This window comes from Trichosurus vulpecula, chromosome 8, assembly GCF_011100635.1.
Source record: "Trichosurus vulpecula isolate mTriVul1 chromosome 8, mTriVul1.pri, whole genome shotgun sequence".
Lineage (NCBI taxonomy): Eukaryota > Metazoa > Chordata > Mammalia > Diprotodontia > Phalangeridae > Trichosurus > Trichosurus vulpecula.
In genome coordinates this window covers 89119844-89191932 of record NC_050580.1, presented here as the reverse complement: position 1 = coordinate 89191932, position 72089 = coordinate 89119844, and positions in this window count along the sequence as shown.

The following is a 72089-nucleotide window of genomic DNA, read 5'->3' as shown; positions in this document are numbered from 1 at the left end:
CCACTGTGCTATATCCACAAATAATCTTCTATTCTGTCACACACTCCCCCTCATCTGAGCTCACACCCACATGGGTACCTCTCCACCCTTCCAGCTATACACTGTTGCCTAATGTTCTGAAATGACTCCACCCTGAAGCTAAACTAAGGATGTGTTAATAACATACCTAAACTCATTCCTCAAAGATGAACAAGCTCCTCTTCCATTATATCCTTCCTATCCCAAGGATTCTTAACCTCCAGCTGTTATTCTATGGTCCCCACCAGAATCAAATGGATTTATAACTGAATTTTATTAAATATTCAAAAAACAGTTAACTCCAATATTACAGAAGCTGTTTGCAAAAATAACAAATGTATACAAATATGGTCCATTTCACTTTATACTCACAGATTGGGAAAGATAACCCAAGAAGAAAATGATGCAAGCTTCCCACAAAATATTCTGGAGTTATGCCCAAAATGTTATTAAACTTTGCATACTTTTTGATCCAACTATACCATTAATAGTCCTATAATTGGAAAAGATCAAAGAAAGAGGTAAAAGACCCATTTATACAAAAATATTTTAGCAGGTCTTTTTTGTAGTAGCCCCGAACTGGAAACTAAAGGTATGCTTACCTAGTGGGGAAGGCTAAAAAAATATGGTATACATATGTAAAGGAATATGAGAGAAAAAATGACAAAATGGTGAGTTTCAGCGAAAACCAGGAAAATCTTTATGAACTGATGCAAAGTGAAGTGAAGGATTAGAACAATTCATACAGTGATGATAACATTATAAAGCAAAACATCTTTGAAAGACTCTATAGAACTCTGATGCAAAGACAAACTAGGGATGCAGAAGACTAAATATTAAATATACCACTTACTTTTGTAGAGAGGTCATGGACTTAAAATCCTGAATGAGACATACCTTTTTAACATCAATATAAGGAATTGTTTCTAGACTATGAATATTGGTTATGAGTATTTTTTATTTTTAAAATGTTTAATAGGGAGAGGCATCAAGAGGAAGAGATAATGCTTACAAAAATAAATTTTAAAAATTCGAATTACTGATTCCTTTGTACAATTTTTTAAGGTAACAGGGTTACATTTTGGAATCTTTATTTAGGAAATGAATCAGCAATATGACTGTGACTCACTGGGTAAGTGTTAGAAGTGCCACTTTCATTTTCATTGCTTCTCATGGCTTGTTTGAAAGGGAAAGCATTCCTCTAGTGAGGAAAGAGGCCTAGAAAGTGGATGAAGAGAAAGCCATACATAAGGAGGGACCAAAGGAGTGGCTAGAAGAATTAGATCAGTCTATTCAAGCTTAGTGAAGAGTAAAAAAATGACAGTCATGTTAACCAGCACAGCATAGCACCATCTTACCACTGTTGGACAAATAAAGTTTCATGACCACTGGTAGGGTGTGTTATAGAGGGAATTCTTGGGGCCATGTGGTTAGCTCTAGATGGTCTTTGGGATATCCTTTTCACTTTTGACATCCTGTGATTCTGAAAACAAAATTCCTTCAGTTCATCAAGCATTTGTTTAGCACTTTTATGCTTTCCTAAAATTGTAATTCTTTTTGTCTCCTTGTCATCCTGGTCTCCCTTCTCTGAACATGCTCTGGTCAATATACTTCCTAAAATCAAGCATTCAGAATTGAATGTAATAGTCCAAAAATGGCTTGATGGGTTTACAGCTTAAAGTACCCTTAGAGATCATCCAGTCCAAATCCCTTATTTCACCAATAAAGAAACTGAGGCTCAGAGAGATTGTGGCTTTTTAGAATTACACAGGTGGTAAGTATTAAAATTAGGCCTTGAACCCATGTTCTCCAACTTCAAATCCAGGGCTCTTTCAATGGTGCCACATCACATATCACATTAGCTTGTAAGTTAGGCACATAACTGCACTAATATATATTGACCACTAATATATATTGACTTCTCAGTCTACTAAGACCACTCAAGTATTTTTTTTGTTTTTTAAACTATGATTTAATGTCTGAATGTGTTAACATCATTGTTAAAAGAAAAAGGACAATTCAGTGATTTGGAAAATCCACTCATCCATGCTACTTTATGTAAGATCAATGAAGCATACTTGTATTATAACATTATATTTAAGCTCTCTATCTGCTATCCTAACTCAGAATCTAGTCCCTGTTGTCAAAATTTGCACTAATACATTCTTTTATCTCAGGTGCATTCTGTTCTATTTAAAACTTACTTTTGTTTTTTTTCTTCCTTCTTCCATTAACTTGTGTTGCATGAATATTATCCCTTTCCTGAACAATTTATGTCTTTGCCTTTCTCTGTTGTGAAGTCAATTCCAGCTGCTTTATCCAAAAGTATTCTCCACTATCATGAAAGAAAGTCCTCCACAGAGTCCAAATCAAAAAGGGATTCCAGATATGGGGTAATATTGACTAGATGCTTCTGCTTGTGCATAATATTGTACTAATTGCATCAAGTTCCCCCACAATTGTAAAGGACATTCCTAATAACTCTAAAGAATTCAGCCCAATGATCCACAAAAGAAGAGAAAAAATACACTAATGAGTGAAGAATTATATTCTAGGCTGATGGGCAGGTAAAGGGACAGCCCGTAAAGAAAAGAGAGGGAAAGTAATTGGAACAAAGCCATATAGTGGGTGATTCAACAACCAATGCATAACTAGAAATCTGATCCCCTAATAGTAGTTTCTGAGCTCTTTTTCTTCATCACACTATTTGTTCAACCTTCGTTTTTGAAGAGGACCAGTGACATCATGGGGTGATGTCTTGACTTGCGAGTGACTTAGATTTAAGTGAAGCAGTGCTTCACAAAGTCATTAGCTTCACTCTTTCTTCCAAGTCATCAAATTCCAGTGGCAAGAAAAAAAGTCATGATGACTGGTGATGGCCCAGGATGCAGTAGTTAGCCTAAATGTCTTCAATGTCTGTCCAAGCCTTAGAGCTTCAGCTGCTTTCATGGCCATTGGAACAAATTGTTCTCATCTGCCCATTCTGCCAGGGGAAGTCCTTACCTGCTTTGGGTAGACACCCCCTAATTCACCAATAATTTTGGTGCCTGTCAGTTACCCTGAACCTGGGTTAGCCTGTCTGCTGTAAGACGGGCATGAGGTGTGACCACTGCACATGCTACAGCTTCTTGGAACCACAGGTGAGAGTTGGGTGACAGATGGACATCAAAGGCAGAAAAACAGCCCTGAGAAGGGCTCAGCAAGTACTTACACCAGAGGTGCTAGTCTTCCTTGAACTAGGCAAGCAGCCATGCATGAACTAAAATGCTTGAGGGGGAGTCAGGCCAGGAGGGATGTGAATTGCTCAAGAATTAAATTCCAAAGACAAAAAAGGCAGGGGGAACAATGCCAATGAGGAGGGAAAATGGGATCTGTCTGGAAAAACCAATATGGATTCACAGGGAGTGTTATCGCTGGAAGAGGATATGACATAATTTCATTGGATATTGAAATTGGAAAGGATCTTAGAGATTATGCTAGCTAAATCCTGGATTTCGAGGAATAGAATATATATATACATAAATATATAAAATATTATATAGAATAATGTATTAATACATAAAATATAATATACCAGGTTATATATTATATATAATACATAATATGAGGTACAATATAACCTCTCTATATAATATGATATATTCTATATATAATAATATGTAATAACAAATACATAATATAATCTATAATAGATGAGACTGATGTTCAGTTACTCTAACAGGGTTTATTTATAACACAAAATTATTTGTGGGACAAGTCCTTGCCTCCATAGTGCCATTCTAGGTCCCTGCTTTAGCCTGGTATGAGTAAATGAAGTGACCTAAGCAGTTGTGTGCTGATAAATTTTAACCACTGACTCTCTGAAAACATTCAGCAATTTTATCTGTACTAATTTTAATTTGTATTATCAAGTTTAATTTGCATTATCAACATTTCTCTATCACTTTCTTAAGTCTAGAGTGACAACCAACAAAACAATAAATCAAGCCCCAATTTGTAGCATTTGCTTATTTCCAAAGTGGTTCAATTCATAAAGTGCTGGACCTGGATTTAGGAAGACCTGAATTCAAATCTTGCCTCCGACACTTACTAGCTGGGGAGACTCTGGGCATGACCCTTCACCTTTCTCTGGCTGAGTTTCCTCATCTGTAGAATGGGTATAGAAGTAGCACCTATCTCTCAGGGTAGTTGTGAAAAATAAGTGAGATAATGTTTGTAAAGTGGACCTCAACCCTTAAAGAGCTTCTCATTCCTCCTCTCCAAAGGAAGGATGATGATGCCACTCACATAGCTTACTCCCTCAATGGTGGTGACAAAAGGAAACAATGGGCATAAAAAGTCCCTGAATAGAAAACTACCATCAGAGATGCAGGATGTTTGTGTTGGACTCAGTTTCAAAAAACCGTTCTAAGGTTCATCACAGTGGGATGAAGTAGGACACAAGAGAGGAAGAATAAACTACCCAAACAAAAACTTAAAAAAATCTCCAAACATAATTTGTGGTCTTCAAATATGTGAATACATTCCAATACCTGAACAGAGCTCATTGACATAACTTTATGACACAGGGATGATGTCATAGTTCCCATGCTGTGATTTAACATACTCCGTCTCATTCTCACAGAATTCTGGGTGAAAGACACAAGAGTGGCCCTAACTGGTCCCACTCTGGTCTCTCCCTTCCTTTTCTTTCGTGGTATTACTAGGGTCCTGTAATTATCTTAAGGACAAAGTATTTTCTTTTTCTCATTTTCTCCTCTTTTTGTGCTTTTGCCTAAAAGATCACTCTCCATTTTTTTCTCCAAGTAAATAGTAGCAAACTGTTTAATTTGGGGTTTAGGGACTGTTTTCTCATTTTTCTTCATATTTTCCAAGTGACTGAATGGATTCTGAAGCAATGTTACTAGTTGAGTTGAACAGAATGGCTCGGTTCTGAGAAACTTAATCAGATAAAGAATGGGATGAAGTTTGGCTGAATTATGGGAAGGGGAATAAAAAAGGGAAAGATTTTCACTTGCAAAATTGATGTTCTCTTAATAACATTAAAATATTTTTCAAAAAATCCCCATTTCTGTTTACATTCTCAGCTACTAAGTAGCTATCATTAAGTGTTCAAAAGCTTTAGAAATTGATTCTGTCAATGAATGTAGAAGTAAAAATTTTCCCCAGTGAATTCATAATTAGCATACTTCTACTTGCTATTTTGGTCATCTACTCTCTGTTCCCTTTTTTTGTTTCTAGAGGTGATCAGAAACGACAAAATATACAATTTTGATTACATAAAATAAAAAAATCTTTTGGACAAACAAAATCAATACAGTCAGAATAAGAATAGAAAATCCTTGGGGAAATGTTTATATTAAATATTAATTATAAAAGTTTGGTATCCAAAATATATAAGGAATCAAAACAAGTAAGACCAAGAGTTAGCCATTCCCCAATAGATTAGAACATATTGTTTTCTTTTCTTTTCTTTTTAACAGATTGTTTTTAAAAAATGAATTGCAAGCTATCAGTGACCATATGAAAGCATGCTCCAAATTACTAATGGGTTTGAGAAATTAATAATAGCTTAATAGTTAATGATAAAAGCTGATATGTATATTACACTTACTATGTGCAGTAACTGAGCTATGCACTTCACAATTGTTATCTCGTTTGAACTTCACAACAAGTCTGGGAGATATTATATTATAATCTCCATTTTAAAGATGAGGAAATTTAGGTAAATGACTGGGTGACTTGTTCAGGGTCATACAATAAGCTGCTGATACAAGATTTGAACTCAAGTCTTCCTGACTCCAGGCCCAGCACTAACAACTCTGATGTTTTATGTTAACATATTGTAGTCATATATGATAAAATTGTAATAGATGATTTGGAAAAGATGAGGGAGGACAATCAATCAAAAACATTTATTAAACATTGCCAGGTGCTGTGCTAAGTGCTAGGGATACAAAAAGAGGCAAAAGACAGTCCCTGCCCTCAAGGAGCCCCCAATCTAACGGAGGAGCCAACAAACAAGTATATACAAACAAGTTATATACAATATAAATAGGAGATAATTAAAACAGGGGAATGCTCTAGAATTGAGTGGTTGGGAAAGACTTTGTGTACAAGATGGGAGTTTAGTTGGGTCTTAAAGGGAGCCAGGAGATGAGTAGTCAGAGCAGAGGAAGGAGAGCTTTCCAGACATGGGAGACAGCCAGAGAAAATGCCCAGAGCTGAGAGATGGAACATCTCACGTGTGGCACAGTGAGGAGGCCAGTGCCATCGGATTGATGAGTACATGATGAGGAGTAGTAAGGTGTCAGAAGACTGGAAAGGTGGGAGGGGGATAGGTTATGAAGGGTTTTGAACATCAAACAGAGAATTCTGCATTTGGTCCTTGAAGCATTAGAGTTTATAAACTGGAGTTTATTGAGTAGGGGGTGGCATGGGCATACCTACACTTTGAGAAAATCATGTTAATGAGTGCATGGAAGATAGATTAAGTAGGGAAGACTTGAGGCAGGCAGACCCACCAGCAGCCTATTGCAATAATTCAGGTGTGAGATGATGGGAGTCTGCACCACAGTGGTGGCAGTATCAGGGGCGAGACAGTGCAAAGGCAAAATCAATGGGCCTTGGCAAAAACGTGGACATAGGGGTGAGAGAATGTGAGGAATCCAGGATAACTCCTAGGTTGTGAGCCTGAGGGACTGGGAGGCTGGTGTTACTCTCTATAATAATAGAAAAGGTAAGAGGGGGAGATAGATACATTTTGGACATTTTGAGTTTAACATGTCTACTGCACCATCCATTTCAAGGTGTCTGAAGGGTGATTGGAGATGTGAGTTTGGAGGTCAGCAGAGTTCTCTCTCTGACCTCTTTTGTTGATCCTACTCACAAACATTCACTTCTCTTCTCTCACATGACCATCATCCTAATTCAGGCCCTCACTATCTCTAGCCTGGTCTATCACAATAGTTTCCCAATTCTCTCCCTACTTCACATTTCTTCCTTAAAACATTGCTCTTCCACACAGCTGCCAAAATGATAGATCTAAAGCACAAGTCTGAGCATATCACATCCCCTGCTCAAGAAGCTCTAGAGATTCCTCATTGCCTCTCAGATCAAATATTCCTCCATTTGACATTTAAGGACATGATAACCTTTGTTCAACCTACATTTCCAGAATTATTACATATTACTTCCTTTCACACATTCTGGTCCACCTCAAGTGGCCTTCTAATCATACACATTATGTCTCCTGTCTTTGTCCTTGTATGGGCAACAGAACATATGTGTTTAATATGTAATCAGCTGTCTATGATACTTCTTTGTGTACATAATGCTTTCCCTGACTGCTCCTTTTTGTCTTTGCATCTCCATTGCCTAGGAGATGCTTAATAAATGCTTACTGATTATTTATTACATGATTGTTACATATTCAGGGTAGTGATTAGGTCTGAAATGACATTTTGGGAAAATCTGTTTCTAGATCCAGGGGCATAAGTGGTATAGGACTGATCAAAGATGAATAATTAGTTAATTCTTTAAAATACCAAAAACTTTTAATCTTTTTGGCATGGGAATAATGAGTAGTTTATAGGGTAAATAGTGAATCCATTGCCATTCTTCCTGGAGGAGAACAATTTTCAAATATTATGGGAAAGTCGTCCCAACAAATATATCAATATTTACATACTATAAAATTCAGTTTATGTACCATAAAAATTCAGTTTGTTTGAAAGCATTTGTAACCATTTTACTTAGCAAGAGCTGTCATCTCAATTTCAACTTTTGTCTTTTCTTTCCTCACCAGAATGAACAAGTGAAAGAAGAGAAGTACTCAAAATTCTTATAAACTGTTAGACTACAAAACTCCATTTTAATGATTCTCCTTTAATTATAAAAGGATTAGACTCCAGATTTACACCCAATCAATTTTTAGTCTTCATATTTCAACTCTCTGGAAGATTTGTCATTGATCAATAGACCACAAAATAAATGCACAAAGCATTAATGTATCACCTAAAGCTATCAATCCAAGTGAAAAGTCTGCCTATCCTTTCAACCCAGATAACAGCCATTTATATGACAAGCTACAATATTTTAGGTGAGAGAAACACTCTTAACATGGAAAAGAGCTCCATACAAATTCCTATGAAGCTTGTGACTTCTTTACTTTTTGGTACATTCATTTCTAATGATATGTCCTAACATATTCTTTTTTGTTACTTTTGTTAGCTATTACTTAACCATCATTTTTCTTCTAGCATGTATGTATTTCAGCCCTTTTAACATTTATCTGAATTTTCAATACTGGATAATAAAGATTGTTTTCATTCATGGCCTATCTTCCCTTTCTTACACTTTGTGAGTATATTTTAAAAAATATTTCTCAAATATTTTTAAGATTAAAAACATATACAACCAATGTTTCTTACCTTTATGATAGGTATACTTTGTCATTGATGTTTGAGAGTGGGAATGCTGGATATAGGATCTAAAGAGCAGAGGCCAGGTTGGATGAGTTTCTCTGCTAACTAGGCATCACTGGACCAAGTTATTTGGAAGTAGATACCCAACATCAAGGTCAAAGGACCTGCTCGGTAAGGTCTCAGTGGACTAAGTAGTGAGCTAATGAACTGGTTTTTACATAACTGTAAGACTAATAATACATATATTAGCCAATGGAACAATAGCCAAAGGACGTAGAGGAAACATAAGCTATTGATAACCATGAGAAAAGATGCTCCATTTCCCCAATAATCAGCAGAATGTAAAGCAAAACAAACATAAGATGTCAACTAATAACCAACCAGAATGTCAAAAACAGCCAAACAGTATTAAATCCATGTTGATCAGGATGCAAGAGAATAGATTAAAAGGTAATTGTAATACATGATTAATTCTCACATATAAGGTCTGTGACATTACTTAGGCTATGAGATCAGAAATATGCTATGGAAATGTATTTTGCTGCTTCTATTTTTGAGATACCAGGATTAATTTCTGGATTTACTTTTAATCATTTTACCTTCAGTAGTATTGGACCCTGAGTCAGGAAGATTTGAGTTCAGATCTGGCCTCAGACACAAGTTGTGTGACCCTAGGCAAGTCACTTAACCTTTATTTACCTCTGTTCCTCAACTGTAAAATGAGGATGTATTGTCAAAGAAAATGGCAAACTACTTCAGTATCTTTGTTAAAAAAACCCCAGGGATGAGTCCACGGGGTCAGGAAGAGTCAGACATGACTGAACAATGGAACAGCAATAAGAACGTTGAAGGATTTGATGACACACGTATAATGAGGATTTGTAATGGTTGAAATTTCCTAAATGTAAGCCTGAAGAATGCTGCCAAGCAGCACCTCTCCAAACAGAACAAAACATGATGATGGGGCATAATAGCGCTTGCCTCAGGACTCTTACAAACTCCGTGTTGCACACAACTCATTATGGAGCTAGTCCTATCCTACTGTCATCCTGTGCTCTGAGGAGTGAACAGCTAGGTGCTGTCTCCTTGTGCAATGGCCTCTTGGTACTGGCTAGGCCTCTCTTTTCTATTCTATCACACCAGGACTAAGATCCCGCTGGCTTCAGATCTTGATTATTGGTGCTTGCACTGTTTCTGATCTCCCTGAACATTCCTCGCTGAGAATCTCCACAAAATTCAACTGCTGGAGGTTCAGGCCAACTCCTTTGTTCCTGTAGCCCTAGGCTTCTGGCCACTTTATTATGCGGGGCATAGGTCTGGGTAAAGAAGATTCCTCTTGTTTCTCTTTGGTGGTTTTGGTCACTGTTTTATACTTTTTTTAGATTTTTGCTGGGGTGTATGTGGGAGGGTGAAACAGTAAGGCAGTAATAACAACGTAGATGATAATTGTGCAAATGCCTACGTAGTTCTGTATCGCAAAGTATACGAGACTCCGCACAGAAGGTAGAAGAAGTAAACCATTTATTCAGACACCAGAGAATCAGATCCCACAAGCCATTTATCCGATGTATAAGAGCAGCAAAACATTCCACATACTACATCACAGACTGGAAACTCACCATCCCTAAACCTCTGCAACCCCCTGCTGGGTTCTTCCCAAAGACAAACTCACAGTGCAGCTAAGTCAGCCTATTCAGTTGTAACAATCAGGATGGTGGCCATTAGTAGCCACAACATCTTTCAGTATCTGCTCTGCAACTTGATCTTAGGCAATTTTCTAGGAAAACTGAGAATGAAAAAATAGAAGAAACATGAAATATCTGATTGGAAAAACAACTGACCTGGAAAATAGATCCAGGAGAGACAATCTAAGAATTATTGGCCTACCAGAAAGCCACGATGAAAAAAAGAGCCTGGACAGTACCTTTTAAGAAATCATTAAGGATAACTGCCCCAAGGCCCACCAATCACCCCCCAAAAGAGATCCCAAATTGAAAACTCCAAGAAATATTATAGCCAAATTCCAGAACTACCAGGTCAAGGAGAAAATACTGCAAGCAGCTAGAAAGAAACAATTCAAATATCTTGGAACCACAGTCAGGATCATGCAGGATCTTTCAGCTTCTACATTAAATGACAGGAGAAATTGCAATATGATATTCTGAAAGGCAAAGGAGCTTGGACTACAACTGACGATCAAGTACCCAGCAAAACTGAGCATAATTTTCCAGGTAAGGAGATGGACATTCAATGAAATAAGGGAATTCCTGATGAAAAGGCCAGAGCTCAATGGAAAATTTGATCTGCAAATAAAAAACTCAAGAGAGACATAAAAAGGTAAACGGGGGGAAAAACTCCTATTAATCAATAAGGCAAATTATTTACATCTTTATATAGGATTATATTGTTTTATACATATGTCAGTCTTGAGAATAGTATAGCTATTATGACAATTGAAAGGGCTATACATAGACTGTGGGTGTCACTATAAAATAACTGATATTATGATAAAAATATAATTAAGAAATATAAAGGGAGGGTTCTGGGAGAAGAGGTAAGGAGGTAGGAAAAAAGGGTAAATTACATCACATGAAGAGGCACAAAAATATATTATAGCAGAGGGAAAGAAGGGAGGGACAAGAGTGGTATTTGAGCTTTATTCTCATCGGATTTGATTCAAGAAGAGAATAACATACTCTGATGAGTATATAAATCAAACTTGTCCTACAGGCAGTAGGAAGGGAAAGGGGAAAGAAAAGGGGGGGTGGTCAGAAGGGAGGGAATAAGTAGCAAGGGGAAAAAGGTAAGATAAGGAGGGGAATCAAGATGGAGGGTAAACTGAGGAAGGTAGTGGTCAAAATAAAAACTCTGTTGAGGAGTGGAAGGGAGAAGGGAGAAACAAAAGCATAAACAGGGGGAAAATAGGATGGAGAAAAAGATACAGATAGTAATCATAACTGTAAATGTGCATGCAATGAACTGTCCCATTAAATGGAAGCGGAGAGCAGAATGGATTAAAAACCATAATCCTGCAATATGCTGTTTACAAGAAACACATTTGAAACAGAGGGATACACACAGGGTAAAGGTAAAAGGCTGGAGTAGAATATATTGTGCTTTAGCTAATGTAAAAAAAGCAGGTGTAGCAATCCTAATCTCAGAGAAAGCAAAAGCAAAGATAGACCTAATTAAAAGAGATAAGGAAGGACACTATATCCTGCTAAAAGGCATCATAAATAATGAAGCAATATCATTATTTAACATATATGCACCAAGTGGTATAGATGCAGATTCTTAGAGAAGTTAAGGGAGTTACAGGAAGAAATAGACAACAAAACTATAATAGTGGAGGATCTCAACTTCCCCCTCTCTGAACTTGATAAATCTTTTTTTAATGTTAATTTTATTTTTTAACAGTTTTTTAAAATTTTATTTTACTAGAACACAAATACAAAATAGAGAAAATAAACTAAAACATATAATAAACTTAAATATTGAAACTTCAATATAAAGTAACAAAAAAGCATGTCATGTGCATGGCAGAACATAGGAGATGATTCAAAATATGTAACAATAAATTTTCATTTCAAGAAAACCTGTATGATAAATTATACACCTTGTGTTGAGAATTGTCCATTTTTGGTTGTTTCTTTGTATTTTCTTTTGTTCTCTGCTGTGCATTTTTAAACTTTGTTCTTTTTCCCCTCCCCCAACCCTACAGAAGGCTACAATATAATTTAGATGTTTCACAATATATACATACACATACAGATACACATACACATACATATATATTCATATATATATGTGCATATATAGACATATACTTTCCCAAACATACTCCACTCCTGGTCCTTGTCTTTATATTTGCACATATCTTTTGTTTCCTATCCCTCCTGCCTCCTTTACTTTACTTCTACCTGCTACATCAGCCTCCTGTTACTTGCCTGCCACCCTCCTCCACCAACCACCCTGCCCTCCTATTACTTGCCTTCCCCCCTCTAAGGATCCCTCCCCTTTCCTCCCATTCCCATTAATCTAAACACCCTTTACCTATTCCCTCCTTCTCCCCTCTAAAAATCCCTCCCTTATCCTAATCCCTACCTGGTCCTTTCCCCTGACTATATCCCTACCATTTTATTTCTTCTAAATTGAGTAGACTTTTGTACTTTTCTAATTATATATGTATATGTATATATATATGTATATATATATATATATATATACACACACACACACACATATATATATATATATATAGTTCCCTCTTAAACCCATTCGCATTGAAAGTAGGTTACCAGAACTATCAGCCCTCCTCCCCCATCTAAATCCTCTGTATCCTTTCTTCCTCTTGCACCTCTTTTGTATAAAATAGTTACTCTATTTTTAGCTGTTTCTAAACGGTTTTACTTTTTAAATTCATATCATAGTCAGATTTATCCCCCTCTTTCTTATGAGCTCAACAATTATTAATAAGAATCTTAGACATACATTTTACATTTTGTGTTATATAAAAGGTAAACAGTCTGTCCTTATGAATCCCTTGTAGTCAGTCTTTGGTTTGTACCTTATGTTTCTCTTGGTTCTTGTATGTCAAATCTTCTATTAAATTGAGGATTTTTAAACAAAGCCTTGAAAGTCTGAGGGTTTGTCAAATGTCCATTTTTTTCTTCAAGACAATACTGAAATTTGAAGGGTATGATATTTTCGGCTGAGCCCCAGGTCTTTTGCTCTTAGATATATTGTGTTCCAAGACCTGTGGTTCTTTAATGTCTCTACTGCTAGTCTTGTGTAATTCTAACTGTGGCACCATCATATTTAAATTGTTTTAATCTTGATGCTTTTGATATTTTATCCTTGAGCTGGGGGTTTCAGAATTTGACTATGATATTCCTATGAGTTTTCTTCATAGAATCTCTTTTAAGTGGTGTTTGATGGATTTTCTCTATTTCCACTTCCCTGCCTTGTTCTAATGCTTCAGGACAGTCATCTTTAATTATTTCTTGTATTATTGTATCAAAATTCCTTTTTTCGGGTGGGGGCGGAGCCAAGATGGCAGCTGGTAAGCAGGGAATAGTGTGAGCTCCCTACCGAGACCCACCAAAAACTTATAAAAAATGGCTCTGAACCAATTCTAGAATGGCAGAACCCACAAAACAGCAGAGGGAAGCAGGGATCCAGCCCAGGATAGCCTGGATGGTCTCTGGGTGAGGTCTATCCTACACGGAGCTGGGAGCTGGGAGCTGGGAGCTGGGAACGGAGTGGAGCAGAGCCCAGCCTGAGCGTGGACCATCCAGACCAGAAGCTGGGCAGAGGGGGCCCTAGCGCCCTGATTCAGTGAGCTGCGGCAGTTACCAGACCCCTCGACCCACAAACACCAAAGACTGCGGAGAAGGTTAGTGGGAAAAGCTGCAGGAGTGGAAGGAGTTCGCGGTTCGGCTTCCAGCCCCAGGGGCAGCGGAGGTGGGGTAGCTACAGCTGTTGTTACTTCCGGCTCCAGGCCCACCTGGTGGGAGGAATTAAGTGGCAGATCAGAGCAGGGGTGCACAGCCTGCCGAAGATCTAAGCCCAGCTCGGGTTGGGGGTTCTTGGGGAAGGGGCAGTGCTGGTGTGGCAGAGCTGGCACCTCTCCCCCAAATGTGGAACATAGAACTCTGTAGTCTACAAGCAGTCATACCCCACTGAAAAACTCAAGGGTCAAGTTAGTTGGCTGGGAATATGGCCAGGCAGCAAAAGCACACCCAGATTCAGTCTCAGACTTTGGATTCTTTCTTTGGTGACAAAGAAGACCAAAACATACAGACAGAAGAAATTAATAAAGTCAAAGAGCCTACAACAGAAACCTCCAAGAAAAACATGAACTGGTCCCAGGCCATGGAAGAGCTCAAAAAGGAGTTGGAAAAGCAAGTTAGAGAAGTAGAGGAAAAATTGGGAAGAGAAATGAGAAGGATGCGAGAAAGCCATGAAAAACAAGTCAATGACTTGCTAAAGGAGACCCAAAAAAATACTGAAAAATACACTGAAGAAAACAACACCTTAAAAAACAGACTAACTCAAATGGCAAAAGAGCTCCAAAAAGCCAATGAGGAGAAGAATGCCTTGAAAGGCAGAATTAGCCAAATGGAAAAGGAGGTCCAAAAGACCACTGAAGAAAATACTACCTTAAAAATGAGATTGGAGCAAGTGGAAGCTAGTGACTTGATGAGAAATCAGGATATTATAAAACAGAACCAAAGGAATGAAAAAATGGAAGACAATGTGAAATATCTCCTTGGAAAAACCACTGACCTGGAAAATAGATCCAGGAGAGATAATTTAAAAATTATTGGACTACCTGAAAGCCATGATCAAAAAAAGAGCCTAGATACCATCTTTCAAGAAATTATCAAGGAGAACTGCCCTGATATTCTAGAGCCACAGGGCAAAATAGAAATTGAAAGAATCCATCGATCACCTCCTCAAATAGATCCCAAAAAGAAATCTCCTAGGAATATTGTCACCAAATTCCAGAGCTCCCAGATCAAGGAGAAAATATTGCAAGCAGCCAGAAAGTAACAATTTGAGTATTGTGGAAACCCAATCAGAATAACCCAAGATCTGGCAGCTTCTACATTAAGAGATTGAAGGGCTTGGAATGCGATATTCCGGAGGTCAATGGAGCTAGGATTAAAACCAAGAATCACCTACCCAGCAAAACTGAGTATCATGTTCCAAGGCAAAATATGGATTTTCAATAAAATAGAGGACTTTCAAGCTTTCTCAGTGAAAAGACCAGAACTGAATAGAAAATTTGACTTTCAAACACAAGAATCAAGAGAAGCATGAAAAGGTAATCAAGAAACAGAAATTGCAAAGGACTTACTAAAGTTGAACTGTTTTGTTTACATTCCTACATGGAAAGATGATGTGTATGATTCATGAGACCTTAGTATTAGGGTAGTTGAAGGGAATATGCATATATATATGTTTATGTATATATATATATATATGTGAATGTGTATGTATGTATGTATCTATGTGTATATGTATGCATGTGTATGTATGTGTATATATATATGTGTTTATATGTATATATATATATATATATGTAAAAGAGAGAGAGTAGACACAGGGTGAGTTGAAGATGAAGGGAAGATATCTAAAGAAATAAAATCAAATTCAGGGATGAGAGAGCAACATACTGAGAGAGGGAGATAGGGAGAGATAGAATGGGGTGGATTATCTTGCATAAAGGTGGCAAGAGGAAGCAGTTCTGTGGGAGGAGGGGAGAGGGCAGGGGAGGGGGGAATGAGTGAACCTTGCTCTCATCAGATTTGGTCTGAGGAGGGAATACCATACATACTCAGTTGGCTATCTTACCCCACAGGAAAGAAGAGGGAGGAAGATAAAAAAAAATAAAAGGGGGGGGATGATGGAGGGGAGGGCAGATGGGGGTGGAGGTAATCAAAACAAACACTTTGGAAAGGGGACAGGGTCAAGGGAGAAAATTCAATAAAGCGGGATGGGTTGGGAAGGAGCAAAATGTAGTTAGCCTTTCACAACATGAGTATTGTGGAAGGGTTATACATAATGATACATGCGTGGCCTAGGTTGAAGTGCTCGACTTCTTAGGGAGGGTGGGTGGGAAGGGAAGAGGGGAGAGAATTTGGAACTCAAAGTTTTAAAAACAGAGGTTCAAAAAAAAAGTTTTTGCATGCAACTAAAAAGTAAGATACACAGGCAATGGGGCGTAGAAATTTATCTTGCCCTACAAGAAAGGAAGGGAAAAGGGGATGAGAGGGGAGGGGGGTGATAGAGGGGAGGGCTGACTGGGGAACAGGGCAACCAGAATATATGCCATCTTGGAGTGGAGGGGAGGGTAGAAATGGGGAGAAAATTTGTAATTCAAACTGTTGTGAAAATCAATGCTGAAAACCAAATATGTCAAATAAATAAATTTAAATAAAATAAAGACAACACTGGTAAAAAAAATCCTTTTTTCATCATAACTTTCAGTTACTCTGATTATTTTTATATTTTCTCTTCTTGATCTATTCTCCAAATCTGTTGTATTTCTTATAAGATGTTTCACTTTCTCTTCTATTTTTTTCATTATTCATGTTTCATTTAATTATTTCTTGATCTCTTATAATTTTACTGGCTTCACTTTGCCCAATTCTAATTTTCAAGGTGTCATTTTCTTCTTTGAGATTCTGCATTTCCTTTTCTAGCTGGTTGATTTTCCTTTCATAACCTTGTTTTTCTTGGATTATTTTTATTTTTTATTTTTTCCTCCATCTCTGTCATTTGATTTTTAAAGTCTTCTTTAAGATCTTCTATAAATTGTTTTAGGGTAAGTGACCATTTGACATTGCTCTTTGGGAGTTTCTTTACTTCAATATCCTCCTCTGAAGATGAACCCCGATCATCTCTATACGTGTAATAAGTTTCTATGGTTGGATTCTTTCTCCTTTGCCTGTGCATTATTTTTGTGGTAATAACTTGATTTTTGTAATCACCTCTAGTCCTGGGGTGTGGGAAATGGTGCTTCTTGCCCCAGATTTTCAGTTCTCCCTTCTAGCCCGGAACCAAAGCCAAACCTCCAATCTCCTGTAAGTGCCCACAGCCAAAGGCTTTCTGCCCCACTGCTTTTGCACTCACCAGGCCTGTGCTGGTTCCTTCTCGCCCCTGCTGCTCTTTGCAGCACAGCTGGGTCTGGTATTCCTTGTCAGCAGAGGTTCCCTCAATCTTCCTGGGCTCAAAAGCCCAACTGCCCTCACTATCCTAGGGTGAATAATTCTTCTGTCTGGGGCCAAGGCAGCCTCTCAAACCAACTAAACCCAGGACTTGCCACTAGTTGTTTAAGCAGCTTGCCGCTAGTTGTTAAAAGGGAACCAAGCCTGGAGGTGTTTACTCATTGCAGGGACCAACCCTGGTACTGGGATTTTTCTTCAGATTTCTCAAACTGTTCCAGTAACATCCTGGTTGTGCCTCTGTTCTTCTTTGTCTCCACCCAGACTTTGTTCTCCCTAAGGTGCTATTTTAACTCTTTTGTGGGGGAAAATCTTGAGAGCTTGGAATTTTCTGACTTACTCTGCCATCTTCCCAGAATCCTCTCCCTGAACTTGATAAATCTCACCTCAAAATAAACAAGAAAGAAATTAAGGAGGTGAATAGAATTTTAGAAAAGGCAGATGTGATAGACCTATGGAGAAAACTGAATGGGGATAAAAAGGAATATATTTTTTTCTCAGCGGTACAAAGCACATATTCAAAAACTGACCATGTGCTAGGGCATAAAAACCTCACAATCCAATGCAGAAAGGCAGAAATAGTCAAAACATCCTTTTCAGATCATGATGCAATAAAAATTATTTGTAATAGAGAATAGCTGTTCTTTATTAAACTGTAAATAAGTTATAATCTATTAGTGGACAAAAGCTGTCAGGAACCTTAGAGATCTTGTAACTCAATCTCTTTATTTTCACCAATGATGAAATTCATAGAGAGGACATATGACTTGCTTAACATTACACAGCTTGTTTGTGGCAAAAGACAAGAAGAAAGGTCTCTTTCCTCCCAGTCTAATGCCCTTTCAACTGTGCCATGTATACAGGACATGTATTTGCAGAAAATTCTTCTAAATTTTGTCATTTCACTTCATTTTAATAGAATAGTTATTGATGATCAATGTCAAAAATGAAGCACATTTTAAAAAGAAGGCAGATGACCCAGGTTGGACCTTTTTGATAATTTGGTTTCTTTTCATTGGTATCAAATATAGAGTAACTCAATTATTCTCATATGATTCAAATATTTTATAACTAAAGTCAGGCTTATGCCCCTACATGAATAAAATCACAAACGTAAGACTGCATCAATTTTTATATGCTCCTTTTTTCAACTACAAATGTGTCCCCAAAACAAATATGGACTGTAACACAGCCTGAGACACATCTCTGACAGAGTCAAGGAGTATGTTTAGTGATTTTGGAGGTATAAATACCTTCCAGAATGACCACATACCATTTTGAAAAACAAACAAAAAACCTTTCCTACTACTGAACAAAATGATGATTTATCCACCACAGAATGACCATATATTGATAGATGTAGAGCTAGGAAATGCCTTAAAAAATTATCCAATTCAACTCCTCTCATTTTACAGTTAAGGAAACTGAGGCCCAGAGAGGCTGTGATGTATCCAAAGTCACATAAATGACTTTATGGCAAAGCCATAGAGACAGGGTGGTGCAGTAGAAAGAGGGGGAAACTTGGAATTGAACAGTCTCAGTTCACATCTTAGGTCTGCCACTTACAAGCTACCTTACAAACTTCAAGTCATTGAACCTCCTAGTTCCTCAGTTCTTCATTTCTGAAATGAAGTAATTGGACTACCTGACAATGTCTCTTCTAACTTTAAGTCTATGATCCTATGAATCTAGCTCCTCTAACTCCAAGGCTAGTGTTCTTGAGACAAAACCATCGAACTTCAAGTTAGATGCAACCAATCTGGGCTGGTATGGCAATTCATACTGACATATAGTTGGTGAACCTATTTATATATACTTTGTCTTCCCCGTTAGAATGTGAGCTTCTTGGCAGGCAGGAGTGACTTCTTTCTTTGTTACCACAGCACTTAGCAAAGTGTCTGGCACAGAGTAAGTACTTAATAAATACTTGTTGATTGATTGATTGGTGGGTTGGAAGGTCACAGTTACCAGAATAAGATTTTGAATTTCTACAGTTGGTTCCTTTGGAAATGGTAATGATACTATCCAAATATTACATCTCCAGTCTATACAATATCCTGTTGATCTAGTTAGGCTTAACGATTTCACGTGATGATCAACCTTTATATTTTTATCACCTTGAATTATTGTAATTGGAAAGCTAATATAATGGAAAGAAGATAAGAAGAAAAGGCAGGGTACAGATGTAAGTAAGTTAGTTGTTTGGTTGTTGGCCCCACATTGGCAGAATAATCCATTTCGAATCTCTCTTCTGGAATGGAATAAAAACACTCAATTATACTTCCAATTCAGTAGGCTGATGAAGTCAAATCCTGAAATAATATGCTTAAGACTAGTGATTTCCTCCTCTTAACATCCCCTTTCTTGCCCATATGTCACCAGCTGGACCTCAGCCATTGAATTGCTTTAGTATAAATGCTTTATTTATATAAACATACATTCTCTACTGAGCACATTTAGTATAAATTCTTTATGTAAACATAAATTCTCTACTGGGCATAAGTACCGCCAGTACCCAGAAAGCTATTATGTTCATGGAGAAAAGCCTGCCCCAATGGGTTTGCACTTACATGAAAGAAAGAAGGAAAAAAATTTAATAAGTGCTTGCTATGTACCAGACACTGCTACTGCTACCACTGTCAATCATGTTCAGCTACTAGATGCAGTAATCTAAATGAAGGACTGGGTTTGTGCTCATAAATTTGTGAGGTGGGAAAATTAGTTGAGCCAATGAATTCAACCAAGGCTAAAGTAAATCTTTGTGGTGTTTTAGGCACTACCAAAGTATAACTCTGCCAGGGTTAGGTAATTAAAAGTGTTTATAGTAAGGGAAGAAGGCAAACTACCCAGTCCAATAATGACTGGTACTTAAAATTTCTAACCCAATCTTAAATGAAATTTCCTTGGACCTACTTGGGCTCTCATGATCATCTACAGGCTAGGATTCCCACCCCTACCACCTAACCACAATAACGGCAAGCTCTCCTTTTTGGTTTTCCCAAGATGTCAACTTCCTCTTGATTTTGGTTTTGTCCACCTGGGCACTCTGGACCAAGCTCATTTGTCTTCTCCATAATTCAAGGCTCACTAATCAACCAATCAAGAAACTTACCAGTCCCTGTTGATTTTGGGAACTTCCCTGAAATCTATTTATCATCAGTTGCCATCCTGTCCCCCACCTTCTACCATAAATCAAGGGAGTAAGGAAGAAAGGAAATGCAAACAGGTAGAGATACTGCATTCATCATCTCCAAAAAGAAAAATAATTTGACTTGACACACAGCTCACTCCATTACAGAGATGTAACTGGAAGAAACCTTCTTCCCAAGCCTCTTAAGTAATCTTGGCTGGGAGAAAATCCTCTGTTTTAGCAAGAATAGCTAGAGCTCTCCCTCCTCACTCCCAGCTGATACTCGCTCCATGTAGACATGTCTGCTTCTAGATTTCCCCTAGTCCATCGGGATTTACTCTGATAGCATCGAAATCTTCCCCAAAGACAGAATTCCACACAATGTTCCCTCTTTCTTGATCTTATCTTCCTTTTTCGTAAAACGAGGGAGCTGGTCATTTTGTTCTCCACTACCCCATCAGCCACATCATCTATCATGAGGGCTTCTTGGCAAAAACTTCCTTTCCTCATCATTATCTTCTTTCAGTTTAAGGAAAAGTCCCTAAGATTTGAGCTCTTAGAAAAGTCCCTAAATATCATGAGTATTTTGTTTGTCCTTAACCCATCAGATCAATGCCTGAGGGACTGGGGAGAATAAAGTGACTACTTTATCTTGGCTTTATCTATTTTTTCCTTGGCTCCTGTTAAGGAAATTCAGAATTAAATAAAAAAGAAGAGAAGAAACTCTAAGGTAGGCAGAAATTTGAATGGAGTGGAGAAATCAAAAGGAACTTTGATATCAATCTTTCCACATGCACATATAAATATATGTACATGTATACACATATAGATATCTATATATCTATATTAATATCTTTATATGTATGTATATATATGTATATAAACATACATATATACGCATATATATTCTACAAATTCCTTTGACCTCTCCCTTTCCAATATCAATTCCTTATTCATTATATAAATGATATAAGTACCTTTCCCTCTCTTATGAGTACATTTTAATTACTGAAAGGAGCAGAAAAAGAACATTTTGCATGAAACAGATGGAAAATCAGCTAGAGGAAAAACACAAACAGTTCTTAGAGAGCCTTAGAGGAAAGCAGCTGCTCAGATAAAAATCCTTGAGGAAAGACATAAAGTTCAGAGAGGAGCAAAAGAAAACCTCGTCGGAGAAAAAATGTACTAATTATAAAGATGGCTTCAAGTGTATTGTTTCCCAGTGGTTAATTTATATATGACTGCTTTGGGGTCTTTGGAGTTTATTGTTGAGAAACTTGGAATCACAGGATTATTTTTGGAGTATGAGACTATGTTGTTCAGTCGTTTTCAGCCCTTTTGTGACCCCATGTGGGGTTTTTCTTGGCAAGAACACTGGAGTGTTTGCCATTTCCTTCTCCAGCTCATTTTACAGATGAGGAAACTAAGGCAAACAGGGCTCACACAGCTAGTACTTTGAGGCCAGGTTTGAACTCAGAAAGATGAGTCTTTCTGACTTCAGACCCAGCACTCTATCTACTGTGCCACCTAGCTGACGGAAATGTGAATTTGAGTTTCTCAACTAAAAATATACATGGTTTACTACACATGAGGAGGTCTTGATATGGGCTATTAAAATTCAACTGAGCAGCCTACAAGAAAAGTTGCTTACAAAACAAAATAGAGCAGAATAGAACACACAAACTGATGGAGTTTAGAAAATAAATTGAAAGATGACAGAATTTAACAGAGAAGAGGATCTGACAGGATCTGAGCATAGATGAGAGCTAGTAACTAGACAGGCAGACTCTGCAGTTGATGTGAGGAGATGATCAGACTGAAGGGAAGTTTTGGTGACTTTGCGGCTGGAAGCTAATTTGAACTGCATGAAGAGCTGGCTAGGAAGGAAGGAAAAAAGTAAGAAGCATTTATTAAGCACCTACTGTGCGATAGACCAATTACCTTAAAATTATTAGCATATTTGATCTCACAACAATCCTGGGAGGTAGGTTCTACTGTTATCTTCATTTTACAGTTGAAGAAATTGAGGCAGGCAGAGGTTAATTGACTTGCTTAAGATCATACAGCTAATGTCTGAGGCTAGATTTGATCTGAGATCTTCCTGACTCTGGGTCCAGTGCTCTATCCACTGTGCCACCTAAATGCCAATATTCTTTAGGAAAAGGTTGCCTTATCCTATAGTATGATCCACAACTTGAGAGTCCTTTGTGACTTGAAAAGGGAAAATTCTTTCAAACCCACAAAAAACATGAATAACTTTGTATGGCCCGGGATTAAAGGAAACTTTTTTTTATTTAAAGAGTGTTACTGCCTCAGTACCTAGGTAAGGGAGCAGACCTGAGAAGCTCTACAGACCCCAGGCTTAAGGTTAATATTAGCTGAAAGAATTTAACACTGTTTTAATGATTAAATAAGATCATTTATAAATGTAAAATGCTTTGCAAACCTTAGCTATATAAGTGTCTGCTATTATTATTGTTAATGGTTGAAGAGTGGTAGAGAAGTGGATTTATCCAGTAGGAAAAGAGACAACTAGGGGTGCACTGGTAAATGTTTAACTACCAGCTTTTTGGTGGGGGGAATACAAGTGAAACATTTTTACATTTAATCTGCTTCATTATCATTTCCCCATAGTTTTCTTAAGTCTAGACAAACAAAAAATAAATCCAGTCTGATTTGTAGCATTTGCTAATTTCAGAGGACTAAATGTTTACACTGAAAATTTAACAATTAGCTCTAGGGAGCCTATTCAAGATGACTCCAGAAAACCTCTGGCAGACTATATATATATATATATATATATATATATATATATATATATATATATATATTATATATTATATATTCAGGCTAAAATTCCAGAGTTGTGAAATTGCCCTGGATGTATGAATTTCACTTTTAATGTGCCTTACTATTACATTTCTATAAGTTTGTGCCTACTCTGCTCCTCCACCGACATTCTGTGCATTGGTGGAAAAGTATTACCTAGGTTTATTGATGGATGGTTATGTTTTGATTATTGTTAAATTTTTATTCCACTGAGTAAACAATAGCTAACATTTATTTAGTACCTTAAGGTTTGCTAAACACTTTACAAATCCTCACAACCCTGGTAAATGCTATTATTCTTATTTTACAGTTAAGAAACTGAGGCAGAGGTTAAGTGAATTATCCAGAATTACGCAGCTAGTATGTTGCTGAGGTCACATCTGAACTCAGATCTTCCTGCCTCCAGGTCCTGTGCTCTATCCATTGTACCACCTAGTTGCATGTCTTCTTGGCTAGTAAATGTTCATGATCAGGGGTTAATGTTGTCATAGCTGTTTTGTTTAAATGGGAAGCAGCCTGTGAAGACATTTAATCTCTCAGTGCATTAGGCTACTCTCTGGATCTAAGGCTTTGACCTGCATTAACAGAAAGATTTTCCTCACCTGAGAGTTCCCTGTGCCAATGAAATCATAGGTCCAGTCACAATCTCCATCCTGTAATTCTGTAGCTCTGTAACTTGTTCCTGAATAATTAAGGTTGAAGGGGTCAGTCAACCTCTTGCTTTCTTTAGACAATAGATGTATTGGTAAGTTGTTTATAAATATATTTTTTATTAATCAAAATCTCTTTTAAGTAAAACAAGTAGTCTAATCCTTTCCTGAAGGAAACAAATTACAGAGCCTTCTGTTTTATAAGGTGGTCTCTGAAATCTCAGGATTGTTAAAAGAGAGAGGGAGCCTGGATTTTGCGTATCACAAGAGAGTTTCATAGCAGTCTTTGGGTGGGAGTGACCAGAAAGTACTTAATAAACATTTGGTGAATTATTTAAATAAATTGAGGGCAGTATTTACAGCAATTCTCTGGAACTGCATCTTTTAGGGAAGTATGTTTCATGAAGGGAAAGATTAGTTCTTTTTTGTCTTTTTCTTAGGGGAAGGAGACTGCATCATTAGCCCTTGGCATAGTGTCTTTCACATAACGGGTCTTTAATTAATATTTGTTGAATAGAAAAGCTTTCCCACATTTCTATGTTCTAAATACTTTCCCCTGTAAGACATATTTCACATTTTATTGATTTTTCTTTAGCACAGAAAGCATTTCTCAAGTTCATAAACATACATAATTGATGCATGTGCTAATAAAATCATCTTGGTAACATGAAAACCCAGAATCAGTGGGATTTTATATAAGAAGAGGTGATAGAAATGCCCCTTTGTATAAGAAGAGGTGATAGAAATGTCCCACCAACTTTCTCCACTTCCTTGCCTTCCAGACCAACTCAAATCCATAAATATTCATATTTATGTGATTCCACGAGAAGCAAGTGATCTGGCTGCCTGGCCAATTTCTTGGGAATACTCCTATAGAATTCAGAATGACACCATTCAGGTACCATGGAATGTTAGTTAGACTGTTGCTTAGCTCCTTTAGCTCTGTGAGTTAAAGGGATAAATTGGAAACCTTGCTTTCTTTTGTTTTTTTTTTCCATTTTCTGTCATTGTCCCATAAAAATCAAGATATTCACTTGAAAGTATTTTGAGTTCAGTGTGTCCTATTCTAATCCAAACAGAAGCCTAACCCAAAGCAATACAGCTCTGGTTGGTATGTCAGAAATGAAGAGTATGACTTGACTTTACCTAGGGTTTTAATGATGGTAGCAAGGGCTCTGGGGCATTTCAGAATCTAGACTGGGATATAGAAAGAGACAGTAACAAAGAGAAGGTATTTAGGGGATTGGGATTTTTTTAAACAAAACTAGCCTTTGGTGGTAGAGGCAGGTAGGTGGAACAATGGATAGAGCACTGGGCTTGGAACCAGAAAGACTCATCTTCATGAGTTCAAATCTGGCCTCAGATACTAATGAGCTGTATGACCCTGGGCAAGTCACTTCACCCTGTTTACCTCAGTTTCCTCATCTATAAAATGAGCTGGAGAAGGAAATAGCAATCCACTCCAGTATCTCTGCCAAGAAAACCCCAAACAAGATCACGGAGAGTCGGAGAGTCGGACATGATTGAAAAACAACTTAATGATAACAACAAAAGCCTTTGATGGGATTCCTAGAGAATGCAGAGGATTTAAGATCTGATGTGTATAGAACTGGTAGATGAGAGAGACCCTGGAACATACAGTACATATAATGTATTCAGTCCAATAAAATATAGAATACATTTACAAAATATACACACATATAGTCTACACACATATAGTAATAGGTAAGAGGCTGACCTAGTGGAGAGAGGGCAGGTCTCACAATAAGGAAGATCTAGGATCAAGCCTTGTCTCTGACACATAAAATTAGTATGATCAGAGGTAAGTCACAATGTTTCCAGTGTTCCAGGAGACTCTGACTGTAAATCACCAGGTGCCTATCAGCATCGACATGGGAAAAGGGAGTGTCTAAAAAAGCAATTATCTATACTGAGGAAATAACAGATCCGGTTTCCCAATCTTCTGCCTCTACCACCGCTCATCAAAAATGAGAGAGAAACAGAGACACAGAGAGAGACAGAGACAGAGAGACAGAGAAACAGAGAGAGAGAGAAGAAAATAGGCTGTTGTTTTCCCAATGGGAGAAAGAAACAGAAATACCAGCTAAGGAGCCAGAGAAAACAGAGGTAAGGAATCTTTGGCTTCCTTTATTTTCCCATCTCCAAATAAATGAATCTCTGCTGAGGAGGGCATTAGAAACTACTTCTGAAAAAAAGAGAACAGACTTCCTTACCTTTTATTCTTCCCCACTTGGAAAGAGGCAAGAAGGAACAATAGCAGCGTGAGTCATCATATGAATTGTTGTGACCACTTTAGTTTCCACATCTATAAAATGGAAATGATCTTATTTATAAAACCTATTTCACAGAGGGTTTCAAGCCTAACCCTGAGGAACAGCTGCTCTGCCTAAAGAGTCCTGGTGGAGTCTAGCCTCTAAGGAGCAAGTTTTATCTCATATTTCTAACACTCTTTAGTACCTCATTAAACCTCCACACCTGTGCCCCAAGGATGATTTTACTTAGAGTTCAGATCTAGAACTTCTTCCAAATGGAGAAAGGAAGTAAAAAGATACTCAAGATACAATATAAATCATGTATGAAGCAAATAATATATTCCTACACACAGAGGAATGCTAAACATAAAAGACCCACAGAGCATATGAACAGAATGATTTTAAAATAGAATTCAGTAACAACTTACAAGTATTTTTATAATCTACTGGGAGTCTGATGCTTACAATTTGTAGCAGTATCTAATTAAGTATTTCACATTATGCTTCAGTTCAGCATCTCCCAGATTGGTGCACTATACGATACGTAATTTTTGCCACATAGGTGTGGTGTGGGTAAATAGTCCTCCCCAAAATTTGGCACAGGAGGTCCACCTGTCATGTTGGAAGGTTTCTTTACTTCAAAAAGTTACCATTAGAACAGTCTTGCTGTCCATCTAGCATCCCTTATTCTTGCCACGTGACAAGCTTTTCTCCTTGATAACATCCTCTACTGCTGTTCTTCAGAGTTCCTCACTGTTTGTATGTTACAGTCTATCCATACCTACCAAAATTCCTTTTCAATCTTCTTTGTGTAATGTTCATCTTTAGATCTTCAGGAGCGCTGATGTTCTAGGTCTCTCTGCCATATAGAAACACTGGTAAATTGTTTGTAGTGGAAATGTAAGTTGCTGCTCTTATGGGAAGCTTGAGGTCAAAGTGCTTTGCAATTTCCCAAAAGCAATCTATCCCACTATCTTGTTCCTGCCAATTCTGGTCCCAGTTTATTGTCCATCTCCATTGTCTGTTCCATATATTCATATGATTAGAGAAACTCAATATAGCATGACAATTAAGATACATACTCAAATCTGGATAATAGACATTCTTCAGCCACTTGGTCTTTACTGTGTGGATGGATAGCCCAAAGTTTCTTGAGTGATTGCAAATGTCTTCCAGGAAGGTTTGCGATGTTTCAGGGTTTAATGCAATTAAGGCAACGTTATCTGTAATCAGTAGCATATGGGGAACTTTACCATGCAACTTAATGGAAGGTGAATCCTTCCTTAGCCTGATCTTTGTGTTCGATCACCTCCATTGCTGCAGATATTTTTGGCAAGCATATATCTTGTCTTAAGTCCCACCTGATGTTTATTATTAGCAGGTCATTGAATAGGATTATTTCTATGGATACAATTCTGAAGAATTGTGAATGATCTTGATATATAGATGGAGGCAATTTGCTGTAAAATAGTCTTTATGGGGGGCATTTTGTTCTACTGAGTCAAATACTTTTTTATAATCAACAAATAAAAAGCAAAATGTGATTTTATATTTCCTACATCTTTTCATCAATTGTTAGATGGTTAAAATATGGTCTATTGTTGAATATTTTTATGAAAGGTTGCTTGAATCCTAATACCCTCTTTGAGGTTACCCTCAGATTTTGTACAGATGAGAGGTCAGTAGTTACTGGTATTTTCTCAGTCACCTTTTTTGGGAGGGGATATTTGTCAGGCATCTCTTAATTTGACATATAAATCAAATATTTGCTGACTAAGGCATTTCTAGGACTTTTTGGTCTTCTTGTAGCAATTAATTTATATTGGCTTAACTTTTGGATGAAATCATTACAGTCAGTGTTAATTTTATTTCTATTATTCATTTCCCATTTTTAATTTCAAATAACTTGTTTAAATAATTGTCATCTTAATTATATAGCGTATCTTTTCCTCATACTATTCTTTCTTCTTGTTTCTTATAAATTTGTTTCTTATAAACTCTGACCTTAGCACTGATGGGTAAATGGTTTAACTGTGTATCAGAGAGAATTCGTATCCATAACAAGTTTTTCCTTTTAGTTAAAAGGTAGTCAGTTTCGTACTTTCTGATGTTACTTGGTACTTGCCATGCCCTGAGCAAACAAACTGTTTTTCAAAGAAAGTGTTCATGATATGGAGGAGCGAGACTTCTGTGTAATATGTATGTATTTGGCTTCTCCTATTTCTTTCTCTTGGAGCATAACATTAGTGTCTGATTCAGCTTAATGTGAAGTGAATTGACTACTTTTGGGGGACAAATCCTCCTTGGAGAGGAAATGTAGCACAGTGGAATGATTCCTCGATTTGGAGTTAGGAGATATCTGAGTTCAAATCCCCTCTCTTACATGTATTAGTTGTGGGATCATGAGCTAGTCACTCAATTTCTTTAGGCTTCTCTTTCATCATATACAAAATATGATGAATAATAGTATTTACCTCACAGGATGACTGTGAAAATAAAATGAGATATTTTTAAAATAACTTCTAAAACTCTAAAATTGCTACATAAATACTAGGCATTATTCTAATTAAGTAAGGATCTTTATGAATTAATTGTCCCTTTACCTCCCACCTTTGGAATTACTTAAAAAAAAACCTTTTAAAATTCACTCATTTCAGCAAACCTTTTCTGACCTTCACAGTTAGTTCACCATTACCCAATCCATCCACTCTGAATCTCACGTAGTGTTTTATTTACATTTCTCTTGTATATAGCATTCTCACTTTTCTCTTTCTCTTCTCTTCTCTCTGTCACTAGAAAGCTAGATTGCCATGTCCATTAAGAAGCAGCTCTCTTTTCCTCTTTGATGGGACTCTTAGTGTTAAATTCCCCTAAGTAACATCACTTATGATTTACTACTTGAGCTGAGACCAGATAACACAATAATTAGTCACTGACAATGATGTATTTCATAAGCCAATGGAGCACTCCCCCATCACTGTTCCAGCCCAAACTTCAAAGAGACTTTCTTTTTTCATTCCACCCTCACCAATATTAAGAAGCCTCTCTTACAGGAGAGAAAACTTTTGATCTGGTAATGGATATAAACATGGTATTTCCATAGTTCCTGACACAGAAAAACCCTTGGCTCCCATTAGTGGCCATAAAAGTTTCATCTTGGGAAGAGTTATATCCAGAGGTCTTTCATAAGAGTTTCTATTGACTCAGTATAGAATTAAGCCTTCCGTAAATCAAAACTCCGAAAGCTACAGGGTTCTAACTACGAAAAAATCTTAGTCCAGGGATTAACTGAGAGACTTTGCAAATGATTTTTTTTAGCCAAAGAACCTCTGACTAATAGAGATGTCATGTTTGGTCACTGACTACTTTAAATTATGAAAGTATGATTAATTCATTGGCTCACAGAGATCTCACATGATTAACCTTCAGTTACAGATCTAGGACTGGTTGATTGCCTGATCAATTCGATCAAAATAATAAAGGCAGTTTGGGAAGCAGTGAAATGCAACAGGAGGTCACACAAAATCTACTGGGTGTGCCCATCAGGCAAACCATACCTGTTGTAGGAGCAGCCTCATATTGTTTGCGGGCTACCAGGTATTTGGAACTTATCAGGATTTGGACAGCTTTCTTAATTTCTGGGGATATGAGGTTGCAAAGACATTTGGGTTATTTTTCCCACTTGTATAATCTCTTTGGGACACAACCCTAGAAGTGGTATTGCTGGGTCAAAGGATATGAACATTTTTATAGCCCTTTGGGCAGTTCCAAATTGCTCTCCAGAATGACTGGGTCCATTCACAACTACACCAGCAATGTAACAACGTTCCAATTTTCCCATATACTCTCCAGCATTTATCATGTTCATCTTTTGTCATTTTAGCCAATCTGACAGGAGAGAGGTGGTACCTAAGAGTTCTTTTGATTTGTATTTCTCGAATCAGTAGTGATTTTGGGCATTTTTTTGTATGCCTATAGATATCTTAAATTTCTTCCTCTGAAAACTGTCTGTTTGTATCCTTTGACCATTTCTCAATTGGAGAATGACTTGTATTCCCATAAATCTGGCTCAGTTCCCTGTGTATTTTAGAAATAAGGCCTTTATCAGAGATACTGGTTGTAAATATTTTCTCCCAATTTTCTGCTTCCCTCCTAATCTTTGTTGCATTGGCTTTTTCATACAAAAACATTTCAATTTAACATGATCAAAATTATCAGTTTTATATTTTGTCATGCTCTCTTTCTCTTGTTGTGTCATGAATTCTTTTCTTTTCCATAAATCTGATAGGTAAACTATTCCTTGCTCTCCCAAATTGCTTATAGTAACAGCCTTTATTCCTAAATCATGAACCCATTTTGACTTTATTTTGGCATATGGTGTAAGATATTGGTCTATGCCCAGTTTCTGCCCTACCATTTTCCAATTTTTCCAGCAGTTTTTGTGAAATAGTGAATTCTTAGCCCAGAAGCTGGATTCTTTGGGTTTATCAAAGAGTAGATTGCTATAGTCATTGACTTCTCCATCTTATGTACCTATCCTATTCCACTGATTCATGGCTCTGTTTCCTAGCCAGTACCAGGTAGTTTTGATGACTGCTGCTTGATAGTGCAGTTTAATATCCAGTATGGCTAGGCCACCAACCCTGGCATTTCTTTTCATTAGTACCCTATATATTCAGGACCTCTTATTCTTCCAGATGAATTTTGTTACTATTTTATCCAGTTCTGTCTTTGCAGCTATTACTACTGCTTCCTTCCTCCACTTTACATATACTTCTCCTCTGGTTTCCAAGGCTCTGGTGCAGGAAGGAGAGAGTGCATCAAAATGATTTCATTACCATTTGTTGGGATCTCCCTACAAACTGCTTCCAGATATTTTCCATAGTTCCAGTGGCAATTCTGCTTGGTGGAGCCAAGTTCTCAGGATCAGGAGGGCTGTCTACCATCCTCATTTTAGCTTTCTAGTCTTGCTGGGGACTCTTGCTAACTGCAGTTAATTCAGGGAAAAATAGGATTTTAATTGCCCTTTGAGACTTCAAAGAACATTTATTTTTATTTTTTTCTGGGGGTTCAGTTTGTAAAACATGACCTTATGGTTCTGGTTGGTACAGGCAACAAATTCAAAGTTAAATCTCTTAAATTTTAACAAATGTGTCACTGATCCTTCAATTCTACCACTGACCTTGGGAAAGTGCAAGAATAAAGAAACAAAGTATAGTTGGAAAGAAACTATTTTCAGCCAACGTAAATTTCTTCTATATTTTAGGTTAAGGAGAAGAGTTTGATTAAAAGGAGCCATCTGCACAATTTCTATTATTTAATTAAAGTATAGTTATTAATTTTTTAAAATTAAATTCAGTTGCATTAAATTTAATTTTCTTGTTTGATAAATAAAATACTATCCTTTACGATTGAGTATTTAACAAATTTCACCTTTTTATAAATAACATAAAATATCCTGGCTATGCACACTTATAAAATGTGTTGCACATAACTGCCCTACAAGGGATGGGAAGATAATTACCTTCCTAAGATAGGAAAATCATCTTGGGTGAACAACCAGAATGGGGAAATGCCTTAGCACAGATTTAACTCCGTGCTGTCCTTCCCAAAACAAGATCATAATAGGTCACGTTTATATGACACTTTAACACAAGAAAAAACTTTTCTCACAACAACCCTATAAGTTAGGTAGTGTAGATATCATTATTCCTATTTTACTGAGTAAGAAACAAAGTTTCCCAAAAGGGAAGTGATTTGCTCCTTCACAAAAGTCATAAATGTTAGAGCTAGATTTGAAACAAGTTCTTCTGGTTCCAAGTCTAACTCTCTACTGTGCTATGCTGCCCATTCTGTGTAATCAAAATTCAGCTGTTGGTAGTACAAACATCCTGAGATTTTCTCTTTCTTATTCTAGTATTAGTAGGGATGAATTTTCATTGAAATAATTCTCTTGCTTGGTACCCATCAAGAGTAGATTGAACTTTTCACCCAATGAAAAGAGTTTCATTCTGGGTGAAGCTAGCTAACTTATATGAGGATCACAAACCCACGCCTTAGTGTTTTAAGCACCATGCCCAGCCTAGTTGAGTTAATCAGCCTAGACAAATATTTAAGAAATTGTCATTGATAGACATCTATCAAAGGGACCGCAATTAAATTTGAGTAATATGGAAATGTGAGAGGTAACAAGTGAGTCTATCTCCAAAAACAGAATAGAACCCTCCTCCAAAAGAAAATATACAGCATATCTTCATGATAATTTAAAAAACACTCAAATAAATGAACAAACAAAAGTTCCAACACAATTTTAAAATAATGAGCATTGAAAGAAACCAAGGCAAAAGAAAGTCAGAAGGAAAATATACTACATGCTAACAGTAAACAAAAAAGTAGAGCTTTCTCAAAATAAAGCAAAATGGAATATAAATAAAATGAAGGAAACCAGGAACACAAATGAGAAAAATATTACAAGAGGAAATAAAAAATTAAGTGCAACTAATGAACCTCAAAACAAGAGGATGAAATTCAACAGCCTAGAAACAGCTGTGAAGAACATAAAAACAACAATATATTTCTTGAAAACTAGACTTTACTACAGACAAAATAATGAGAGGGAGAGAAGACATAAGAAAATAAACCAGAAAATTACTGAGCTGAAAATGGATTTATATTCAGTGAGTATGAAAATGATAAATAGTATGAAAATGGTAGATAGGACAATGTGAGAAGAAAACATGTAAGGATTATTACCTTTCCAATGAGGAAAGAAGAAAATAATTTGGCTCTATTTTTGTTGTTCAGTCATTCAGTCATGTCTGACTCTTCATGAACCGATTGACTACTATACCTCAGGAAATCACGAAAGCAAATTTCCAGAATTATTGAAAACAAAGGAAATATTTCACATCAATATGTTTCAGAGGATGCCAGGAGGGATAAACCTCAAATTTAGCTCAGCCTGACATATCATTGACAAGGTTCAAAGATATTATAACTATAAGATTATTTTACACACATCCAAGAAGAGTGGTACCACAAATTTAAAAATATTAATCCAAATTTCACATTTTTTCTATTAAAATGAGAATGACAGATGAAATTAAAATATGATATGATGGAAGTTAAGAGATCTAGGACTTGAGGGTAGCAGCATGGTATGATGGAAAAAGCATTGACTGGAATCTGAGGGCTTGAGTTCAAATAAAATATTTGATATTTATTATCAATTTCACATTGGGAATGTTACTTACTTTTCCTGAACCTGTTTCTTCATCTATAAAATAAAGGGGTTAGGACTATATAACCATTGAAATGATGAATTAAAAAATGAAAAAGGACTTGTTGCAAATTACTTGTCACAAATTTGTGAGATTTATGGTAGATAACACTAATTTTAAATCATATTTTAACAGACAAAATCAATAAGAACACAAAAGACAGCCCTAACTTATGTTAAGTACATTAATCAGTGTATTAACTGTGATTAATTAGAATATTATCTCAATACAATCATTATTTGGGAATTAAAAAACAAGAGTAGTATTGTTTTGATTAGTTATTAAAAGCCACAAGTAGGTTTGGATGGGGGTGGGAGGAAGAGGAATAAGAGAATAGAGAAATAAATTGATTGGGGAAGTCATAATTAAATAATGTGGGAAGAAAAAAGAAAAGGATAATGAGGGTGGAGAAGGGAAGTTGGAAGGATAAAGAAATCTCTGTGGCCTCAAGGTCACATGTGGCCCTCTAGGTCCTCAAGTGCAGCTCTTTGATTGAATCCAAACTTCACAGAACAGATCCCTTTAATAAGAGGATTTGTTTTGTAAAACTTGGACTCAGTCAAAAGGCTGCACTCAAAGACCTAGAAGGCCACACGTGGCTTCAAGGCTGCTGCTTCCCCACCCCTGCATAAGGTATAGGAAGTACATTTAATACCATGTGTATATTAGGGAAATCATTACAAGGGATTAATATATCTATTTGCAAAAGATTTAATGGTCAATTTAAAAAATCTGGAATTCAGAAAAAAAATAAGATAATACATTAATCAGTGAGGAAGCATTTGTTAAAAATTTGCAACGTTCAAAACACTGTACTAAGCACTGGGGATTTAGAAAGGGCAAAAACACAGTGCTTGTCCTTAAGGAGCTTACTTCTAATAGAGGAGACACTATGCAAACAACTACATATATAAAGGATATGTACACACACGTAAGTGTGTGTGTATGTGTATGTGTGTGTGTGTGTGTGTGTTGGTGTATTGTAAATAACAGGGATTGTCACAGAGAAAGCACTAGCAAGTGAGGAGTGGAGGGGGGGGGAAGATGGAGAGAGGGAGATAAAGAGCTGAGTCTTGAATGAAGCCAATGAAATCTGGAGGCAGAGGTGAGGAGGGAAAGGGATCCAAGTGTACAGACAGATGTTGAAAATGCATAGAGTCAGGAGATGGAGCAGCATGTGACAGCCAGAAGATTATTGTTATCATATGACAGAGTACATAGAGGTGAGTAAAGTAGAAGAGTGGAAAGGAAGGGAGGAACCAGGTTGTGAAGGGTTATAAAAGTCAAGCAATATATTTGATCCTGGAGATAATAGAGAAACAATGAAATTTTAAAAAATTGGACAGGTCAGGTCAAATCTCACTCTCTCCATCTTTCCCACCCTCTCCACTCCTCACTTGCTAGTGCTTTCTCTCTCAGATTCCTTGTTATTAGGAACATCATTGGGCACTGAGGGCAGGAAGGTCTGGGGCTGGGGAGACACAAGGCAGGGAGACCTTCTGGTAGGGTATCGTAGTAGTCTATGAATGAGATTCTGCACCATACTGGTGGTTATATGAGTGGAGAGAAGAGGATAATTATGAGAGATATTGTGAAGGTAGAAACAATGAAATTTGGCAAAAGTCTGGGGATATGGAGTGAATTCCTGTGAAGAGTCAAAGTTGATAACAAGTTTTCATGGTTGAGTCCCTGAGAGGATGGTGGTACCCTCAATAGCTGTATGGAAGTTGGGAAGATGGGGAATATTTGGGGGAAAAAGATAATCAGTTCTTTTTGGGATATGTTGAGTTTAAGATGTCTATGGGATATTCATCTCCCATAGACATGGCCCATAGGCAGTTAGTCATAGGAAAGAGATTAGTGCTGGATAAAAAAATCTGAGAATAATCTGCATAGAGACTATAATTCAGTCCTTGGAAGCTGATGTGATTATCAGGTTAGATATTGTAAAGGGAAAAGAGAAGAGAACCCAAGCAAATGAGCCATCAAAAGAGACTGAAGAGGAGCCGTCACATGGTTAGTAGGACAAACAGGAGAAATCAGTGTCATGAAGATCTAGAGAGGATAAAATGTCCAGGAGAAGAGGGTGATCAATCAGGAGATATGGTTCAGAGAGGTTAAGAAAAATGAGGATTTAGGGGGAAAAGTCATTAGATTCATCATTTAAAAGATTATTGGTAACTGGGAGAGAGCAATTTCCATTGAATGATGACATTAGAAGCCATAATGTTAACACAGGCACAGACAGACAGAGAGAGATACAGACAGAGACAGAGAGACTGAGAGAGAGACAGAGAAACACACACACAGAGAGACAGAGAGAGAGAGAGAGAGAGAGAGAGAGAGAGAGAGAGAGAGAGAGAGAGAGAGAAACTCGAGGAAGTAGAGGCACCAATTGTAGATGGCTTTCCCAAGGAGTTCAGCCATCAAAGAGAACAATACAGAATGATAGCTAGTGGGGATGGGATAGTTGGATCAAGAGAGAGTGAGGAAGGACGGGAAGGACGGGGAAGGTATGAGTGTTTGTAGGCAGCCCGCCATAGCCAATAGCTGAGGAAGAATTGGAGATTAGTGAGAAAGTAGGCATGACAGAGAATACAATCACTTGGTCTGTGTTTCCAGTCCTTGCCTGATAGGACACTTCCTGAAAGGCTCTTTTGTTTTGAAAAAAAAGCTTTGAAAGGGAACAAGTTGAATAATCATTCCTTCAACTTTGGAAAAGGTAGTTTCTGCACTAACATCTGGCCTAATTGCCTACTTTTTATTTCCATCTTGGATAAGCCCAGTGGGTTTCTCAGAAATAACTCCTGCTTCTTTGATGCAAGTCACCAACCCCCATACATTCTCCTCTCCCCAGACCTAAAAACATGCCCCAAGATGAGCAAATAGCAGATGTCTCTGGCTTGAGAAGAAAACAGAATAAACATTGAAGCCTCAGGCACCAAGGTGTCAGGAACTATTGGTTACTCACTCCAAAGGAAGGCTCATAACATACTAAGAAAACCCAAAGTTCAAAGAGAAGAGATGGAAGGTTTTAAAAAGTGCTAGTGGTGAAGTCTTAATGGGGTTTTGAGGTTCACTCAATTTAAAGCCTACAGAATCTATTTGGCTTTACACACATTAAAAAAAATGTAAATCACCCCTGAGCTGAGACTATACATGAGAAAACTCACCCTCAAGGGCAACATTATTTAGTTATAAGCAAGTGCTTATGGGAAGTTAGCCAATGGCAACCACAGGCTCCTGAAGAGGATTATTGCAGCAAGACTGCAGGCTCCTGTTTGTTTTTGGAGAATCAGACGAGACTTGTCTAGGAAAGGGGGAAAAATAAATATTATTGTTTTTCCTGGTGAAAACTCTCACAGAAGAGTCATTTGCCTTCTCAGTTTCTTTCCCAAGCTTAAAGTAGATCCCTGACAGCACAGAGATTTCCAATGTCCCTCCAAGTTCAGGTTAGCTACAGCTCTCACTCCACCAGCACTTCCATTTCTAGTCTTTACTTCTGAGTGGGTTCAACAGTGTGGGAGAGGGGCAGGAGAGGACCCCCCCCCCCCCAGCAATCAGAAAACTACACAAAGCCACTAAGAACTTGGTGAACACCACAAAGAAAAAGGAGAAGGGCCAAAGAGAAGCTTCACCTACTTAGCAGTACTACCCATAATGGCATTGTGAATTCCTTGGGACGAGATAAAATAATTAAATTCATTGAGATCTTCAGTAAACCTCACAACATTTTCACATCTTTAAAAAACTTTTAATATGCAATATGTCCTCCTTTTTCCATAGTCACTTGCTTTCCATGACTGACCTTGATTGCACAAGATTTTGACACATATTCTGTAAGTCTTTATCATGAAATCACACTTTTAATCACAGAGAATATTAAGTATATACTTTTGATGAATACTCCATTTCCCCCAGTCTATCCCTGATTACAGACCAAAGATTTTCAATGAGATTTAAACCAAATGAGTTCCAAAGCTATCTAAAGATGTTTCTCTTCATCTGTGGGATAAATTTCTTAGCCTTCTGTGATTTGTGATACAGTGCAAGGCCACACTGCACAATTCAGTTTCCATTTTGGAATTTCTGTAATTCAAGGACAACTTTATTTTTCAGTCTATCAACTTATTTATCAGAACTCATCAATAGGGACAAGATTTCTAGGCTCATTAGAGGTGGACGAGCAAGCAAACATTTTGGGGGAGTGTATCTTTTACAACCTGATGAAGATGTTCAAATCTTACATGCTCACTTGGGCTCTTTCTAACAATTCTAGTATGGATTTGAATATAAGTATGAGTGTCATCAGTAAAAATTGCCTTTTTCTGATCTATTATACATGCATGTGTAAATATGGATATGGATATGTATACATATATGTATGTATACAGATATATTTCAAAAGATCTTTTGATGAAGCCTATCACGTTATTTTTATGGACAAGATGATAAGATCAGTACCTGATGATAGTCCAGTTAGATGGATCCAGAACTGACTGAATGACTACAACCAACAAGTAGTTATTGGTTTGGTGTCAACTTGGAGGGAGGTCTCTAGTGGAAAACTCCAGAAATCTGATCTTGTTCATGTGCTGTCAAACATTTTTTATCAATGGTAAGGATGAAGGCATATGTTTATCAAATTTGAAGATATCTTAAGACAGAGAAATAGCTAACACATTTGATGACAGTATATAAAAATGTCACAGCTAGCTAAAGAGATAGGCTGGCTCTATTAAGATAAAATTTGATAAAGATAACACTTTGTTAAAAAAATCAATTTTAGAAGTACAAGATAGGGAAGACATGGCCAGTCAACAGTTCAAATGGAAAAAATACTTAGGGGTTTTAGTGGACTGCAAGCTCAATATACGTGAATAGTATGATACAGCAGCCAAAACATCAACACAATCTTATTAAGAGGCATCACCTCCAGAACATGGGAAGTGATACTCCTGCTTTAACATGCTCTGGTCAGTCAACATTTGAAAATATTTGTTCGGTTCTGGGTGCCATATTTTAGGAAGGATATTGACAAACTGGAGAATGTCCAAAGGATAATGACCAGAATAATGAAGAATTTTAGTACCACACCATATGAAAAATGGTTGAAGGAACAGGGGCCATTTAGTTTACAGAAGGGGAGACTTGGTTGGGACAATGATCATTGACTTCAATTCTTAGACTTTCATATGTATTTGTACTGCTTGACCTCATAGAGCAGAGCTAGGAGCAGTGATTAAAGTTGAAGGGAGAAAGATCTCACCTTGATAGATAGAAAATTTCCTAATGATTTGAATTGTTTCAAAGTAGAATGGCACATCTGCCTCAGAAAGTGATGGATTCCCCTCAGCTAGAAATCTTCAAGCAAAAGCTGGACATGCACTCTGAAATACATTGCAGACGAGACTGTTGTTCAGATATGTATTAAGCTAGACAGCCTTTGAGGTTGTTGTTGTGTTTTTCCTTTGTTCTTGAAGGGGACCATGACATCAGAGAAATGATGACATGACTTGCAGTAGACTTTCATTCGAGGGAGAGAGGGCTGTGCAAGGTCACCAGCCTCACTTTCTCCTCCAAAGCCACCTTCCCTTTGAGGTAATTCTAATGACAATAGGTAACATGTATTCGTGTTATATAAGGTTTGCAAAGCACTTTATATACACACATGTACACACATGTATGTATACACACATATTATCTCATCTGATCCTCTCAATAACCCTGTGAGTTAGATATTATTGTAATACAGATGACAAAACTGAGGCTTAGAGAGGTTAAGGACCTTAACCTCCCTTCTTATACAGTGAACTGGCAATAGTGTCAAATAAAGCTTTCCGTTTGTCACACTGGAGATCTTATACTTTTCAGGATGTCCGCACCATATTATACTGACATGCCTGGTATGGTTAGGACTCAAATAATGCCCAAAGATTATTGCAAAAGAATAATAACAGTGAACAAGAAGAATGAAAAAGTGGAGGAAGAACACACTTCCTATTATTATTTTATTCTTTCTTTTAAGCTTTTAAAGATCTTGAAAAGATACCCATTAGGCCGCCATCTTTGGAGGTCAAACTCCTCGGAAAGGAGAAATGCCCATGCCTGGTCAAGAGGATGACCAACTCCTTGTTGACAAAGAACACTTCTCTTTGTTCTGCCCAGGAGCTTCTACAATATCACTTATTTTATAAAGTCCTCATGAAGTAACCATGGATTATGACTGATAGTGGTGGGAGAGATAGCAATGACAGTGATGAGTCATTGGGTTAGAAACTCTATTTACTTGAAAATCAAATTTTTTAGATTATCCTTTATCTGTTTTGGGGGAGGTTGAAGCTTCTTTAGGCAGTGGGTGGCTGGGTAGTTCTCTGCCCCTTTCCTATAGCTCCTAGATATAGAAATCATAGCACTAAAACAATGCCTTGAACATAGTAGGACCTGATAGGTACTTGTTATTTAATTGATTAAACTTTTCCGTTCCAGCAGTAGTTTGACTTCTTTCCAGTTTCACTGAGTACATTTATTTCTGTGAACAGAGCTGAGTAAACTGCAGCAAATGATGTGGATCACTAAACACAGAAAGCTCTATTGTCCTTGGTAATCCATTTATTGATTTTTTCCCCCAGTTAGACACAGTGCCCAGGGTGGTGGTGGGCACATGGCAGATCTCTCACCTATGTTCCCTGGCTTTTTAAGGCACTGGGGATCATATCTGTCATGGTGAGCCAGTAATTGACATTGTACATGTGAACAAAGCATTAAATTCAGGAGAACCTAAAATGAAATTTCAAAGAAAAACATCTCCAGACATTTAAACTTCTTAATTGTATTTAATCTTCAGCATTTGAATTACTTGGCATTAAGAACATATTTTAAATACTTATAAAGTTAAGATATTAAAATCAAGATGTTTAGTTGCTGCATATGTGCTTATAATCATACATCAACGTGCACAGTTAGGTAGCTATTTTGAGGCCTGGAGTTACAGGCTTTCTCAAGACGTGTCAATACTGAAGATTTAATGGGCACAAAATGTGTGTGCTTGGAGCCACCTTGTGGATTCAAAGGCTAGTGCAAGCAACTCAGTCTTGTAGCCCCTGAAAGGATTCTATGAAGCAAATGTAAAAGTTTAGGGTTTATCGTATCCAAATTATAGAACCTATCAATTAATCAATTAACAAGTGATTCTTAAGTGGCCCCCCTCACTCTACACATACACATCAGAATATTCTGGATTCACTCTACCAAAATAAGAGCTACTTCACCTCCCCTTCAGGTTCTAAGGTAACCCCCCTATGGAATTAAGGGATTTTTTTCCCTAATGTCATCAGCTCAACCCCCCATTCAAATGTGTTCTCTCCATTGCTAAAAACTAATGATTAGCACCCAATTTTGTTTAACAAATTAATTTCAATTCAATTAGCTTTTTAAAAGGAATTTTAAAACAAACAAAAAAACAGATCCTACATACATTTCCCCCAATCCCTGGTTCCACACTCTTCCCTATGCCACCTTGCTCCTTGAGGAGAAAGGGCTCAGACTTAACACAATTGCTATATAGCATTCACCCCACCAAGTTCAATTCCAAATGTGCCACGATCAATGGATGGATGAATCCACATATCTTCTACTACAAGGTTGGATTAGGGAGGTTGCTTGAAACTTCATTCTTCATCCTCTGGCTTCTGGAAAATCCTGATACAGACTTCCCCACCACAGTTCATCCTCTTTGGTCAAATGTCAACCACCCAGGAATGACACAGACCAAGAGATTCACTTGGCTTTTTAAATGCATCCCAGTTCAGGCTCCATAGCCATTCAAAAAGCTCCTATTTACCATGTGGTTAGACCAGAACCACTTACAAAATGTTTGCTTATGCTCCAAAGTACATGTGAGGACTGCATCCACTGAGCACACACTAGGCATGGCATAAGTACCGGCTCATTGCCCCTCTCCCTCTGCCCTCCATCATATGCTAGACACGGGGTTACAAATATTTAATAATAAAACAATCCTCACTTTCAATGGATTTACACTGTAATAGGGAAGATGAGTACATATATGGCACAAATAAATTGAATGCCTGCAATTAGAACAAGATTATTTATGTATGATGAGATTCTGGTAGCTTGGACAACATTTTTCAGCTCAGTGTTAAACTGAGAAATTGAAGGTCAACTGGGATTTCCAAGATCTTCAAGGCGCTGTAGGCAGTTCCTTTTGCACACCAAGGAGACTTGTCTCTTATCTGAGGGTCACACAATTAGGAAGTGTCAGAGGTGAGATTAGAACCCAGGTCTTCCTGACCCCAAGATTGGCAGTCTATTTATGCCACATTGCTTCATGGAAAATGAATCAAAGTCTGATGAGTTGGCTCTAGAGGCCTGTGCTTTCATTGATGTAAGGAACTTCCAGGTGAGGATACTCCTTCTACCGACATAGGATGGTCCTTTCTCTGTAACTTAGAGCAACTAGAGAGATTAAGTGATTGATCTAGGATCACATGCTTAGTCTCTATTTGTCAGAGGTAGGATTTGAATAGATTCTTCCTGGCTTTGAACCCAGTTTTCTATCTCTTGTACAATATGGCCTCTCAAAGAATGAAAATATTGTTAAACATTTGAAAGATTCAGAAGATCTGAATTTGAAGTCAAGATCTTTCATTTGCCACCCTGGTGACTTCAGCCAAGTCGGTTTCCCTCTTTAGGCCTCATTTTGTGTGTGTGTGTGTGTGTGTGTGTGTGTGTGTGTGTGTGTGTGTGTTAAACTAGATGATCTCTACAACCCCTTCTGCCTCTGAACCTATGATGCTTGGGCTCATAAAAATAACAATTTCTTTTTAGTAATTAAGACTTTTATTTACTTGAGTTTGGACTTCTCTCCTAAATAAGGCTTGGATGGGTAAGATTTTGTTCTATATATAAGAAAGCATTAGTAAAATAACCTTCCTCTAAATTAGGTGTGACTTAGGCCTAGCATCTTTGGATCTTAGACAGATTCATAGGAGCTTTATGTCTACAGAACTTTCTAATCGAATCCCTTTATTTTACAGATAAAGAAATTGAAGCCCAGAGAAATTAAATTATTCACAAAGTTAGCGGCAGGGATGCTTTCATGCTTGCCTCTGTATCCCCGACAATTTTCACAGTCCCTGGCCCATAGAAGATGTTCAAGAAATGCTTTTTAGTTAATTGGTTATTCTTAGGGAAATAAAAAAGCAACAAAAAATAATCACCTACAGTTCCAATTTGTTATGAAAGGGATCGTGATGGGACCTGTAACAGACATGCATCAAGACTTCTTGAATTTGAGAGTGTGCAATTTTGTTCGTGTGGACACTCTCTTCACCCCCAACCAATGCAGAATTTTTCTGGTCTCTTTGACAAATGTTTCTTTTTCCCCTTCATCTTCATTCTGAGGGCCATAGTTATTACTAAGTCTATGAAATCTGTGCTTTTCGAGATTCTCCTTTATATCATTGTACTAACTCTGATTTTGATGATGCTCACCATACACTACTTCCCCTGCTCCTAAAGCACTGGTCTGACCAAGTTACTCCTCATCCCCAGACTCTCTATATTACCCCTGGTAGAGTGTAAGTTTCTTGAAGGCAAAAATTGTCTCACTTGAACTTATGTTACCACCCCCAGCACTGGTACATGGTAGGCAATTAATAATTTAATAATTGTTACTGTCAGAGCCTAGCAAGATAGGCAGTTCAACCAATGCCAAGAGAAAGGAAATGTTGCCCATGGTCATTAAACTAAAAAGTGGCAGAGAAGGGATTTAAAACATTATTTTTCTGTCTCCAAATTCAGCGCCCTTTCCACTTAGCCTAGCTTGTGAGGCTGAAATAAGCTGTCCTAGCCAATAGGTGGGGCCACAAATTAGATGGTGCATATCCTTGATGTTTCTGTTTGAGAGCAGTGAAAAGGGATCTTGTTTGAATGACATGTGATCCTCTGGTTTCCCTTTGGCAGTTCCTGACAATCCATAAGATTATTGAAAGAGGGTGTTCATTGTGGTTTTTCTTATCTTTAAAAATGACTCACTGTGTTTGTCTGGTATGAAGATGGCGCCAAGCAAATCAGACCAAATGAACCTAATAGTTTCACCTCCATCCAAACAAAGCCTGTAAGAATAGAAGGCAGGATTCCAGCCCTGCATTCTGGGAAACCCCTGCTGAGAAGCGGCTACTTCATAGCCAGGGAAAGGAGGAGGAAGCTCAGTGTGACTAAATTGATACTGAAATCATCATGACTGAATTTTGCTTTTGGTCAGAAATTCTGTTTGAAAGGAGTAAACCTGCAATTAGTAGGGGAAAGTGTGAAGGAAGGTGGCCCAGCAGTATTGGCTATATTACCAGACTATATTACAAAGTGGTAATCATCCCAACAATTAGGTGCTGGCTAAGAAATAGAGTGGTGGATCAATGGAGTAGATTGGGTATATGATATACAGTAGTAAATGACCATAGCAATCTAGCATTTGATAGACCCAAAGATTCAAGATTTAGGGGCAAGTACTCACTCTTTGAGAAAAACTGTTGGGAAAACTGGAAAGTAGTTTGGTAGAAACTAGGCATAGACCAACATCTCACACTGTATGCCAAGATAATGTCAAAATGAGTATATGATTTAGACAGAAAGGGTGATATCATAAACAAATTAGGGAAGCATGGAAAAAATTACTTGTCAGATCTATGAATAAGGAAAGAATTTATGACTAAACAAGAGATAGAAAGGATTGTAGAAAGTAAAATGCATAATTTTGATTACATGAAATTAAGAAGTTTTTTGCACCAACAAAACCAATGAAGCCAAAATCAGAAGGAAAGTAGGAAAACGAAGGGAAAGTTTTTACAGTAATTTTCTCCAATAAAGACTTCCTTTCTCAAATATATAGGGAACTAAGCCAAATTTATAAAAAATAAGAGCCATTTGCTGTTGTTGTTTATCCTTTGTTCTCAATAGATAAGTGGTCATAGGATATGAGCAGGTAGTTTTCAAAAGGAGAAATCAAAGGTATTTATCTATCTTTCTATCTGAATATCATTATATGTGAGGAAAAAAAACATGGAAAATGCTGTAAATCACTATTGTTTAAAGAAATGCAAATTAAAAGAACTCTGAGGTACTGTCTCATACTTATTAGATTGCTTAACATGACAGAAAAGAAAAAAATGACAAATGTTGGAGGTCTTATGGGAAAATATTCATACTAATGAACTGTTCATAGAGGTATAAACTAGTTCAATGATTCCAGAGAACAGTTTGGAGCTATGCCCAAAGGACTATAAAACTGTGCATACTCTTTGACCCAAAAATACAACTACTGGGTCTGTATCCCAAAGAGATCAGGGGAAAAAAAGGACCTATAAATATGCAAAAATATTTTTATAGCAGCTCTTTTTGGGGTGGCAAAGAACTGGAAATTAAAGGGAAACCTATCAATTGGGGAATGGCTAAACATGTTGTGGTATATGATTGTGATGGAATACTATTGTGCTATAAGAAATGACAAGTAGGATGGTTTCAGAAAAATCTGGAAAGACTTATATGAACTGATACAAAGTGAAGCAAACAGAACCAGGAGAACAGTGTACACTGAAACAGCAATATTGTAAAGATATTGTGAAAGACTTAGCTACACTAATCAATACAATGATCCAAGACAATTCCAAAGGACTCAGAATGAAAAACTGCTATCTACATCCAGAGAAAGAACTGGTGAACTGCGAGTGCAGATTGAAGCATAATTATTTTTTTCTTGCTTTTTTTGCAACATGACTACTATGGCAATATGTTTTGCATAATTTCATGTATATAATTAATATTAAATTGCTTGCCTGCTCAATGGGTGGGGAAGGGGATGGAGGAAGGGAAAGAATTTGGAACTCAAAATTTTTAGAAATGAATGTTAAAATAAAGTATTTATAGTTATTTAAATATTATATATGTATATAATTAGATTGTAATTCATTTTTTTAAAAGAAATTCACAAATCTGCTATTGGGGCATGGAAAGATTTCATCATTAATAGATTCAAGGCAAGGGCCCTTGAGAAAATGTTTCTATAGTACTCGAAGTAGTACTTTAGAGAGTTGCACTGTTCAAATATTGGTCTGTGGGAAAAATCCATGAATTGAGATTTTGGCTTTGTCAATTTTCAACATGCTTTATCACTAGTACTCATATTGTGTGTGTGTGTGTGTGTGTGTGTGTGTGTGTGTGTGCATTAATTAATTAATTAATTTATTGTGTAAAGTCATCTGCCATCTCTGTGTCTCAACTTTCCTCAACCACAGAATGAGGGCAAAGATGCCTACCTACCTTAGAGAAAATTGTGAAAATAAAAGGAAATAATGAATTTGAATATTCTTTGAAAGTAACGTTTTTATTAAGTGTAATGTGGGTTTTAGCAAGCATGCACAGATATTTCTCTGCTTGTTCAATCCCAATCCAATTGGCCAAGAGGGAATGTTAGGAGTTACCTTCTGGTTATGTATGACTCTTTGCTAAGAGTGTTCTCGTCACTGGCCTGGCCAGAAGAGCCGATAAGTCAGGAAACCTTTTATTTTCTCTTTTCTTTGTTTCTTCCTTAATAGTGTATTTTTTCTAATTACATGTAAAGAGATAGTTTTCTTTTTTTTTTACAGAAACATAATTTATTTGTATAAAATTAACAAAAACCAGCTGGGCTGCATATTACTTCTTTTCCTGAATGGACACCTGGGCAACAGTCTTCTGTGCTTCATTTGCAGCATCAGGGAAGGCCGGTGGATACCATCTGATGATACATTCAACCAGTTCTTTTGCTCTAATTCTATAGTGGTTACTTCTGAAAACCTGCACCTGTGCTTTTTCAGGCTTTTCACTGTTTTCCTCTTGATTGAATAGATCTATTTTAATCTGAGCTCCTGAAAGGCACTCCGTGGCTCGAATCTTTGATCCTTTCATCCCTATGAGGGCCCCCACGAGCCGAGCCTCGACCAGGAACCACAGAGGGCCTTTTTCTTGGGGCTTGGGTCTCAGTCTCCGAGGATGGGTCTGGTTATAGTCCTCTCGAACAAGCTGGTTACTCATGGTGTCCTTGGGACGCAGGTGAAGCAGGCCAAGAGCAGAGAAAAAAAGACTCAAGAGATAGTTTTCAATATTCATTTTTGTAGAGTTTTGAGTTCCAAATTTTTCTTCCTCTCTCCCTTCCCTTCTCCTTCTCCAAGATAGCAAGCAATCTGTTATAGATTATACATGTATAATCATGTAAAACATGTTTCTATAGTAGTCATGTTGTAAAAGAAGAATCAGAACAAAAGGGGGAAAACCACAAGAAAGAAAAAAAATACAAAAACATGAAAATAGTATCCTTCAATCTGCATTCATAATCCATAGTTCTTTGTCTGGATGTGGTTAGCATTTTACATTCTAGGCTTTTGGAATTGTCTTGGATCATTGTATTGCTGAGAAGAACTAAGTTTATCATAGTTAATCATTGAACAACTGAAATCATAACAGCTGTGTGGTAATGACCAAAAATTCTGCCAAAACATAGAACGGGCAGTGTCTTACACTTTACATTAAATCTTTTTTTTTTCTCAAGTAAAAGATGGCGAAGAAAAATCTAGGTCACAATTTATCTGAAAACAGTCTTAGAGTTTTGATGCATTACCATCTTCATACAAGTCAATAGTGTAATTCATCTAGTCCTAACTTCCCTCTTGATCTCCAGTTTTGCATTTCCAGTTGCCTGTGGGACTTCTAGAATTGGATCTCCCACAGACATCTCAAATTCAACATGTCAAACATGTTACCTTTCTCACCAAAGCCTCCCCACTTCTGAACCTTCATATTACTATCAAGGACACTCCCATTCTTCCACTTGCCCAGGTTTACAACCTCAGTGTCATCCCTGTGACTCCTTCTCCCTTGCTCACAGTATCCAGTCTGTTACCAAGGCTTGCCATTTATTTACACCTTTTCAAAGGATCTCTATTCACCTTTGTCTGCTCTGACACTGCTACCACTTTAGTGAAGGTCCTTGCGACCTCATGCCTGGATGATTGTGATAGCCTGTTGGTGGGTCTCCCTCCCTGGAGTCTCTTTTTACAAGCATTCAATAGATATTTCATTGAAAATAATTCAAGAGACAGGAGGAAGAAGTAGGGAAAGGAAAAAGGGAATGAGTGACAAAGATCTAAGCATTTTACTAATTATACTCTTGAAAAAACCTACAACCTCATTCAAATAGTGGTCAGCATTCTTGGAATTTGTTGGAATAAATGTTGGAAACATTGGAAAATCTGAAGATTCTTGGAACCCTATTTATTTCTTGTTATTTGAAGAGGTGTCAGAGGTTGAGTGAAGAGCCATATGATTGTTTTTGAATGTGGAGAGTGCCACAATTTTTATAATAGAAAAGTTCCATTTTGAGATGAAATTAAGATTTTTTGCTGCTAAAGCCATGTTGTGTTTTTACAACAGCATGTATAAATGGAAGCAGTCTTCTTTTGTAACTCGTCCCAGGACTTGCCAATGGACGTTTTGCAGAATTAATAATGGGGCAGACACCAGAGAAGAAAAGAAATATGAAGCTGTCAGTCATTCAGTCTCTCAAAAAAAATACACAATTTTCTATTATGGAAGAAATTCCAGTAATCTGTCTATCTGACTTCCTTCTCAGTGCCATTCATTTGCATGCTTTCTTTTCTAGGAGACATGATACCATAGTGAATGGTGAATTTACATTTGGAAGACCAAGATTCAAGTCACAAATCTGCTATTTACTGCCTATGTGACCTTAGACAAATCACCTAACTTCTCTGACCCTCAGTTTCATCTTCTTTAAAATGCGAAGTTGGGTTAGATCATAGTTCATAACCTCTGGTCTACAGACTCCCAAGGGATCAATGAGTAGTTTGGAGGTGGGGCAGGGCATGAAATTGCATAGGAAAAAAATATTTATTTTCACAAACCTCTCATTGAAATTTCCTTCAATTATTTAAAAGCCTGCTTCTAAGAAGACATCCCTAGGCTTGACCAGATTGTCAAAGGGATCCATAACACACCAAAATGTTTAAGAATACTTGGATTAGATGATTTCTATAATTTCTTCCAGGCCTGATAGTCAATGAATTTATGTCAGACCGTTAGAATCAAATGACCTGTTTTTCAGACTTCACACCAATACTTAGTAGCGATTTGTACAACTTTGTGAGATAACTTTCTCTGAGTCTCGCCTTCCTTATCTCTAAAGGCAACTGTACTTAATTCCTTCCCTGGAAGAGAAAACAAAGGAAAGTAATGGTTGTGAACGTTCTGAAATTTACAAAATGACTTCAATGATGTGGAGAAAAACAACATTGAAAGACTTCAAGACTCCAATTAATGTAGTGGTCAGTCATGACTGCAGAGAACACCTTCCTTTCAGCAGAGCAGTAAGTGGTAGACCACAGGTATGGAATGGGGTATATACATTGTCAAACTTAACCAGTGTAAGAAGGCTTTTATTGTGGTGTTGGGGGAAGGGTGAATTATGAAGTGATAAAAGAAAAGTTGATTTATAAAACATTTTTAAAAACTGAGTGTATAACTGCAATTAGAGATCCACAGTATCATTGTTGGATTCAATTTTTAAAACCTATCCGGAGATTCATGACAACAGGATAAAGCAGATTATAAAAGAGGAAAAGAATAAAATATCCAAACATTAAATGCAAACTCTGAAAATATATGAATCCATTCCAATGATGACCAGAAGAGGTTTCATTGCAATGGGGATGATGTTACAGTGTCTTTACTGTGACTTAGTCAAGTGGATCTGCTCCTTTTCATAGGCTTCCTGGTCAAGGCTGTATTTAACTAAAGCCGTTCACAATTAAAACAAGGGATGGCACCAGTTGGCCCTGTTCCAACCTCTACCTTCCCTCCTTCTTGGGAAGGTGTGCCATTCTGGGCCTGTGATTATTTTGTGGAGCAAAATAATGCATTTTTCTCATTTCCTCCTGCTCTTGCTTATTGGCATAAATAACTGTTTTGCATTATTTTCCAAAGGTAAGCATTCATCAGCAAGATGTTTAATTGAGATTCAAGGTCTTTTTTTTCTCTCCTGTCATCATTTCCAAGCATTTGAATGGAAGGCAAAATACAAGTGATTTTCAATCAAATGGCTTGTTTTGGAGAGATCTAGTCAGTAGAAGATTAAGTTGAGCTAGAGTCATGGGAGATGGGAATAAAAGAAGGAAACACGTTTCCATTTATAAAACTGATATTCTCTCCTGAAAACATTAGGATTTTTTTAACCAAACTTATGATTTCATAGATGTGACCAGCGGCATCTATCTAGCAATTTGAATTCTTAGGGAGCCCAAGGCATTGAAAGGTTAAATGACTTTCCCAGGGCCAGTGTCAGATGCTGTGTTCGATGCTGTGAACCCAGGCTTTCTTGACTCTTGAGGCCAGCTCACCATCTACTACGAAGCAGCTGCCTTTCAACACTTAAAATATTTTTCAAAAATGCCTTTTATTTGGTCTCTTACTAATAGGTTGTCATTTTTTAAGCAAAAATTGGAGTGCATTCTATGAAAAAGTTAGAGTAATTCTGTGTCTGACAATGAATGTAAAAGTAACATTTACCCCAAGGCATATATGCTCTGAGTAATTCAGCATATCCTTCCAATAGCTTTTCTCCCCCTCACTTCCTGTTCCCTTTCTCATTTCTAGCCTGTCTAGACTTTAAGTTAGCAGTCTTCTCCAAGTTCAGGTGAGCCTTTCTTTGTCTTTGGCCATGAATTTAACATTTACTGGTTGAGTTTTCATTACCTTAAGACCATACAATACAATGGAATGTAATATAATAGAGGGACAGAAGAATTGTCTAAGTTCAAGGTTAGACTTGGGGGTGAAGTTCTGATTTTGAGTCCCTACACAAGCTATCTTGTTGTTCAATCCTTTCAGTCAGGGCTGGGACAAATCAATTAACCTCTTTACTACTCAGTTACCTTATCTATAAAATGGTCACTCTAACACTTCCTTATCTACATTATAAGGTTTACTTATAAGAATCAAAAGAGATAATGGTTATGAATGTACATTGTGACTACAAAGCACTTTGTGTCTAATGGTAGCCATCTAGGGATGAAGGAAGAAGGGGGAAATTTATATGATAACTTTATTATATATTTAAAAGGAAGGGCAAGTTGTACATAATAGATTTGCAGTTTCATGTGCAATCTTTTTTTATACTATGTTATGGAAATGTTTGTTTTATTCCATAAATTAAAAATAAATAAAACTTTTAAAAAATAAATTCAATTCTGAAAAAGCACCATATGAACATGAATTAACATCTTTTTGTTAAATGTGGATTTTATTTTGGTGAGTAATTATCCCTTTTGTAAAAAAAGTTTGTTTTGCTAAACTGACCTGCTCTTAAAATAGGTATTAACTGTTTTCCTAATTTTGTTTTCTATCCAAAGAAGAGGAAAATGAGAAACTAAAGCTTCAACTCATCACTGTCATTAGCACCTTTTGTTTGATCCTTCTCCTCCTCCTTTTTCTGGTCACTTTCCTTTTTTGCAAACTTAGCACTTTTGAAAGGTAAGACACTGACTGTAGTTAACAAAGTTGAGATGTGATTCTTATATTCCCTCCATATTCTCAGAGAGGCTGAGTGGTGAAGCAGACAGAAATCTGGCCTTAAGCCAGGAAGTCCTGAAATTAATTTTTGTCTTCCCACCATATGGGCTATATGACCCCTGGGCAAGTTACTTAACCTCTCAAGTGCTTAGCTGCAACTTGTAAGTTGCAGAGAAGGTACTAACCTGTGTTGGTGGAAGGGTCTTCCTTATATGGGAGTTCCTTTCAGCAATGGATTCACCTATCCTGCCCCTATGATTCTCTCAGAATTTTTTCAGAGCAGGAAAGCACTTGAGAGGCCATCTAATCCCACCTAAACCTGAAAAGGAACTTCTTCTCTAACATCTCCAGATGGCTCCGGAGGAGACAGTGGTGAGGCTGGTGACCTTGCACAGCCCCACCTCACTCAAGTCAAAGTCAACTGCAAGTCATGTCATCATTTCCCTGATGCCATGGTCCTCTTCGAGAATGAAGGACAAACACAACAACAATCTGACAAGTGATTATCAGGCCTTTGCTCTAAGATTTCCACTGAGGTGAAGCCCACTGCCTCCTGAGGAGGGTGCCCATTCGACTTTTTTTAATGCTGAATGTTAGGTATTTTCCCCTTAAATCAAGCCTAAATTTGTCTTTTGAGAACTTCCTCCATTGCTCTCTGGGGCCCAGCAGAATGAATAAACTCCCTCTTCCACAGGAGAACCCTTCAGATCTTTGAACATGGCTATTACAACCTTGCCTGAGTCTTCTCTCCAGTCTAAACCTCCCCAGATCCCTCATTGAATCCTATTAGGACACCTGAAGTCCTTCACCATCCTGATCAATCTCCTCTGTATGCTCATCAGCTTATTAATGTGCTTCCTAAAATATGATTCTTCAAAGAAAACACAGTTATCCAGATGAGAGTACAATGAGACTAACAGTCTCCTTGCTTTGGATGCTAACTCTTTCTTTATGAGGCCCAAGGACAAGTTAATTTTTTTTAATTTAAATTTTTTTGGCTACCATTACAAATTATTTGATTTTCCACTTTTTCTCAATGACAATAATCTGATAGCATTTTTGTGGGGGGAGGGGACAATGCACAAATGTACTTTTTAAAAAAAAATCAATTTATTTTCAGTTCTCAAATTTCTTCTTCCCTCTATCCACTCCTTCATCCATTGAGAAGGCAAGAAATGCAGAGCCCATGAAAAATATGATATCATGCAAAACAAATTTCCACCTTCGCCATGTTCCCCCAAAAAAGGAAGAAAAAGAAAGGGGAAAAATATGTTTCAATCTGCACTATGAGTCCATCAGTTCTCTGTCTGGAAGTAGATAGCATCAAATGCACTTATTTTTTTAATATTAAGTACTACAGCAATCTACATTGCTGTTTAATCCATTAAACATTTATTAAATGTCTAACATAAGGAAAGCACCATTCTAGGCAGATAAAAAGATAAAAGGACAACGGACCCTGGTATTCTTCTACATGACAAGGCTCGTGTCTTATCTAAATTCTGCTTCTTCTCTCAGTATCCAGTAGACTTATTATATCATGTTATAAAGGGACATCCTTAGTTTATTGGCTCAAGGATATAAGACTTTCTGTCAATTTAGCTAATTTGGTAATATCAAATAAACACCCACATAATTGACAGAATTATTTGCTAAAGTGACTTTTCAACTAGCTTTCCAATCTTAAGTTATACAGTTTTCTTTTGTCCATTTCCTTCCTTGATTCCAAATCAATTTGGGGTAGCAAGGAAATCATGGATAGATATGTGAGAAGCAACTGTTTGGAGACCTTGGGGGATAATGGTATGAGGTAGAGACAACTCCAGTAATGAAAGACTCCAGTGGAGCTGTATTTTCATCCATGTGGGTATTTCCTCTAACGACAAAGATATCATTAATTCATACCCATCCAGAACAACTTTATTTCCTCCCATGATTTTACCACAAATCAAATATGTTAGGGGCCTTACTTAAATTCTCTAGATATTGTAGGGATGGATCATGAGGGCCATCTAACAGGAAGGGTATCCAGCATATAAGTAATCCGCTGAGATAGCATTAAACAGAAAATTAGCTCTTAAAAAATTCTTTCATTCTTTTCCCATCCAGGAAAGTGATTTGCAGTTTATGTAACATAAGGTACAGGCCCAGTAAATGTTTCCATTGAATCATGGAATGTCATGGGGAAGAAAAGTCTTAAAGTTATTAATCATTATGTCCCATAAAAATGTAAGCTGGGAGTTTTCTTTAAAGTCAAAATGAAGATATTAAATATATATCAAGTCATCTCAAATCTAACGTGAATGTCTTTTTGTAGAGAGCATAAGATGGTCCTCTTCACTCCCATCAAGAGCAAGAAGTCCTACTCAAACCATTTTGGGAAATTTCCTGTGGAACGTAAAAGGGTAGGCACAAGACTTAACACCAGCTCTTGCCATTGTGTAAAAACTATCTCAGTGAAAAAAAATTTCATCAGACTGTATCTTAAACCAAGAACACCAAGAATGCCATGAATACTAAAGTTGTGATTGTTGTCAATCTTCTTGTATCAGAAAAAAATAAATCCCAATAATTCATCATCTTTACACACATTTGTGAAGAGAGAGGCCCTCTTAAATGGAAGACATCTTGGCACAGATCTCAATGATGGTACATGACTTCTTTCTTTTCTGATACACTTATATCTAGCCTCATATTATAGCATGTTCTTTATTAGCTATATGTGACAATACAATCTCACTTCTTTAAGAGGTATATGATAATAAAGTTTTATTTAACCTACACATTTCTTGATACCAGATAATAAAGATCACTCTCATTAATGACTCATTTCTATCCCACTTTGTTCAAGTAGTTGCAGATATTCTCAGTTACTTGAGAGTTTAAAATCCTACACTGCCAACATTTTCTTATCTTCATAGTGGTGGTTTTTTGACGGTGATGTTTATAGATGTGGATATAAGGGGTTAGCTATGGAGATTAGAGGGCAGAATGGATTGCCCCACTCTAAATCAAAGGAAAGGATATGATCCAAGGAATTTAGTCTGATCTTAAATGAACTTATTAGCATAGGTGTGCCACAACCCAGCTGAGTGCTGCATAGAATCCAGTCACCTAGTTTGATTGCTAGGGTAGATGTCTGTGGTCAGAAGAGGTGAAAGGAATCAGATTGTGCGACAAGAGGAGAAAAGCCTGACCCAAGATATAGCCAGTGTATCCACATAGCAAAGTTGGAAACTGAGGCAGTAAGGATTCCTGATCAGCCTTGGCAGACAGAAGATATATTTGAGTGTTTCTGCTGCCTTTCAGGTTGAGGCAATCCAGGATCATCTAATTAGCTCCACCATAACTAGGCAGATACTCCTTGTCTCTGATCAGGAACTTGTACTGTGTTCCTAAACTCTAAGGTCCAACCATGTTGCTTATCATTTCTAACATCTTCAGTGGCTCCTCATTGCATGAAATTTCTGTGGCTCAAAAGATGGACTAGCGACACAGAAAAGCATTCTAAACTATTTCAAAACTTGTCTGTATTATCTCCCTTCAAGGGCTGAGACAGGTCCAAGGCTACAGGGTCTGTGTCATCTTATGCCACCACAGAAGATGTCAGGCATGTTTTATAAAATAATAACACTGCCACTTTCCCTTTGTATACCACTGTATAACTATTTAGTCAATAACATTAATTAAGCACCTACTATGTGCCAATGGAAAAAAATGTATCTAAAGTATCTGATAAGCGTGATTTCCAAGACATCTAAGGAATTGACACAAATAAATTAGACTGAGAGCAAGCTTCCAATAGAAAAAAGGAAGCACAGGTACGAATAGACAGTTCATTTCAAATAAATGTCACCTATCACTAATTCAAATTTCAAATCATTAATAGAGAAATAGAAATTAGGGCAGCGCTGAGGTTTTACCACATCCATATCATATTGGCCAATATTAAAAAATATGGAAACAGTGTTGAAGGGGATTGTGGGAAGTCAAGCAGATCAATGCACTGCTGTTGGAGTAACAAATTGATCCAATTTTTCTGGAAAGAACGTTGCATTTGCAAGCAAAGTTGGAGCTTTTGAATCAAAGTTCTGACCATTGGCAACTGTGTGATCTTGGGCAAGTCATTTTGCCTCTAGGTCTCAGTTCTTCATTTGTAAAATGAGAAGATGGGATTTGATGTCCTATAAGGTTTTTTCTAGCACTAAATCCATAAATCTATGAAAACAATATGGAAGTATACAAGAAAAGTAACTAAACTATATTCTTTTGCCCAGTAGTCCCACTATGGGATTAAACATATCCTAACGAAGAGGAGGATCTCCAGGTAGTGCTTAAAGCTACCTAGAGGAGGAGCAAGTCAGTCTGAGCAGGATGACAGGTGGTAGTGATAGGGTTGGCTCCTGTGTCTCAGGTCTACCTCTCCAGGTGGATTGGACTTTCATCTGCTGCATCTCCATTGCGTTGTGTGTTTCAGCAGTGGGGTAGAATTCCAAAGCTCTGGGATTCTGGGGAGGGTTAGCATCCTGGAGGTGCTCCCTGCTTGATGTGCTCTCTGAGGCCATGTAAGAATCACAGAAGTGATCCATAAGTACTAGGTCCTGGTCTTTTTAAGTGGCAGTTGAGAAGCTTTGAGCAGTGATGATGAGATCCAGGATTGCTGTCATCAGGCTGCAGGGGTTGGAGTTGCTGCTGGGATCTGTCTTAGCAAGTGTGGAGGGGGCAGGTACCGCTCAGAGCTCTATGAACCTTGGCTGCGTATGAGGGATGGAAGGACCAGTATGAGGTCAAGTGTCCCAGAGTCCTTGAAAGTGCTGAGTCAGGGCTTCAAGGTACTCTATTGAGACCCCAGAACTGTCTTTGATCTTTCTTTGTGTCCTCAGCTGCTTAGCACAGTACCAGCCCCATAGAAAGCACTTAATAAATGTTTATTAACTAACTTACTGTAAGCAAAGAGTGGACAGGGATCCAAGCTGGTGAAGAGGATGTTGAGATTCAGGTCAACAGTTGTGGGGGGAGAGGGCAGGATGGTTCAGAGCCACTGCTGAAAGGTACCTTATCCATCTTAATCAAGTGGGCTTGGCTCTAAATAATTAAGGAGGGATCCCAGGGTAACAAAGGTTACATGGTTAGGTGCTGTAGCTGATAGGTCAAGCAAGTGATATGCTTCCAATATACATGTGATTGGCCAGAGGTGAATACAGTTTGCATGCTTAAATGTTCATTGGTATGCAGGGGATCAGCAGGTGAATTGCATATGATGTACATGTGATTCAAATGTTACATGGAAGTGAACATATGTGTTGTATAAATGATAATCACTCTTCAGTACTTGAATTGCTCATGATGTAGGAATCATTAAACAAGTTGACAGATTTCTAAACCCAAACCTACCCTTCTCTGGAAAGGAATTCTTTCCCACCTTTAGCCATAACTGGAAGGCAGAAAGGTCAGGCTAGCTAGAAAGCCACTCTTCCACCACTCCAGGCTGGAGCTTCCCTAGGGTCCCTGCCAGGCTAAGGTCAAGAGCACAATCAATTCTAAAAACCTGAGTTGGGGTGAGATCTGTGGATTGGCATGTCTCTGAACAACTGTAGGGGACTAGAATTTCAGAAAGTGACAAGGAAAGTTTAAAGAAGTTTTAGACATCATAGGAGATGAACAAGGCAATCATCTCTGATCATCACAAAAACCAACCAACATTCCAGAAGAGTCAGGATGAAATAGGTGGTTACCTATTTCCTGAAAGAGCTATGATGGACTAAGAATACAATGAATGTAATTATTTTGGACTTGGACAACTTGGGAATTTGTTTTTTCACTTGACCATGCATGTTTATAAAAATGGTTTTCTTTTTCTTGCTTTTTCAACCGGGGACTGGGAAAGGTGGAAGGGAGAGAAGGTAGATCTTTTTTGTTTTGTTTTTTAAAGATAATATAATTTTTAAAAGAAAAAAATCACCTTAGTTGCAAAAACAAACCTTCTAGATAATGAAGATCTCTTATACTACCCAACAAAAACTGAGAAGAAATAAAATTAAGTCAGTTAGAGTCAGCATTGCAATGATCAGCAAGATTGTCCACCTTGTCAATCTGTGAATTTCCTCTTGAAGAAATGCTTGTTTACTCCTCAGGGATTTAAAGTTAGTTTTTCTAACAACTTCCAAACTTAATTTAACAGATTCTGGTATTGTTGTGGGTGTGGAAAAGTAGCTGAAATCATGTGGTAAACTTTAAAAATGCAATAGCTTAGAATTTAGTTTTATATTGGGTTTGGTAAATTAGCTGAAGCCAATTATTTATTATTCACTGTATTGTTGATCTGTGCTCTGACAGTAACTGCCGGTGCTACACCTCTGACCCTGTGAGAACAAAAAGGCAGCTACTCCATACTGGTTTCTGAATGCAAATGGTTTAGAATGTAAAACTTGATATGCAATGCAATGCTGTTTCCATGTAGAGAATTAGGAGCTACATTCAATGGGATGAATGTTATTGGACCGGTAATAAGTTTTGTTTTGATATTTTTAAGTCTATGATATTATTTAATTTTAGTACTAAGTTTATAGTTTCTTACATTGTGATTTTGGAAATTATTGTGTAGAAACACATTTGTTTTGGTGTGATATTTAGTATGATTAATTCATATTAGGAACTTAGACTCTTCTTGATCTGAATGCTGTGATTTTCTAATTATAAGGTATAGCCTATTAGAGACTTTTGTTTGTAAAGACTGAGGTTTCCTTCTGGTTAATAACTATCTTAAATATTCAAATATGCATACTCTAGTTTGTGAAAGAGTCAATTTGCATTTGGTAAACAGTACACCTCAGATTTTAGAATGTTGGAAATGCTTGTCAATCTGTTGTAAATAAGCTTGAATAAGACCCTAAGTTGTTTCCCTGGTGTGAGACAATATTCTTATATTGGAAGTACTGAGAAGGCCCCTCCTTAAGCAAAGTTTAACTCATTCTACACACACACACACACACACACACACACACACATACACACACACATACAGACACACAGAAAGAGAGAGAGCGAGAGAGAGAGAGAGAGAGAGAGAGAGAGAGAGCGAGAGAGAGAAATTAAATGGACAATCCAATTCAGGTCATGAACAAACATTGGCATCTTTGTTTTATAGGTTACATGAAGGCTATACAGAAGAATTTTTCAGAAGTCCAATTTAAGGTCATTCTGGGAAAGGACAGGCAATACAGAAAAAGGAGAAATCCATAGCTTTTTTTTGCACCCCTCAGGTAGAACAATTATGACTTAATTTTATTTCTTCTCAGTTTCTATTAAGCAGTCTAGAATATCTTGATCTTCTGAAAGCTTATTTTTGCAACTAAGGTTTTTTTCTCTTTGAAATTATATTATCTTGCTTTCTTTCTTATCTCTCCCAGTTCGCATTTAAAAAGCAAGAAAAGTAGATGGCTGCTGGAAAGCAGGGGCTACTGTGAGCTCCCCACCGAGTCCCTCCAAAAGCCTATAAAAATGGCTCTGAACCAATTCTAGAACTGCAGAACCCACAAAATAGCAGAGGGAAGCATGGTTCCAGCCCAGGACAGCCTGGATGGTCTCTGGGTGAGGTCTGTCCTGCATGGAGCTGGGAGCAGAGTGGAGTGGAGCAGAGCCCAGGCAGAGCGTGCCCTAGAGCCCCGAATCAGTGAGCTGCAGCAGTTACCAGACTTCTCAACCCACAAACACCAAAGACAACAGAGAAGGTTAATGGGAAAAGCTGTGGAAGTGGAAGGAGTTCACGGTTCGGGGGCAGCGGAGGTGGGGCAGCTACAGAACTATAGCTGCAGTTGCTTCTGGCCCCAGGCCCACCTGGTGGAGGAATTAAGTGGCAGATCAGAGCAGGAGTGAAGAGCCTACTGAAGATCTAAGTCCAGTCCGGGTTGGGGGTTCTTGAGGAAGGAGGAATGCTGGTGTGGCAGAGCTGACACATCCCCCCAAGCTTGGAACATAGTTCTCTTAGCTCTACAAGCAGTCATAACCCGCTGAAAAACTCAAGGGTCAAGTTAGTTGCCTGGGAACATGGCCAGGCAGTGAAAACGCACCCAGATTCAGTCTCAGACTTTGGAATCTTTCTTTGGTGACAAAGAAGACCAAAACATACAGCCAGAAGAAGACAACAAAGTCAAAGAGCCTACAACAAAAGCCTCCAAGAAAAACATGAACTGGTCTCAGGCCATGGAAGAGCTCAAAAAGGATTTGGAAAAGCAAGTTAGAGAAGTAGAGGAAAAATTGGGAAGAGAAATGAGAAGGATGCAAGAAAACCATGAAAAACAAGTCAATGACTTGCTAAAGGAGACCCAAAAAATGCTGAAAAATATACTGAAGAAAACAACACCTAAAAAATAGACTAACTCAAATGGCAAAAGAGCTCCAAAAAGCCAATGAGGAGAAGAATGCTTTGAAAGGCAGAATTAGCCAAATGGAAAAGGAGGTCCAAAAGACCACTGAAGAAAATACTACTTTAAAAATTAGATTGGAGCAAGTGGAAGCTAGTGACCTTATGAGAAATCAAGATATTATAAAACAGAACCAGAGGAATGAAAAAATGGAAGACAATGTGAAATATCTCATTGGAAAAACCACTGCCCTGGAAAATAGATCCAGGAGAGATAATTTAAAAATTATTGGACTACCTGAAAGCCATGATCAAAAAAAGAGCCTAGATATCATCTTTCAAGAAATTATCAAGGAGAGCTGCCCTGACATTCTAGAGCCACAGGGCAAAATAGAAATTGAAAGAATCCACAGATCACCTCCTCAAATAGATCCCAAAAAGAAATCTCGTAGGAATATTGTTGCCAAATTCCAGAGCTCCCAGATCAAGGAGAAAATATTGCAAGCAGCCAGAAAGAAACAATTTGAATATTGCGGAAACACAATCAGAATAACCCAAGATCTAGCAGCTTCTACATTAAGGGATCAAAGGGCTTGGAATATGATATTCTGGAGGTCAAAGGAGCTAGAATTAAAACCAAGAATCACCTACCCAGCAAAACTGAGTATCATGCTCCAAGGCAAAATATGGATTTTCAATAAAATAGAGGACTTTCAAGCTTTCTCAGTGAAAAGACCAGAACTGAATAGAAAATTTGACTTTCAAACACAAGAATCAAGAGAAGCATGAAAAGATAATCAAGAAAAAGAATAAGAAAAAGAAATTGCAAGGGACTTACTAAAGTTGAACTCTTTTGTTTACATTCCTACATGGAAAGATGATGTGAATGATTCATGAGACCTCAATATTAGGGTAGCTGAAGGGAATATGCATATATATACATATATATATATACATATATATGTTTATATATATGTATATATATACATATATATGTTTGTATGTGTGTATATGTGAGTGTGTATGTATGTATATATGTATGTGTATATATATAGTGAGAGAGAGAGAGCAGGCACAGGGTAAGTTGAAGATGAAGGGAAGATACCTAAAAGAAATAAAATTAAGGAATGAGAGAGGAATATATTGAGAGAAGGAGATAGGGAGAGATAGAATGGGGTAAATTATCTCGCATAAAAGTCGCAAGAAAAAGCAGTTCTGTAGGAAGAGAAGAGAAGTCAGGTGAGGGGGAATGAGAGAATCTTGTTCTCATCAGATTTGACCTGAGGAGGGAATACCATACATACTCAATTGGGTATCTTACCCCACAGGAAAAAAAGGAGGAAGAAGATAAAAAAGGGGGGGGGTGATAGAAGGGAGGGCAGATGGGGGTGGAGGTAATCAAAAACAAACACTTTCAAAAGGGGACAGGGTCAAGGGAGAAAATTCAATAAAGGGGGATAGGTTAGGAAGGACCAAAATATAGTGAGTCTTTCAAAACATGAGTGTTGTGGAAGGGTTATACATAATGATACGCATGTGGCCTATGTTGAATTGCTTGACTTCTTAGGGAGGGTGGGTAGGAAGGGAAGAGGAGAGAGAATTTGGAACTCAAAGTTTTAAAAACACATGTTCAAAACCAAAAAAAAAGGTTTTGCATGCAACTAGAAAATAAGATACACAGTCAATGGGGCGTAGAAATTTATCTTGCCCTACGAGAAAGGAAGGGAAAAGGAGATGAGAGGGGAGTGGGGTGACAGAAGGGAGGGCTGACTGGGAAACAGGGCAACCAGAATACACGCCATCTTGGAGTGGGGGGGGAGGGTAGAAATGGGGAGAAAATGTGTAATTCAAACTCTTGTGAAAATCAATGCTGAAAACTAAATATATTAAATAAAAAAGAAATAAAAAGCAAGAAAAGCAAAACCCTTGTTACAAACATGTATGGTCAAGCTAAACAAATTTTGAAATTGGCTAAGTCCAAAAAATTATGTTCAATATGTACCCTGCTCTCTACCGAGAAGTAGGCAACCACCTATTTCATCATGAATCCTCTGGAATGTTGGTTAGTCATTGTGGTGATAAGATTCTTAGTCTTTCAAAGTTGTTTGTCCTTAACAAAATTGTTGTTATTAATATAGATTTATTTTCCTGGTTCTGCTCACCTCACTCTCATCAGGTCATACAAGTCTTCCCATGTTTCTCTGAAACCGTCTATTTCATCATTTTCTGTCACTTTCATATTACCATAATTGTCAGTTATTTCCCAACTCATGGGTGCCCCCTCAGTTTCCTATTTTTTACCACCACTAAAAGAGCTGATATTAACATTTTTACAAGAGTAGTCTTTTTATCATTCTCTAGTCTCTTTTGGGTATAAGCCTAGTAGTGGTATAATTGGGTCAAAGCATATGCACAGTTTAATAGCTTTTGGGGACATAGTTCCAAATTGATTTTTGGAATGGCTGGACCAGTTCGCAGTTCCATTAACAGTACATTAATGGACCTATTTTCCCACATCCCCTCCAGCAATTTTCATTTTCCTTTTTTGTTAGCTTTGTCAATCTGATGGGTGTGAGGTAGAACCTCAGAGCTGTTCAATTTGCATTTCTCTATCTATTATTGACTGTAACTCCAGCTCTCTTTCCACAGCTCAATGTAATTCTCCCCCCAGGAACATTTTTACTTAAATTGGATCTTTCTTGGATGCAGAACAGAGAAAGAGAAGCCAAAGGGGTCACACTACCGGTGAGAATTTCAGGCACTGTCAATGTCTATTGGAGGAGAGGATTAAGGAGACTCGGAGGCACCCCTGAAATCATAACATGAAGGTCACTTCCTAGTTCACTTATACATGTGGCACTGCCCATCAACAGTGTGACAAATGAATGGTCTAAGAAATGTAACTTCTTGGTAATTAATAATCAATTTATTAATTATGGCTAGCAAATAATTAATAAAATGAGGTCAGTAGCCCTCTCAGAAGCCAGAGATAAAGCTTGGGAACCACTGAAAAATGTTTAAATATCATTGGAAGAGTGGGTGTTCCTGACAGGTGGAAATCAACTCTGATTATTTAACACTTAATGAGAGAACAAATATTATAATGAAAGGTGAGCCTATTCTAATGAGGGACTAGGTACATAACTCTGATAATGTCACAACCAGGGCCAAAAGGAAGGCATTCTTTTTTTTTTTTTTAGCGAAGCCCCAGAAGTTATAACAATAGCTCATATCTATATAGTGCTTTAAGGTTTGTACGTATATTATCTCAGTAGATCCTCAACAACTCTACATGTTAGTTGTTATCATTATCTTCATTTTACATATGAGGAGACTGTGGCTCTGTGTGGTTAAGTGACTTGACCAGGATTACATCGCTGGTATCTGTGGTGGTATTTGAACCCAAGTCTTCTTGACCCTAAGCCCAACACTATCCCCTTCACCGTTACCTCACAAGTAGTTATAGGGTACAGATATTCATAAATATCTGGTATGGAAAGGTGCTTTGAATTGGAGCACCTGAGCCTGAGCACCCCCAACACCCAAGTATAGTTAGGTTCCTGTGTAGAATCTACTTCAAGTTCCTGTTGGAGCTCGTGCTAAGGGTTTGGTGTGCTTTTGTCCCTTATACTCCAATGTACTCTACACACACACACACACACACACACACACACACACACAAAGGAGATTAGACTCTGGATTGGTTTGGGTACTTCACTCTTGAGTTTTATTCCTTAATGTGAACACAGGACAATATCACAGCACTGTGTGTTTCCAGGGTACTCATTTATGGAAAGACATGTGCGTGTCTGGGTAGATCCTCAGCAAATTTATTTTCAGCTTCCAGTGTGAGACTTCCAAGTTGAATTTATAGTTCATTGAGCTTTTACACAGGCATAGCAAACTCCTTACTGATCTCATCTAATGCACCAGGAAAGAAGTCATCCTTCTGACATAAGTAGGAATTTGGAGAACGTAAATAGGCATCTTGGATTGCACATAGAAATTTTCAGTCTATATACTATGTCTGTACTGGGTTTCTGGGTTTTAGCCTTGCTTACTACACAAATTTCTGAATTTGGGGCAGGTTATAGATTTTGAATGACCTTTAAAAATAAGCAGCAGGAGTGGATGGGGGGAGAGAAAGACTTCCCTTTATTTATCTGAATTTTATCATATTTTGAGTTTTATAATTAAAGAGTTAAAATTATAACAAAGTTGCCTTTTAGTTAACTAAGAGACTTTAGTGGCCACTGTAAATTTGAACCTGACAATGACCTCTATGTCATATGAGCTGAGACACACAATATAGGCCCAGGCATCCTAAAGATACCCCACCCCCATCCCCACTTTCCAAGGTGCATGGAGTTTTATCAGAGATTCATCCCAATAGTTTATATGAAAAAGATCTGGTTGTTTTTAAGTAAACAGCAACCTCAATGTGAATCAACAGTGTCATGTGGCAGCCACCAAAATCTCTGGATTCTTAGGCTAATTAATAGAAGTGTGTCATCCAGAGAGATAAAGGTATCATCTGTGATTTCATATAAAGTTCATTGTACTGTGGTATTTTGAGTCATAGAAAGAGTAGTTGATGAAACTGCTTTTGTAAAGCTAGGTGTGGTCTAGGCAATGGAGTCTGAATTTGATTCCCCAAATAATAGGGGACCACTGATTCCCCAAGGTTTCTCCCATAGTAGCTTTGTTATAGAAATAGAGATCTGAGTCACCCCAGATCACCAGATCCTTCTGCTCTGAGACAGAACACGCATAGCTGATTGTATAGAGTCCCACAGATCCCAAGGGGAACTCCTCTGTTTGTCCATTGATGACTCACTAATCTTGGGGGTAACTGAATGGTTCCTTGAATTCTGTGCAAGCAGAGCTTGGGCTCTGGTAGGCCACACCAAGCTGGAAAGGTTTAGACTATAAGCCTGGTGATGGTCTGTGTGGCTCTCTTCTGAAAAGGAAGCTAGCTAAATTCAGAGATGCTCATTGCCATAAAGGGGGCTGTCTGAAATTATGATTTTTTTGTTTGCTCATCATGACTACTGAACACTTTCCTTCCACTAAGACATGGAAGGATGGAGGGAGGGAGGGAGCAGAGAGGGAGAGAGGAAGAGAGAGAGAGTCAGAGTCATAGGTACAGAGGATAGTCACTGGATCACAGAATACATGGAGGGGAGATAGAGTGGATAGAGTGCCAGGCCTGGAGTCAGGAAGACTCCTCTTCCCGAGTTCAAATCTGTCCTCAGACACTTACTAGCTGTGTGACCCTGGGCAAGTCACTTTATCCTATTTCCCTCAGCTTCCTCATCTATAAAATGACCTGGAGAAGGAAATGCAAACCACTCCATTATCATTGTGAAAGTAAACTGCAAATGGGGTCACAATTCTGTTTACTGAGGTAAGAAAGTAAGCTACACATTTGGAGGCAACATAGTAGCGTGAAAAGAACAAAGAATGACAAGTCTTAGATTCTAGTCCCAACTTGGGCTCGCTGTGATTTGAACAAGTGTTTTTAACATCTCTGAGCATTAGTTTTTTCAGTAGCAAAATTAAAAGGTTGGACTAGATGATCTCAGTTATATCTTAACAATAAACTGAGATATCTAAGCTCTAAAATTTTATGACTTCAGACATAGTTTCCACAAAGGCTGAAACAAAAAGCAATGCCATTCATTTGATACAATATAATCACGAGTTAACTTAAAGATTTCAATACTACAGTATAACCCAACTCATTTGAATGTGTTTCGCTTTCTATAGACTCTGACATGCATACCACAGACTGGATACTGTAACCATATTGCTTTAAAGGCTACAATAATAGAATCTGTATTCTTCAGCATTCCAGATTAATAAATAGGAACAAATCCTCTGCCCACCAGTTAACTCTGATCTTTCAGAAGTTTTTAATAACTGTGACCTTAGTCCCTTTCTCCTTAGAAGACAACAATAATGAAAGATTGTCTTTCTGAGAAATTACCATAAGACTGGTAGCTGGGAAATGTGCATATGAGAAGCACATCAGTCGGTCGATAATCAATTATTAAGCATTTATTATGAGGGAGGCACTATGCTAAAAGCTGGGGATGCTAAGGAAAGGTAAAAACGAAGTCTCTACCGTCAAGGAGCTCACATTCTAATGTAGGAGACAAAATGTAAACAGTTAAGTCCTTACATGACACAGACAGGGTCAGTGGGAAGGAATCAGAGGGAAGATACTAGCATTGGGGGCTGGGAAAGGCCTCCTGAAGAAAGTAGGATTTGAGCTGAATCTTGAAAGAAGGCAACGTAGTTAAGAAATAGAGGTTTGGGAGAGAGACAACAAAAATGCCCCAAAATCCAGAGATCAAAGGTTACATGAAATGAACATTAAGAAGGCTTGTGTCAGTGGTAGAAATCACGGAGGAGAGCAAAGTGTCAGAAGACTGATTAAGTAGGAAGGAGATGGGGTGTGAAGGGCTAGACAAATCAAACAGAAGATTTTATATTTGATCCTGCAGGTCAGTGGAATAAGGAAATAAGGAGATGTTAGAGTTTATTGAATTGGATTTGGGGGTAGGAGGAAGGTGATATGTATGATGTGATCAGACTTGCACTTTAGGAAGTATTGGCACTCCTTAATCCAATTCAAGGAAAGTCTTTGAGACTTTTTCTTCCTCCCCACCCACCCACTCAAAGCTAAATTAGCATTCTTAAATAACAAGTCATTACCGTTTTATTTTTTAGCTTGTGCATCTCTTTTTAGTACATTTCTCAGGCCTCTTTTTCCCATTAGTATATGGCCATCCATCTTCATTTTCCCTTTGGATACTGTTTTATTGTGAGCAGACAAGGTGTCCAGAATGTGACTAGTGAGGGAGGGCCAACAAAGACTGCAGAGTCTCAATCTGGATGACCTTAGTTTAGAAGTCACCATGTGGAGAGGCAGAGAGATTAACCTTTAACTGAAAGAAGCTGGAAGATGCATTCTGTCCGAAGTTGGAATGTGACAGTGCAGTGCTGTCAGGGTCATACCTTTCCACGTGAGATATGTACCTAAAATTCTTCAAACGTAAACCAACATTAGCTGAAACATATGGCACAGTGGGAAGGGCACCATATTCGGAATCAAATGACTTGAGTTTAACTCCTGGTTCTTTTCCTTTCAATCTGTGTGACCTCAGGCAAATCGCTTAATCTTCCTGGAACTGAGTCTGCTCATTTATAAAATGAGAGTTCTAGAGATGACCTCTAAGGTCCCTTCTGGCTCTAAATCAGATTTCCTCTTGCCAACTTTTGAACTTCATGTTGCTCTCAAGGACAGAGCTGTTAATGAGTACATAGAACAGTCAGATCATCACAGGATGTTAGAACCAGAAAGGACCTTACCATCATTTAGGCACCATGGCACAGTAGACAGTGTTCTAGTTGTGAAGTCGGGGGACCTGGATTCTTATACCACCTCAGACAATTCCTAGCTAGGTGACCCTGAGCCAGTCACTACCTCAGAGCCTGTTTCCTCATCTTCAAAATAGGAACAGTAATACTTGCATGACTAATAGGCTTACTGTGAAATGCTTTGTAAACTTTAACATACTCTGTAGACAATGGGTCCCACCCAAAAGACTTTTGAGATACCCTGATTAAATGTGAATTATGTCTAAGCCAACCATCATTCTTTCATTTCACAGATAAAGGATCCTAAAGGCCAGAAAGGTGAAGTAACTCTATTTGAATTCCATATATATATATATATATTGTTGAAACAAAATTTGAGTCATATTTTTTTAAGTAAGGATAAACTGATGAAAAGGAATGTTTGGGGTATATCATGTGCTATAAAAAAGAATTCATGGCTGTTGTTCTCTAAACTGTCACAGTTTCTACAAATTATTCAGTAATTCTTTCTCAAGTGTTTATGAATTCAGCTATGGCATCAGGATTACTCATGTCTTCTTTTTGCAAATTTAAAACAATATACATTTTCTAAGGTCCTCTTAGTGTTTAGGGGGAAAAACAGAGCTTGACTCTCTAACTTTTTAAATGAATTTGAAAAGTCACTGACACACAAACTTTCTCTTTGGATTCATTTGAGCAACAAGGATGTAAACAATCAATTAAGAACAACAACAATCCAAACCATTACCCATAGAAAGAGCTTGAAAAGGAACCAAGGGAGATGGTCACTGATGTGAAAAACCAGACATCACACTGGGGTGGACCAAAGCTAGCTTCAATGAATAATAGTGGTTGATGGAAGTAGTATTTCTGTGCCCACTGGTAAGATGAATGTCGGTTGAGTTTATTGAAGTAATAGGTGTCCAGTACTTTTTTTTTAATGTGGCCAGTGCTCCATTAGAACAAAGAAAGGGATGTTACAAAAAGATTTAAGTGCTTGTGTTTGAGGATCTTACACAGTAGTTGGAAAGATAAGATAAATACAAGGAGATAATTAGAGAAAAAAGCCACGTAAGTGGTAGAGGAAATCAAGAATAAGGTATGATATGGGTCTTCAGGTGCCCTTAGGTAGAAACTGAGAATTTTTGACTTGGGGGAAAGGAGGCAGGCCATTTTGGGCAAGGAATACATAAAAACAAAGCCAGGAATATTCATGGAGTGTATCGGCAATAAAGAGAATTACTAGATAGAAACCAAGGAATTTATTAAGGAATGAAGAAGATGTGATATATAAGACTGGAGCCAGTCAACTTAGGAAGACTCTTGTAGCTCTAAAAATTCTTTGTTTCTTGTTTGTTGTCATTCTTCTTTGCCTCTCCTGGAAATGAGCGAATTTCAACTCCACAATTTCTCTTTTTCCCTCTTGAGGTTGTCTCCATCATCTGAAACTAAAATATGAACCATGAGACCTTTTTTTTTTTTCTAAGACTACATTCAACACAAGCACTGGGGCAATCTTAATAAGTGAAGATCTAATTTCTTCCTTAATTCAGTAGAAATTCTTCAAGAAAATGGAAAATTACTTTTGATTTTAAAAATATAGGATAAGAGAAAGTAAATCTCAATGGACAAAAGAGAGCTCAGTTCATGTATAATAATTTAATGTCTACATTTATTAAATAGCTACCATGTACCTCCAAACAATGTGCTAGGCTAGAGAAAGTAATCAGAGCCTCATAGGCTTTAGAATTGGGAGAGAAAAAGTCCAACACCCTTACTTTACAGGTCAAGAAACTGAGTCTCAGAGGGGTTCGATAACTTCTTCAAGGTCACGCAAAGTGGTAAATAGCAAAGCTAAGTCTTATAACTCCAAACCTATTGCTCTTTCTTATATGTTGAGAAGGAAATGACGCACAAATCAATATTCCTCAATTTTTCTAGGTCAGATAAAAGGTTTCCTTTACTAGAGGTTTAGTATTATTTGTGTTCCCTCATCTACGTTAGTCATAGCCCCTATGACCACCAAAAATACTGAATTTCTATTGTATTTTATCTGAAAACAGAAATCTTGAGAGAGCTATAGATCAATATGTATAAAAACTTCTGAGAATTTCTTGCATTTCCAGTTCTTCAAGAATGGAAGCCCTAGCTGGAATTCACTCATGAGAAAGGGATGAGGGCAGGGTGGAGTGATATTCCAGAGTGAGAAGTTCCAAGTACTGAAGCACTTTCTAGAGTGAGAAGACAGCCGAGTCATGGTGGAAAAGTCCATAGAGTCAGAAGCACAGCTGGCTAGAAGCAGTAAATTCACCATTTTAGTTGTTGCCTGACCCAAGAAGAGCATGGTTAGGACTTTGACTTTCCTAGTCACGTACACTGTGCCTAGGGTGTATGGGGTGTTCAGGGAAGAGCATCACCTCTGGTATGAGGGCTTGCCTAGCCCTTTTCAGGGCTGCTCATCCACCTTGGTTGTCTACCTGCCAGCCAACTTTCACCTGAAGCTCCAAGAAGCTATAGCATGTGCAGCAGCCACACTCTGGTAAAATCATCTTGGCAGGCAGGCTAAATCAGGTCGAGGGTAACTGATAGGCCTCAAACCTGTGGGTGAATTAGGGAGATGTCCATGCCAAGCATGTGAAGACTTCCCCAAGTGGAATGGGTGTTTGAGAATAATTCATTCCAATGGTCATGAAGGCAGCTGAGTCAGGTGCTGTGGAGAACTTAGAGCTTGGTAAGATATCAAAGATACCAAGCTCCTCTACTGCATCCCGGATCATCACCAGTCATCTTGACTTTTTTTTTTCTTCCATTGAACATCAATGGCTTTGTAAGAGTGAGGTTGATGACTTTTCATAATTCTGCATCACTTAAATCTAATTCACACAAGTCAAGACATCACACATAATGCCATTGGCCCTCTTCAAAAATGAAGAAGGAACAACAAAATAACTACCCATTTATTTTATATTGAACAAAGAAGGGGCATGCAGTTTTCTGAAATTCTAGTTGGAGGAATTACAAATGAAATGCAGAGAGAAGGAGGTCAACAGAATCACAAAAGAGTGGAAAAAAGAAGGTAGACTTGTTAGCAAGAGCTGATTCATGTATTCTCTGTTGTTTTTCCATAGAGTAGAGAAAGTAAAAGAAAGACATATGGAAGGTACCCACTATAGAGGATTTCCAGGTAAACTAGCATCCAACAGGGTGGGAAAGCATGGGCAGGTTGGATTCTGCTTTGTAGGACAGCATACTCATATTCATTAGATCACAGATCCATGGAAGGTTCTAAATATGTGCCCTATATAATTAGATCAAATATAGAAAATACTTCATCAGAAGTCAGCCTAGTCTAGGCATTCTTAAACTTTTTGTTTGTTTCATGGGCCTCTTTGGCAGTCTAGTGAAGCCTATGGACCCTTTCTCAGAATAATGCTTTTAAATTCATCAAATAAAATACATGGGATTACAAAGGAAACCAATTATATTGAAATACAATTAGCCAAATATTTTTTAGAGTTCACTGACCTCAGGTTAAGAACTTCTGATCTTGTCCAAATCTGTATTTTTAATTATTAAATTTTAAAGAAAATCGCACTTTGTTATAATTCCTTTCCTACCCACTATCCCTCTCCCCATCCTGCCTAATAGATGTTGAACACTTTGAGGGTTTTTCTCTTCATATCCTTACCACCTAGTATGATGCCTGGCACAATAGTAAGTGCTTAATAAATGCTTATTCAATTGGATTAGATTGGAAAATCCCTGCATGGTGGTTCTACCTCTGAGCTAGCTAGCTATGTTTTCTTGGCCAAGTGATTCCACCTCTGTGTCCTGACCTGTAAAAGGCTAGGTGGTGAAGTGAGTACAGCACCGGACCCGGAGTCAGGAGGACCCTGGGTTCAAATCCAGCCTCAGACACTTGACGCATTTACTAGCTGTGTGACCTTGGGCAAGTCACTTAACCCCAATTGCCCTGCCAAAAAGCTAAAGAAAAAAAAAGGAAGGAGCTCTCAGTTCCCTTTTGGCTCTAAATATGATGAGCTCAGAATTCTTCTCCCTTGTCCCAACTTCCAAATATCCAGTGACAGGAGCCTGGATGATTCACAAATGTCAAGACTACAAAATGACAAGGAAAACCTCACCCAGTTTCACATAGATAAAGGGAAGGTATGAGACAGAGTGAGGGAAAGCCATTTTGTACTCCCACCAAAAATGCCTACAGGAGCCTTTTTTTTTCTGGTTCTATCATGTCAGGCTCCATTATGTTGTCATAAGAATTCACCCTTCTAAATCTTAAGACCCATAAATATTTCTACCCACTGTATAATTAAAGGATCAAATTCACGGAAGTAGTAGGAAAAGTGGACCTGCTCAGCAGGGTCCAAACCCATGCGATAATCCTGGTTTTTAAAAAAAATGAATGTGAGAATTGGCTTCATAAAAACAAAACAAAAAAATGTGATAGTCCCCTTACTAAGAGACTTGGTAAAACTTCATTGTCTTGAGTGTAGGAGATATAAATCCCACTAGAAAGTTACCCTGAGAAACAAAACAAGAATGATAAGGAGGATAAAGAAATGCTTAAGCACAACATACAGGAGAGGAACAATATAAACATTGGTGCTATGTTAGCCCCAGGATTTCAGGGCCCAAGTGTGCAGAGACAGCATGGAGAGCAAGGCAACCATCTTCCAGTCTCAGTGTGGGAGAAAATGAAATAATCCCCTTCCCTTGAGGATCTCATACTCTCTAGGAGAAGTGATCTATCAATCAATCAACCTATCTATCATCTATATCTTACATTCTAGAGGAGAGGTTATTTATCGATGTAAATATTTACAGAGATATAGATAGATGATAGCTCTAGATAGACAGGCAGATTTCTCATATATATATACACACAATACATATATACACAAGTATATGCATATTATATTATGTATATATACATACATACAACTACATGTGTGTGTATACAAGGCAATTTGAGGGAACAGCATTAGCAATTCAAAGGATGAGGAGAGTTTCCTGTAGAAGGTGGTATTTGATCTAAGTTTTGAAAAAACCAATGAGAGCTAAGAGGAAGACCAAAAGGATGCCAAATTGGAGGTGAAAAGACTTTAGTGGACAGAGCACTGGATTTCGAGTCAGAAAGGGTTGAGTTCAAATCTTGCCTCAAGACTTTTGCTGGCTGTGGGATCCTTGGCAAAGCATTTCTCTGTCGCAGCTTCCTCACTTCTATGATGGAGATTCCTGACTCACAGGTTCGTTGACACACAGTAGTCACTTAATAAATGCTTATTGTCTGAGGATCATAAAAGATAGCATATGCAAGTGCTCTGCAAACCTTAAAAGCACTATGT